The following is a 72,089-nucleotide window of genomic DNA, read 5'->3' as shown; positions in this document are numbered from 1 at the left end:
CCCGAGTCCGCAGTCTCGCGAGTACTTTCCTCAGATAGCTATCGATCGCCTTGCAGGAGGAGGTCAGTGGTGACACGCCATCAGCACTGTTCACCTGCAAGGTCTTTGCGAGGTGCTCCTTGACCAGGGCCACCGGGGCTTTGGGAGGCAGCTCCTCACTGAGGTCCGGCAACTTCCCTAACACAACCGCTGTGGGGGACTTACCCAAAGTTTTTCTCCTCAGCCTCCTGAGGCTCCTCCATTTTCGCTGTATCTGGGCCTTGGTGTAGTGGGGGAGGGCCGAAACCGCTGCCTCGAGGAACCCAGATTTTTCGCAGAGGTCACCGTGTACGCGCTCTAGGGTTGCCAGTTGCGCCTGGGTCCACCCACTATCGGTTGCCTTAGCCTCCCGCGCTCTCGCCTTGCTGACATACAAGCCCAGGTGTTTCCTCCTCTGATGGGCCGAGAGACCCCTCTGTGAGGAGAAAGATTTAGGGCATGTATCGCAGGCAAACCCCGTAATGGTACCCGCTCCGGATCGGGTTGCCCCACACTTCGCTGCGTGGCACGTCGCTCGGTGTGGGGTCTTATGAGTACCGGCACACTTACCGCAGATGAAGAGAATCACCCTTGGCTTGTGCGCTTTCCTCAAGTGGGTCTGGGCGGCCCTCACCGAGCCCAGACTGGCGGCGCACAGCCTGCACGGTTGGACTAGCCATGGCACCCGGAGGCCCACCATGACTGTCGATGGAAGACCCTTGCTAGCCAGCTTGGGTTTCCATCCCTTCTCCGTGCTCAGGAAGATCATTCCCGCTCTCTTCCCAGCTGGGAAAAGAGCCCTTCTCGCAACCGATGGTACCTTCCTTGTAGGAGTCCCAGCCGGGTCCTCCTCCTTCTTCCGTCTGAGTAGTAGCCTACTCCGGACTACTACTCCGCTCGCCCTGTCTGCGCTGCCAGGAGCCGCCCCTTCTCCAGCCTCACGTGCCGTCGGCCGACGGACACGTTCACGGTCACGCCTCGGGGTTGACCACATCTTTCTTCCTATGACAGCAGGCGACCTGTCCTATCACAGTCAGTCAGATGTGTCAGTTGGCTTGTCGCTTGTCTTAGCTTTGATCGCAGTCAAGAGTGGCGGGTCTTGCACCCTGGCCCACTCAGAACTCTTTCAAAAGCAAACGGACAGCAGCCAAAGTTATCAGAACGAGCAAGATTAACTTAACTCGTTCATCCATTCATGCTTGGGCGGGGTCAGAACGACCCCGCCTGGTACCCCTGCCATTGCCAAAAATTCGAGCGTCAGCACCTAGACACTCAATTTTATGGGCAGGGGCCACATCGGTGCAGACACCCTAGTGTCTTCCCGACGTTAGTTGTTCCCACCATTCGATCCTGACCACTGTTCCTTCTTTCCTTATTACCGACATCGTTGCTGCATGTTACGATCTTTATTTTTGTTCCCAAATTTAAGTTGTTCATCCATAAGATCATTGGGGACAGACTAGGCTGATCCCACAGTGGATGCCCGTTGGTGCGCCCATCCGTGCTTCCTGGGTTACCGTCTTTGCCGTACTCTCCACGAGTACGTTGCTGGCGGGACCACGAGGAGGTGAGGGCTCACTATGATGCTACCATGGCCAGAGCAGCTCTTACCCAAGGAGATACTCCTTGCCGGGTCATGGTTCTCTTCGTCTCCAGGGCTGCAGGTGGCCCCCAGGCCGTCACACATCCCAGGAGACCAGCAAAAGCGGTAATCATTTACCACTTGGCCTTTAAGAGAGTCATAGTTACTCCCGCCGTTTACCCGCGTTTCATTGAATGTCTTCACTTTGACATTCAGAGCACTGGTCAGAAATCACATCGCGTCAACACCCTATGTGGGCCTTCGTGATGCTTTGTTTTAATTAAACAGTCGGATTCCCCTGGTCCGCACCAGTTCTAAGTCAGCTGCTAGGCGCCAGCCGAGGCGACCCGCCAGGACCCGCTCTAAGCGGTGGACGGGCCCATTCCAGGTGCTGTTGACCACACAGACGGCAGTAAAGGTCGCTGAAAGAGTCACCTGGATCCATGCCAACCACTGCAAAACAGTTCCACCTCCACCAGAGACATCAACAACAGAGTAAGTCACCACAGCGCGATTGAGGACTCTACGAGAGTGTAGGCGGATCGCTGCTCTCAGGTGACCAACGCAAAGACATCCACTCACAGACCAGGAAGAGAAGTAGAAGTGACAGTATCGGCATACTGTCCGACAAGAGCAGGCCGAGCTCCAACTAAGTGACGTGCTGAGTGAATCTTAGTGTCACCATCGTGGGATCTACGATGGAACCCGAACGATGACCGTGGAATCCATTCAGACGTCCTGGACGGTGTGGTTTGCTTGGTTCAATGTGTTTGTATTTTGTGGCTGTTGTTTGATCCCGTGTATCAGAGGTTTGATTGTCCACACGGTTGACAAATCTGTCTCTCATCAAATGACTCAGCGAACTATTCCTGATTGGATTCCACCACACCATGATGTTTCTGATCTTGATGAAGTCTCTGACTGTTAAGTTACAATAATAAAAGTTGCTTGCATTTATTATGGGATGCTTATGAGGTGGACAAAATATCAGAAACACCTCTTCATATAATACAGTCCACAGTAACACCACCACAAGAAAGTACAATCTGAAAAACTAAGATGTAACTCAGTCGACACATAAACAACTAAAGTTGTATCAACAAGAAACTGAACATATATTATTAAGTAAAGTAACTTACTGCAGTTCTATTTGCATGGTGTAATATTGTGTAGACAAAGCACCAATAAAATTGATTTTAGTGGCTTAGATGTTCAGATTCTGGGTTTAGACTGATCAACAAGGCATTTAAGATGCTTGAAATGTTTGTTCCATGGTACAATCTCCACAACATTTTCTTCCACGGTTTTTGTAAAATACAGCTTCACCTTGATTTGGGGAGAAGTAGCGGTTAGCTTTGTCTTGGTTGGCCTTGTCCTTGCTGAAAGCTTCTTTTGCAGCTGGCTGATAATACTTTATCTGTAAGAGTCCTGTATTGTTATTGTTTCCACTTCACGTTGACCAGATGTTTCTACTGCATAGGTTTGGGCTGTGATTGTGTTGCTGACCTTTGAAGGTCAAATATGTTCTCTAGAGTTAACCTGGTCTTTCAGGTTGGAAGAGGACATTGTGTACAGTGACTTACGCTGGGACCTAATGTTTCTTACAGTAACACTCATAACAGTTAAACACTGACATGAACACAGTCCGTTACAGTATGTTCAGATATGTGAAGCAGAGTGAAGTTAAATCACCATTTAATAGGTAACAGATTCATTCATGCTTGTCAACAGGGATAAACCAGCTTGTCTGCTGTTACTGTAACATTCCTGAAGGTGGCAGCAGAGGAACATAAATATAAATATATATATATATATATATATATATATAAAAATATATATATTTATATATTATATATAAATATATATATATAAATATAAATATAAATATATATATATATATATAAATAAATATATATAAATATAAAAGAACTTGCATGGGATTAAATGACATCTTTTCTACTGTAAAGAATCCATTCTAGTTTTGGTATAATACTGTAGATATTGATGTTATAGAGAGTTATTGATATTGTAAAAAGGTACACAGTCATTTTAATTTAATTTATTTCATTTGTAAGTTTATTTTATTATGATTGTATCACTATACGACCACAATGTAAAGTCTTTCAAGCCAACATAGTCACCTACAGCAGAGAAGGATTTTCATGGTGTTGTGGGAGCAAGCTGTGCTGATCCGTCTGTCCGTCCTCCTGAACTGACTGGTTGTGTGTCTCATTATAGAATAAAAGACTTGAATCACCCTGACTCCTGTGCCATAGATGCTCATGACATATTGTTTTACAGCAAGCCCTCCTGATGTATGAACACAACAGGCCTACCGACTGTAGAGTGTAATCTATTTCTTCACCATAAGATGGCGTCTGATGTAACACGAGCGTTACTGGTTAGAATGAAGGGCTGGAATCAACGTCTACACTGATAGATTATTTTGGGATGCTTACATCCACAAAAACAGTATCTTACTTTCCTACAGTGATATTTTATGACGTAATGTTTAAAATCTTGATTGAGGTAACATTAGATTTTTTTTTTTTTTTTTTATCACTCCGTTATGTTATGTAAGGATGATTGTTTACTATGAAGGTAAAATCTTGTGTAATTTTTCCTTAATGAGTGATAAAATATGATGAAAAGATGTAAATGTAATGGAAAAACCACACTTTGTATCCTCTGCATCACACAAACACACTCATAATGTATAACCTTGAACATGTAACATCTGTGCTCATTATTTTTGACACTGGATCAGAGTAGGGAGTAGCATCATCCTGGACATGCTACAGTTCTTTTATAATTAGTTTGATAGCTTTGATGACATCCAGCACTGCACCCCACTCACATTCTGATATGTTTACCAGACTCCTTGTCTATAAAAGGTATGTGCACTTTGTAACCGACATCAGTCTGCAATTACGCTCTGTTGTGACTGTATGCTGATCCCTTGCAAGGTTTTTCATTAAAGGACAAAAAGACAACTTCGTCTTTGTCGGCTTTTTATTTTCAGATTTCCATCACAAGACGTAGGTAAAAGTCACATCCACGCATTTTCACATCTGTGGTAGAAGAAGGTAGTATTCCTGGATGTATAATAAAAGCTTTAGTGATATAATAAGAGCTGGTTAAGGCACTGCCACTCAGCCTTGCAGCCAATTTGTCACAGTGGCCACTCGCGGTATTGCAGCGAAAAAACAAACAAACTATAGCCTACATATAATATTGCTGATTTTCATGCTTTTATCACACAGTCAGACCTGCCAACCCCGGACGAGTTTTTTGAGTACCACTTCCGCGACCAAGATGCATCAGATGCAAATCACTGCTGTTCGAACAATGAATTATTGTACTTTTTGTACTATTGTCTACTTTAACTGAGACGTTAAATTTTGCAATTAATCCGCAGTTCATATGCCTGCCAAACCGTGGGGGGCAATACGTACGCATCACGGATCAACTACAATCTGTTACACCACTAGATAACACTTGTTATTCTAGTTACTTTAAGCTTATTACTCAATATACGGCTCAGCTTAAAAAGGAACTAAAGAAACTGTCAGAAGCAAGCAGCCAGACCTCCTGCATTCATTCACTAATCACACAACATCAACAGGTGACTGAACAACCACTCAATTAAAAACAATGAATGAGTCCAGACAGCTCACTGTAACATCAACAAGCAAACTAACATTACCCACAACACATTATATGATCTCTGCTGCATTCTTGTTAAGGAGATAAAAAACACAAAAAAGCCACTCAGAGACATTTAACCATCAGAGATGAAATTAGCGACCAAAGAGACAGAGAGAGAGAAGCTGTATCTGACTCACGTTATCTGATGTCTTCTTCTTTCTATCATGGAGATGAAGTATTCATGTCATAATGTCCATTTGTAGCTGTTGGTCATCTTGTTTGTTAGTTAACAGAACTTTGTGGCTGCTGGTTAACCAGTCTGATATCATTAGCAACAATGACAAACAAGCTAACTCTCCTGGTTGTTTCTCCGGTTGCTTCTCTCTCCAGCCTCCCGTCAGCGTCCTGCTGCTGCTGCGCTGCACAGTCCAGATCATTTCTCCCGTTAGCTTAACGACAGTCCTTAACAGTCCTTCCATGGATGTATAAAGAGTCCTTCAGGCTGCTACAACAAGCTAACTGTTGCGTTGGCTAACGCAAGGCGCTATCTACTGCTGCTACTCTGCCTTACAGTGGAGAGAATTGAAGATGAAATCTGGAAACTATCATTGGACCAACTCAATGTCAATATTGCATTCTGGTTGTTGATTGGTTAGAGAGGACGTCGTCCCTTGGAGCGAAATTTTACGTGTCATGGCCAATCACAGATTAGCATGAAAAAAAATGAAATACATTAAGTCCAATGTAAGAGATGCAGAGGACAGCAGGCACCCGTCCTCCTCTGTCCCCCACTCCACCTCCACCAAAATTCAGTAGTCTTACCCACATCTAAAGCAATCTACAAGTAAGTTTGTGACCATTGCTGTCCCCGTTATCTGTTTTCAACACCACCAGTATAATATTTAGACTAGGTCCCTAAAATGAATGGAAGTGAATGAGGAGCCTGACACCTGGGAGAAATGGTGGTGTTGAGGGCAGACAACAAGGACAGCAGTGATCACTAGCTTACTTGTAGATGCACTTTGATAGAGGTAAGACTGCTGAATTTTGACAAGTTCTACGAAAGTGAAATATCCATTTAAGGACAATCCAGGTGGGAAGTTCTTCCTCGGCCCATGTCCAACCTTTCTACAAGGTTTTGTGGTGTTACGTGAAATGCGTTCGGAAGTTACGCCTTTTAGTGATTGGTCAGGGTTACAGCGCCCCCATTTGGTGGATGATTGTAGAAATTTAATCAATTCTCAGTTGACCTACAATGAACCTTCTACAAAGCTTTGTGCAAATCCGGCCACAATGCTAACACACGGACAGACGGCTACACCCATTACTATATACAACAGAGATAAAACAGCGTAGTAGGCTGATCAGTCTCTAGATGAAGACCAACCGTGCAGTTGTATATGTGTTCTGTAGTCACTTTAACCTTGTTTTCCATTTTCATTACAGGCACATTGACTCCAATCATAAACTGATCGCCTGGAGATTTGTTTTCCATGGATGCATTGATGGCTACAGTCGTTTATTTGGAACGTTGCACAAACAAGCGTGCTTCAACTGTTCTCTCTTTTTTCTGCAATGGTGTATCTCAGTTTGGTTTGCCACTCAGAGTCAGAGGGGACAGAGTGGGAGAAAATGTAGATGTGGCAAGGTTTATGATTGAGAACAGGGGTGCGGACCGGGAGAGTTATATAGCTGCTAGAAGTGTTCATAATCAACAGATTGAGAGGCTGTGGGCGGATGGCAATAGAGTTGTCTCTGACTTCTACTGACAACTATTTCAGTACATGGAGAGTGTAGGAATTCTTGATTCAAATAATGAAGTGCAAGTCTGAGCATTACATTATGTTTATCTCGGAAGAATCCAGCAATCTTGCCTTGAGTTTGTCAGACAGTGGAATCACCAACGATTGAGAACTGAGCAACACATTGGCATGAGCAGTGGTGTTTTTAAAAAACTGGTGGGGCAACAACTACTTCAATAGATAGGCTACATACCAGGAAAACTACAGTACTTGCTCTTGCTACTGATGTGTTTTTAACATGTTATGGGTCCATGCATGGCTCCACAAAACACTTTTAACAACAAAGTGGCTTCTAGCAGGTCCTGTACACATAAACAGAGGAAGAGAGAGAGAGAAATTACACAAGTTACATCACCACTGTCACAAGCCTGAATTACACAACACGTAGTTCCCACCGAGCAATCTGATTGGTCAACTAGACATTTAGAACAGCACACCTAGCCGTGTTCAAATGAAAAAAGCCTTATCACTAAAAATATTATGTGTGGCTTTGCTAGTGTCTTTGATTTGTTTTGTTTTGTGGGGGATCTGCGGTGAAAACCCGGAGTGGAGTTTTGAGTTAATGTTTGTGAAAGTGGATTGAACTGAACTGATTAGGGGTTGTGGGGAAAACAAAACGGACCCTTTACTGGGTGGATTGAACTCTGAGACTGAGACGAGTTACACACACACACACACACACACAGAAAAACCTGAACCCTTCTTCACTCTTCATCATTATCTGGCTCCCCCACACACAGCTAAACTTAACCATTTTCCCTTCAGTTGAGAGTTTATCTCAGCTTCCACTCCAGCATCCTCCATCAGCTGTGCCGGTGCTGTGGCGCTACTAGCTTACAAATATATGTGAAGTTTGCGGACGTAGTAGCTAAATCTGTCCATGGAAAAAATATTTTTCTCAACGAATATCTTAGTTATAACGAGATTGAGCTAGCAAAGCAGTTTTGTGTTTATATGTGTTGTATTTATTCAGTTTGGGAAAAGCCACGATCTCTAGAAAGCATTAGCTGAAGTTGGCTGGTTGACTCACGACAGTGATGCGTTCAGGAACGAGGCGCCTGAACGTATCACTGAAGCACAACCTCTCTGAAATATTGATTCATTAATAATGCGATATTATATCGTCATAAGCCGACACAGCCAAGCTCAGAACAAATCAGCCTACATGGCCATGAACGAACAGCAAAGAGCTCGACACTACAACGAAGTGCAAAGACAACTTTTTAAGGATACTAATCTATTCTGTGACAACAACTTTATGACAACAACCTCAGTAGATAAGCACGGACACACTGACACTCGTCACCATCTACATCAATCGATCCAGCACAACAATATGGCCAATGCACGGACCAGAACCACCAAAATATACTTTCACTTACCAGCTGACGGCTCAGAAAAGGGCAGCATGGCGGTTTTTCCTCCCGCGGTTAATTTAACCAGCAGTTTGAGTGATGACAGTACTCCGTGGCTGCTGGGCTCCGAGGCGCTTTAAATCCAGTTTCTCCTCCAAATAAAGGCTTTGTACCCTGTGCTTGGTCATGAAATCCACTTAATTCATTCAAGTTTGCTAGCGTTGGAGGAAAGTCTCCCCTCTGTTGCCGACTGTAAATTTCAAGCTCGCGCTGTAGCCGCACTGCAGCGTCATTTAAAATATTTCAAATGACGCTGCTGCGGGGCGGCGGGCTGTCTGCCCCACATGTCATCACATCTACATCTACATTGAACACATGAACACTCATATCTTCCCACGTACAACACACATTGCATTGTGAGCATAGATGTATTATAAGAGCTCTTATTATACATCCATGATTGTGAGAGAGGGGCTAGTCCCACATTCACGCCGGCCACCGTAGGCCCGCTGCGGACGTGAATCAGGAAAACGCAGTCTGAAGCAGCAAGACAGGGAACAACTGAAAATGAACTAAAATCATAACACTAATTATAATGCAATTTAGGAAGATGCTATATTCATACATAATACATTATAGCAGATAAAACATTGAAAATTGATAATAAAATCATTTGTGTTACTTTTTAACCAGCTGTTAATGTTTATATATATTTTTTTCAATATCCCTAATTAGCTTTCCACAGAAACAGCCCAGTCATTTAGTAATGCCAATCTTTTCTCTACAATTGCCTTTTTAAATCCTGTTAAAAGCCACCAAACAAACAAACTATCAGGTTGTACACATCAGCAAAATATCTTCTGCCCAGTACCAAGCAGCTGTTCCCCCAGTAACACCAGCCGAGGCACCAGTGACAATGAGTAGCATTGTTATCTATACATGTCTGTACATTATCTATAGTATAATTATATCTATATTATTATTAGTAGTAGTATTAGTATTATCTCTTTGTGTAAAGATATAAGCCTGCCATTTTAATTGTAACATTATATATAGTAATTATATTGTATATTATTAATAATATTAATTATATATTATACTGAGACTCCTCAGTGTTGTTTGTTTATGTTAGTATATATTTCTCCTTGTGTCTTCATTTCTTTTTTCACACAGCTTTGTAAATATTTCTATTTCATGTATTTATTTGTTCACTGTTGACGTATTGATGTTAATTGATTGAATTAAGTTATGTATTGTTGTTTGTATTTAATGTATATTGTTCCACAGTTCTGCATTCATCTATTATTAGCAGCCAGTTTGTGCTAGGATGGAAAGCCGATACTTGTTGGAAAGAAGAGAGTCTGAGCTTTAATTTGGTGTCCAACATGTTTTATTTTGAAGGTTTGACAGAAATACAGGAGGAAAGGTAAAAACATGAATACAGGTTTCCTGCTGGCCTTTTCAAACCAGCTGAATGTAACCAGAATTCAACAACGTGCTGCTGGTCAGCAGAAGGTTTCACATTAACAGTGTTTATCTCTATGAGAAGGTCTGAATCTGAGCTTTAAAATGAGGTAAGACACCAGTAAATCAGATCACGCTGACCTGAAATACCAGCTTAAATATACAGACCAAAGTTGACCTCTGACCCATGTTAACTATGTTAACTTTCAAGTTTAAAACGTGTAAAGTCAGAATAAAACCACTCAGCTGATATTGTTTTTCACATGCAGTGTGTTCTCACATCTTTTCTGACAACAGGACAGGGTCAATGGGGCTTCCCCCACAATGCAGCCAAACTGTGAATGAGTGCTAGTGAATCTATTCACAGGTGAAGAGCTCATAATGATGTTAAACAGTAGGCTGAGAGTGCTAAGTGTCCACTTGACTTCCACTATTGCTGTCTTAATGAGGCTATCCAACAACAACAAGCTATTGATGTCATTCCTGCTGAGCAACTCATGGAACTGGATTTATTCTTTAAATCATCTAAACTGGCTTCATGTCTTCTATTTTAACTCAATTACCAATAAAAAACATGTTTAAGTGTCTGTTGTATTTGACTTGTGTATTGTTGAAGTGTAAAAATACAGCGACACTGACGAATGTGTTTGTGTGTCACTAGTCCGCTGTACACAGGTAACAGTGGAGTAAACAATGTTTCATCATGTTTGTGCTGAATATGATCAGATGTTCAGATTTTGGGTTTAGACTGATCAACAAGACATTTAAGATGCTTGAAATGTTTGTTCCATGGTACAATCTCCACAACATTTTCTGCCAGGGTTTTTGTAAAATACAGCTTCACCTTGATTTGGGGAGAAGTAGCGGTTAGCTTTGTCTTAGTTGGCCTTGTCCTTGCTGAAAGCTTCTTTTGCAGCTGGCGTCTTCCTCTTTCCTCTGCTGCTCCTTCCTGTCCCCGGCACCAGGCAACTCTGGTTGTATGAAACAAGACAGAGAAGAACTGATATGGGTGAAATTCATGATAATACTTTATCTGTAAGAGTCCTGTATTGTTATTGTTTCCACTTCACGTTGACCAGATGTTTCTACTGCATAGGTTTGGGCTGTGATGGTGTTGCTGACCTTTGAAGGTCAAATATGTTCTCTATAGTTAACCTGGTCTTTCAGGTTCACATGATCCGACTCCAACATTGTTCATTTGAGACTTTCTGGTGTCTAGCAGCACGCTGCTGAATGACGTTTACATTTAGCTGTTTTCAAAAGACCCTCAGCCAACCTACATTTATAATTGTACCTATCCTCCTGTATTTCTGTTAAACCTGCTTTAAATCAAACATGTTCAGCATCAAATTAAAGCTTAAATGATCTTCTTTGCAACAAGTATTGACTTTCCAGCCTAGCACAGCCATAGCATCGGTAAACTTCTCCAAATACAGAAACACACGCTCTGATATGAACACAGCAATAAAAAGTATTATCTCTCTGGAGGACTGAATTTAGATTTTAATTTGTCACAAATGTCACAAATCAAGCAGAAAACACAAATTAAAAAAATCAACTAGTGAAAATGAATCAGTACTTACTCGTCCTGCTATTTTCCTCAAGAAAGTCTTCTTCACAAAAAGAAAAGAACAACAACCTCTGAACCACCGCTGACGAGACACTGAGACTTTAAAGACTCATTAACATGTCAGTGAGGAGAGAAGTAGAAGTAGAAGTTCATGGGCCTGGAGGGATAGCTCAGGGCTTCTGCCCTTTTCTATCCATAGTAGGTGGATTTTGTATCCTTTTGGTCTTGGTCGGCGGAGGAGAGGCAGAAGGATGTGGGGGGGACTCATGAGGTTTCACATGTGGGCCAAGGCACAAACAAAGCAAAACAAAACAAAACAAAACAAGAAAAAAAAAAAACCCTTGTGTTTGGTGTGTTTTATCTACATTTATGTATGTGTGTGCATGTGGGTGATATTAAGCAGCAGGGGTGGGAAAATATTCTGTGTATCCAGGTTTGGTTAGTCAGTCATGGGGGGTTGGTGGCTGGAGGGTCTTTGGTTAGCTGTAGAATGAATGAGAGGGGGGTGTTAACTGTTAATCTTGCTTCCTTTATGGTTCGTTGGAGTGAAGGGTTGTTTGTCGCTGTCCTCAGGTATTTCAGTGCTATTGTTTGGTGTCTCTGTCTTAGGGTTTGAATTCCTGTTATGGTGTGTATATAGTGGTTGCTGATGTATGATGGGAGTCTGTGTGCTAATTTGAGTGCTTTGTTTTGGATTGTTTGTAGGCGTTGCAACTGGTTGTCAGAGATGGTGATCCAGGCGGGGACAGAGTATTCGAAGAGTGGTCGGATGTATGATAGGTAGACTTTGATGACTGTAGAGGGTGATGCGCCATGTTTTCCACAGAGGGCTTTGAGATGGTTGAGTCTATTGTTTGCTTTTTGTTCCAGGTTATTGACGTGCTTTGTCCAGGTCATGTTGTTTTGGAATGTGACTCCGAGGAATGTTGCTTCTTTACTGATATTGATTTTCTGGTTGTATAGTGTTAGATTGGCACTGTTGTTGGGCTGCAGGTGTGGGTTTTTAGTGAAGAGGACTGTGTTTTGGCAGGGTTTAGTTTGATTCTCCACATGTTAGACCAGTTTTCTATTTCAGTTATGCATGTGTGGAGTTTTTTGGCTGCTAGGTTTGGGCATTTGGAACTGGACCAGTAGCAGAGGTCGTCTGCAAACTGTGAGACTTTGGCTATGGTGGCTGGGGGGTAGTATATATCAGATATGTATAGTAGAAAGAGAAGTGGACTCAGAACTGCACCCTGTGGAACTCCTGCTTGGGGGGTGAAAGGTGTTGATATGGCAGAGGCAACTTTGACTTTGATTTGGCGGTTGTTAAGAAAGCTGAAGATGGTGGATTGGGTGGGTTTTGGGAGTTTGAGATTTGTATCCAGTAGTCTGTATTTGAGTCCGTTGTGCCATACCTTGTCGAAAGCTTTTTCTATATCAAAGAATGTTGCCATGGTTATTTCTTTTTTGTTGAAGTTTCTGTGGATGTCTTCTGATAATCGGATGATGTTGTCTGTGGTGGCTCTCCCTTTTCTGAAGCCGGCTTGATGAATTCCTAGGAGGCCCATAGAGTTTATGTGGTTTGTGAGGCGTGAGGTGAGTATTCTTTCAAACAGTTTTCCAATGTGGCTGAGAAGGCTTATGGGGCGGTAACTAGTGGCATTGTGCGGGTCTTTTCCTGGTTTATGGATCATAGTGACAACAGCAACCTTCCAAGGTGAGGGGAAATGACCGGTTATGAGGCAGGTGGAGAAGAGCTGTCCAAGGTGCTGGAGATAAGCGGTTGGTGCTTGTTTGATCAGTATGGTGTCAACATTGTCCTCCCCCGGTGCTTTATTTTCCATCTTTTTCAAGTGCAGTTGTATTTCTTGGATGGTGACTGGCTCTGTGAGGGGATGGTGTTCTGTGATGGGATTGGCTGTATTTGTCTCTTTTGTGTTGTGTTTTGTCATTTCTTTATCAACCAGGTCTTTCCATGTATTGTCAAAGTGTGGGTCATTTGGGCATGAGTGGATGTTTTCAAGATGATTACGGAAGAGTGTGGCTTTTTCTTTGTTGTCACTGATGATTGTGCCTGAGGATTTGATTGGTGGTGTGTTATTGTTTTCTGAATCTCCATTTAGGCTCTTTATTTTTTGCCAGAAGGTCCAGGGATTTGTGTCCTGATTGAGTTTTCTGTAGAATGTGTTCCAGGTTTTCTGCTTGTGAAGGGTAAGTTGTATTTTAATAGTGTTTTGGAGTCTGTTTATTTCTGTTTTGGTTTGGGGTGATCTGAACCTTATGAATTCTCTTCTCAGCTTTCTCTTGTGTCTTATGAGTTGGAGCAGGTGAAGAGGTAATGTCTGTGTCAGTGTTTTAGCAGGGTTTTGGGATATTGTTTCCTCTCTGGCTCGGGTGAGAAGTTGACTTGACAGCACTGCTTGTTGATCCAGACCTTGGGGGGTGGTTATGAGGGTGGTGTTCTGTAGTTTTCCTTCTATGTGTGTTCTGTATATTTCCCACTCTGCTGTTTTGTAGTTGTACTTCTTCCTTGGAGTTGCTTGCAGATGAAAGGAGAATGTTGTGAGGACAGGTAGGTGGTCGCTGGAGAGATGATTTGTGGTGGAGAACTTATGCAGTTTTGAAGCCAGATCAGGGGAGCATATGATCAAGTCCAGAATGTCTGTGCTGCCTGTTTGGGGGGATGTATAGGTGGGTTCGTTTGTGTTGATGATTGACAGATTTGTGCTATTCAGGATCTGTTTGAGTGCTATGCCACTTTGGTTTGTTTTCCTGCAGTGGAAGTCTATATGCTTTGCATTGAGATCTCCCATTATGAGGGAGTGGCTGGGGTTGGAGATAGCGTTAAACAGTGCAGCTGAAGGTTTTATTCCAGGGGGACAGTAAATGCTGGTGACTGTAATAGGGTGATGTGAGTGGATTTTCATTTTGGTTGCAATGTATTCATTTCCTTGTAGTTCTTCTGGTGAGAGGCCGAAATCCATTTCACTGTATTCAATGTTATTTCTGATCAAGATTGCTACTCCTCCTCCATGTCCTGTCTGCCGTTCTTTTCTTATGATGTTGTAGCCAGGGATCTGAATTCGTGATTTGGTTGATAACAGTGTTTCATTTATGGAAGCCACAGAGACATTCTTCTCGTTCAGCAGTTGGATTAGCTCCTCTTTGCTTCCCCTTATTCCTCTAATATTTATGTGTAGAAAGGTGGTGAGGGCCATTATGAAGAGTGTTAGAAGGAACAAAGAAAATGACTGGAAATAGACATCTGTTGTCTTACAGAGAATGACACACACTTCATATATTGAAGTGTGTGTGTTTCCTGATGGTTTTGAGTACTTCCTCTATTTTCTTGTCGTCCATAGTGAGTTTTTTTAAGTCATCACGCAGATGAGTGAGGTGGGTGCCATCATTAGGGTGCAGGCTTGGGGGGTTAGTGGTAGTGGGTTTTCCGGCTGAGGGTTTGGCAGTTGGTGTCTTTTTGGTTGATGGGGTCATGTATGAAAGGTAGACTGGACAGGTCTTGGAGGCAGCGGAGTGTTCGCCTGCACAGTTGGCACACTTGGCTTCTCGCTTGTCTTTTGTGCAGGTTTTGTGGTGGTGGTTTTCTCCACATCTCAGGCATACGACTGGGTTGGTGCAGTTGATTGAGATATGGTTGAATTGTTGGCATTTATAGCACTGTTTGATGGTGAGTGGAGGTCGTGCCTTCTCTACTCTATACTGAAAAAGGTCCATGTAAAAGCCCTCATGGAGAAGGCTAGCAGCTTGGTCTGGGTTGGTGAGCTGGATCTTGATGAAAGTGGTTGGCTGTTGGGTGGATTTGCTTGTTATTCTGTGTATTCTGGAGATGTAGATGCCTTGTTTGTCCAGTTCTTCTTTGACTTGTGTCTCTGTGATGTTTGTGTGAATACCTTTGATGACCAGCAGTTTTGTAGGGGTTTCAGATGGGGGCATAGAGCTGTGTTTGCGTGCTAGCCTGCAAGTGAAGTGTGCTCCATTAAATGCTCCCTCGGGCCATGGTGAGAGCAGAGAGTTCAGGGAGGGAATGTCCTTGGGGAAGATGAGAATATTGCCATTTCTCATGTGGACCAGTTTTTGAAGTTGGGCTTGTGGCTTGAGTCTTTGTATTTCCTTGAGGATGGATTGGTTGGTTGAGAAAGAGTTGTTAGGGGTTTTGTAGTTTTCTATTACAACAGGTGTAAGGTGTTGGTTCTCTGTCGACTCCCGTCTTGCTCTTTTCCTGGGGCCTGTATTAAATGCTTGATATTTGTGCATGTTTGTGCTTTCAATGTCCGAGTAGCTGGCAGAGAGTGGTGGGAGAGGAGTGTGTGGGTCTTGTCCATTCAATAGGATCTGCTCCATGGTGGTTAGAGTGGATTGCATCTGTGTAGTGACATTGTTGAGGGGGGTGGATTGGGTGTATTTGCTGAGTTCAGAGAACAAGTGGTTGATTTGGTCAAAAATATTCTTGATGATGAGGTTGTCAATTTTATCAGTGGTTGGAGGGACTGATGTCTCAGCAGAAGTGGATGGTTTTGAATTTGGATTGGATGCAATGACTGCCTGTTGGTCAGTTTTGGGGGGTTTGGATAATTTCATAGGTGGCAGTGCTTTTTCTTTGGTGGTTGGATTGGGTTCTAGAGGTGTGATGGGATCCATTCTTTCCAAGTTTTGGAGTGTTTTGGTGATGAAGCTGCGTACTGCTGGGGAGTTGGGGCTCTTTCTCACTTGTGTGGATTTCTGTGTTTTGGGATCTGGCACTTGTTTCTTTCTTTGTGGTCTTTCATTTGATCCAAAAGCTGCAGTCCATATTTGTTTCCTTTCCATGGCATTGGTTGGTTGTGCAGTAGCCATATTGCTTCAGGAATGAAATGGAGTGAGTGGGTGTAGGGGGAAGCTGCTGCTTTAAGTGCGCTGAAGAGAGGGGGGGGAGAAAAAAAAAAAAAAAAGTGCTTTGTGAACCTGTGAAACTTAACACAAAAAGTGCCTTGGCCACCACATTCGTTTATACCTCTGATTTGTCTGCTTTGTCCATGGAGGAGGCCAGGGAGGCTCTTAAGCCGTGTCCGGGATCGGCTTCACAAGGCTCCCGTACGGACAGGAGTCACAAGCGCTGTGTGTGGCGCGTGATTCCTGTGTCGGATCGCTCGATTTGTCGCTGAAATCCAGGTATAATGCCGTGTAGGTGACGTGACGATGCAGCTGTAAAGCTGTAAGGTGACGTGGGGGAACTCCGTGCAGGTGGAGGGCGAGTCGATATCGCGCGTAAACAAGTTGAAAGTCGAGATGTCGTGTGTCAAGTGACTCAAGTGACTGGACATCTGGTGGCCTCATCTTATATGTCTGACAGTCCCGCCCACATTCCTGCATTAGCATTTAGCATTAGCATGCACACCTGAGGGGGGTGGACATAATACTCTGTGCTTGAAAATGTCAAATAAAGTTAAATGTGTTTCTTTTTTTTTTTTATTTTGATTACTCATAGTTTTGAAAAGAAAAACTTGATTTATCAAAGGTAAATGGTGACTAACTAAAGCTGAGTCTTTCAGCATATAAGGTGACCCCCCCCCTGCCACTTGGCAAGGAGGCCACTGTCAGCCGTTGGCAGCAGTAGGAGAACTTTCTGGCCCTCCTGGAAAACTCTCCATCTAGAAGCCGTGTCATACCTCTGCTTCTGTCGCTCCTGTGCTTGGCCCAGATTACCATTGGCCAGTTCTTGAAATTGGTCCAGTTTGTCTCTCATCTTCAGGACGTATGAGAGCTCACTGCACTGCTGTTGTGGCATGGGGCCCTCCCAGGCCTCCTTCAAGACATCCATTGGACCCCTCACTGAATGTCCATACAGCAGCTGAAAAGGTGAAAACCCAGTTGATGATTGTGGGACTTCTCTATACGCAAACAACAAGAACGGAAGCCACTGGTTCCAGTCTGACCCTGAATCATTCACAAATTTCCTCAGCATGGACTTAAGAGTCTTATTAAAGCGCTCAACGAGGCCATCTGTCTGGGGATGGTAGGGACTGGTCTTCACACCCTGAATCCCCAGCAGCCTGTACACCTCCTTCAACAGGCTTGAAGTGAAATTGGTGCCTTGGTCAGTGATGATCTCCTTTGGGATTCCAACTCTGGAGAACAGCTGAATGAGGCAGTTGACAATCTGGCGGGCCTTAATCTTCTTCAAAGGAAAGGCTTCAGGATATCTTGTAGCATAATCGCAGACTACCAATATGTACTTGTGGCCTGCACTACTCCTTTCTAGTGGGCCTACAATGTCCATGGCAATACGGGAAAAGGGCGTATCAATGATGGGCATGCTTATCAGGGGAGCCCTATCTCCTTTCCTGCCCGGAGCTGTTAACTGACACTGTGGACAAGACTGACAATATTTTACAGTGTCAGCATACTGCTGGGGCCGATAGAAACGAGGAACCATCCTAGAAAATGTTTTTACCTGTCCTAAGTGTCCTGCCCAAGGGATTGAATGGCTCAGGTTAAGGACTGTGGGCCTCAAACTCTGGGGAATGACTAGCTGATCACCAATCTGACTACGACGATACAACATGTCTCCCTTGACCACAAATGCTTCCCTTTCTCTCCCTGTCACCTGGGTTGACTCGGGCACACATCTAGAAAACAAAGTTGTAAGGGTGGGGTCTTGTCTCTGCAGCTTAGCAATGTCACTAGAAATGGCAAAAAGGTCAGACTGTAAAGGCTCAGACACATGCTCAGCTACCTTTGTCCCCCTCACTCTGTCCTGTCTCCTCTGGCTCCTGCTCTTCCTCTCCTTAAGCTGTTTGGTGTGCTCAACCCCAGGCACTTCCTCCTTTGCAAACGGTAACTCCTCCCATGCCACTGTTGAACTAGCCTGTTCCTGCTTACTTTTGGACCTGGTGACCGCTAGCAAACTTTCACTGGTGCAACTAGCCCTAGCCTCACGAGACTGCTTAGCTATCAATTCAGCAAGGATGGGAAGATCACAGCCTAACACAACCTGATAGGGCAGTTGCTCAAATACCCCTACTGACAGCAAGTAGAGTTGGCCTTCAACCTGGATAGCTACCTTAGCTATGGGGTAACCTACTTTGTCACCATGAACACAGAAAACATCCACTGTCCCTCCACAATAAACAACATCCCTAGGGAGACTATCCTGTCTGACTAGGGTGCGATTACTTCCTGAATCTAGAAGAGCTACGCAGGGTCTGTCTTCAATTAACACACCTATTGTAAGCTCCTCACATTGACCTTCTGAGACCTCCTCCCTCCCCGGCTCACTGACCAGTAACTTGGGAGCAAAACACATGTAGTTTTTACTAACATGGCCCTTAGGACACTCTGCCTTAAAATGACCTGTCTGACCACAAGAGTGACACACTAAGAGGGCTTTGTTTCTAGGCTCAAATTTAGCTGAATTTGAGGGGAAGGAACTATGTCTTGTGTTTCTGGCTCTAAGGTCACTCCCACCAATAGGCTTACCCAAGGGTGTGGGTGGGCGGGACTTGGCTGAGAGGTACTCTTTTGATGGACGGCGGGCAGCCAGGAAAGCTTCAGCCAATTCTGCTGCTTCTTTGGAGGTCTTTGGGTTCCGTTCTTTAATCCAGGTGCGAAGCTCAGGATTCAGGACTTTGAGGAACTGCTCCATGATAATGGTATCTCCAATTTGTTCCTTTGTCTTTTCTTTGGGAGCCATCCACTTGTCATACAAGTCCTTAAGGCGGACCTGCAGCTCTCTAGGTGTCTCCTCTTCTGCCGGCACACTGGAACGGAACCTCACTTGATAGGTCTCTGCACTGATTTCAAACTTCTTCAAAACAGCACACTTTACTTTTGCATAATCCATGGTGTCATCAATGTCCATAGCTACATAAGCAGAACGGGCTCGACCGGTTAGCAGTGGAGCCAGGTGAAGAGCCCACTCTCCCTGAGGCCACTGACAGGCATGAGCAATTCTTTCAAAGGTGATTAAGTAATGTTCAATGTCCTCACCTTCACTGTATGGCTGCATTTTGGGGCTTTTCCAGCCAGGAAGCCTCACCAGACCGGAATGCTGTCCTCCATTAGCCAACTGTGTTAGATCAACCTCAGGCCTGCCTTGGATTGCTGGGATGTGAGGAGGCTCGGCTGTAAGCTCTACAGAGGGGGCGGATGGGGTTGCTGAATCTCCCATCAGCTGCTGACGATCCTGGCGGTCCTGTTGCACCTCATGTTGGAGCTGGGCAAACTGGTGCTGGATTCGCTTCCTCCTCTCCTCCTGTCGCTTGCGCTCCTGATCTATCCTGACATCGCTGTCAGCCTGCTGTTGCATCAGACATCGTAGAAGACTTGTCAGTTCAGCCATACTTTCTTTCTCCTGGGCTTGACCACCTGCTGCCCCCTGCTGGTCACAGACATCTTGAGACACTTCTGGAAGACACTCAGTTGCTTGAGGTTTCTTTTGTCTGGTTGACATTTTCTTCGCTGCCTCCTACTGGCCTGGATCCCACCACTGCCACCAAATGTGGTGTAGTCTGACCGGAGTGGCTGGTCACTTGGTAGGAGGCAGACACAGGAAACCTTATCCAGGTATCACAAGGTGGTTTATTTACAAGAAAAAGTGGCACCATGCTACACATGTAACAAAACAACAAAAAACAAAAAAATTATGTACAAAACAAAAAGACAACTAAATAGTTAACTTGGCCTAACTGATCAAAACTCAACTCATATCAACTGAACTTATATTAACTTATCATCATGTGCACACAGCTACACACTGATGTACTAACCCCCCGACAGCCAAAAAGCAACTGCTTAAATAGACCCTTCCATCAGCAGTCCATCAGAGTCAATCTGGGCTGTACCATTGCTGCAGGTGCATCCCATGTCTCTGCTAAAACAGGTCAGAGATAAAGTTATTCACTCTTACCAACCTCCATGGTGAAACACTTCATCATAGCTCACCACACAACACACTTCCAACCATACATACACTGATCAAAGTCACAGTAAATAACTCACTTAACATAATTAACTACCACCCCCGCCACATTATCCAACCCAGTGACATCACCAATGATGTCACCCAGTGTATAAATACAGGCCATTGTTGGGTGCCTCCTCCTTTTGTCTGTGGAGCACATGGTGAGTATGGTAAGTAACACAGAAAGAATAGGATTGAATTATCTTAACCCAATAAACAATAACTAAACTTAACAATACTTGTCGGTGTTTTACTTGAACCAAAAATGTTGCTGGTATGTGAACTGTAACCAGACATAATGCAAACCACAAACAAACCCGGGATAGTATGTGTCTGCAAGTTACAGATTGATCATAAACATGTGGCTAAACAAACAATTACCAAGCATGGTTAAATTTGTGAGCTATGTGGCATTGATGGTGAAAGTAGGGACAAATGGTGTATTCTCACCCACTTTGTCACATACAGTTATATGGGTACACTTTGTAAATATTTGTGCATTATATGATAACCTAAAGACTTTTCTTATTGTTAAAGTAGAAGCTCTGTACAGAAAACAATGAAGTGGAGGTGCTTTAACTGTCTCTGTGTGTATGAAACACAGTTATGACTGAAGTCAATTTTTGAATGAAAGACATAACATGGGGCTGTCTGAAACCTACCTCACAATCTGTGGGCCTCTGTTCAGCTGTCTGTGTGCCTCTAACACACATGTAAACTTCCACCATTCCCCCACAGGCTGGTGCAGCGGAGCAGGAGCCATGTCAGATGTTTAGCACCACCCGATGGTCACTGCCTAGATGACACACAGGCAACAATTTAGAAAGAAAAGTACAGCCTCTTGACATCTTATCAAGTTTGTATAAGCTACAATCATAGGTGGAAGAATGGTAAATGGACTGTACTTGTATAGCGCCTTTCTAGTCTTCCAACCACTCAAAGCGCTTTTTACACTACGAATCACATTCACACACATTCACACGCTGAATGGGTACAGGGGCGACCATGCAAGGTCCCCACCTGCCCATCAGAGGAAGCTAACCATTCACACACATTCATACACTGATGGTTCAGCCATCAGGACCAATTTGGGGTTAAGTGTCTTGCCCAAGGACACATCGACATGTGGACTGGAGGAGCCGGGAATCGAACCGCCGATCTTCCGATTAGTGGACGACCCGCTCTACCTCCTGAACCACAGCCGATCTGAAGTAATCAGATCCTTTACTGCACTAAACGTAGTGATAGATCAAACACAATACCAACAGAAAAAGGGCATGTAAACTCCATCTACTCTAATAGATCAACTTAGAAAAGATCCCACAACATGATTTTGTGGTCACGTCATGTGATACCTGTGTGTGATACGTACAGCTCAGCTGACCATCAGACTGAACACTAGTGGGTTATTTCATGAGATATTATCATCAATGGAAGGAAAAACTTCAGGCACTGATGAATGGAGCAGGAACAAAAACACTAGGATTCAATTAAAAGCCTTTATTCAAAACACGGCTCCTTACAATAAAACATGATCTGTTTCAACTTTAAAGGTCCAAAAGACTGAACAAAAAACAAGCAAACATGAACATATGATTATGCAAGAATGTCAGTTTGTCAGAATGAGACTGAAGCACAGGGCTGTCTATAAAGCCAAGTGTCCAGTTAGCTCTCCTCACTGACATGTTAATGAGTCTTTAAAGTCTCAGTGTCTCGTCAGCGGTGGTTCAGAGGTTGTTGTTCTTTTCTTTTTGTGAAGAAGACTTTCTTGAGGAAAATAGCAGGACGAGTAAGTACTGATTCATTTTCACTAGTTGATCTTTTAATTTGTGTTTTCTGCTTGATTTGTGACATTTGTGACAAATTAAAATCTAAATTCAGTCCTCCAGAGAGATAATACTTTTTATTGCTGTGTTCATATCAGAGCGTGTGTTTCTGTATTTGGAGAAGTTTACCAATGCTATGGCTGTGCTAGGCTGGAAAGTCAATACTTGTTGCAAAGAAGATCATTTAAGCTTTAATTTGATGCTGAACATGTTTGATTTAAAGCAGGTTTAACAGAAATACAGGAGGATAGGTACAATTATAAATGTAGGTTGGCTGAGGGTCTTTTGAAAACAGCTAAATGTAAACGTCATTCAGCAGCGTGCTGCTAGACACCAGAAAGTCTCAAATGAACAATGTTGGAGTCGGATCATGTGAACCTGAAAGACCAGGTTAACTATAGAGAACATATGGCTGCTAATAATAGATGAATGCAGAACTGTGTAACAATATACATGAAATACAAACAACAATACATAACTTAATTCAATCAATTAACATCAATACGTCAACAGTGAACAAATAAATACATGAAATAGAAATATTTACAAAGCTGTGTGAAAAAAGAAATGAAGACACAAGGAGAAATATATACTAACATAAACAAACAACACTGAGGAGTCTCAGTATAATATATAATTAATATTATTAATAATATACAATATAATTACTATATATAATGTTACAATTAAAATGGCAGGCTTATATCTTTACACAAAGAGATAATACTAATACCACTACTAATAATAATATAGATATAATTATACTATAGATAATGTGCAGACATGTATAGATAACAATGCTACTCATTGTCACTGGTGTCTCGGCTGGTGTTACTGGGGGAACAGCTGCTTGGTACTGGGCAGAAGATATTTTGCTGATGTGTACAACCTGATAGTTTGTTTGTTTGGTGGCTTTTAACAGGATTTAAAAAGGCAATTGTAGAGAAAAGATTGGCATTACTAAATGACTGGGCTGTTTCTGTGGAAAGCTAATTAGGGATATTGAAAAAAATATATATAAACATTAACAGCTGGTTAAAAAGTAACACAAATGATTTTATTATCAATTTTCAATGTTTTATCTGCTATAATTGATTATGTATGAATATAGCATCTTCCTAAATTGCATTATAATTAGTGTTATGATTTTAGTTCATTTTCAGTTGTTCCCTGTCTTGCTGCTTCAGACTGCGTTTTCCTGATTCACGTCCGCAGCGGGCCTACGGTGGCCGGCGTGAATGTGGGACTAGCCCCTCTCTCACAATCATGGATGTATAATAAGAGCTCTTATAATACATCTATGCTCACAATGCAATGTGTGTTGTACGTGGGAAGATATGAGTGTTCATGTGTTCAATGTAGATGTAGATGTGATGACATGTGGGGCAGACAGCCCGCCGCCCCGCAGCAGCGTCATTTAAAATATTTCAAATGACGCTGCAGTGCGGCTACAGCGCGAGCTTGAAATTTACAGTCGGCAAAAGAGGGGAGACTTTCCTCCAACGCTAGCAAACTTGAATGAATTAAGTGGATTTCATAACCAAGCACAGGGTACAAAGCCTTTATTTGGAGGAGAAACTGGATTTAAAGCGCCTCGGAGCCCAGCAGCCACGGAGTACTGTCATCACTCAAACTGCTGGTTAAATTAACCGCGGGAGGAAAAACCGCCATGCTGCCCTTTTCTGAGCCGTCAGCTGGTAAGTGAAAGTATATTTTGGTGGTTCTGGTCCGTGCATTGGCCATATTGTTGTGCTGGATCGATTGATGTAGATGGTGACGAGTGTCAGTGTGTCCGTGCTTATCTACTGAGGTTGTTGTCATAAAGTTGTTGTCACAGAATAGATTAGTATCCTTAAAAAGTTGTCTTTGCACTTCGTTGTAGTGTCGAGCTCTTTGCTGTTCGTTCATGGCCATGTAGGCTGATTTGTTCTGAGCTTGGCTGTGTCGGCTTATGACGATATAATATCGCATTATTAATGAATCAATATTTCAGAGAGGTTGTGCTTCAGTGATGCGTTCAGGCGCCTCGTTCCTGAACGCATCACTGTCGTGAGTCAACCAGCCAACTTCAGCTAATGCTTTCTAGAGATCGTGGCTTTTCCCAAACTGAATAAATACAACACATATAGACACAAAACTGCTTTGCTAGCTCAATCTCGTTGTAACTAAGATATTCGTTGAGAAAAATATTTTTTCCATGGACAGATTTAGCTACTACGTCCGCAAACTTCACATATATTTGTAAGCTAGTAGCGCCACAGCACCGGCACAGCTGATGGAGGATGCTGGAGTGGAAGCTGAGATAAACTCTCAACTGAAGGGAAAATGGTTAAGTTTAGCTGTGTGTGGGGGAGCCAGATAATGATGAAGAGTGAGGAAGGGTTCAGGTTTTTCTGTGTGTGTGTGTGTGTAACTCGTCTCAGTCTCAGAGTTCAATCCACCCAGTAAAGGGTCCGTTTTGTTTTCCCCACAACCCCTAATCAGTTCAGTTCAATCCACTTTCACAAACATTAACTCAAAACTCCACTCCGGGTTTTCACCGCAGATCCCCCACAAAACAAAACAAATCAAAGACACTAGCAAAGCCACACATAATATTTTTAGTGATAAGGCTTTTTTCATTTGAACACGGCTAGGTGTGCTGTTCTAAATGTCTAGTTGACCAATCAGATTGCTCGGTGGGAACTACGTGTTGTGTAATTCAGGCTTGTGACAGTGGTGATGTAACTTGTGTAATTTCTCTCTCTCTCTTCCTCTGTTTATGTGTACAGGACCTGCTAGAAGCCACTTTGTTGTTAAAAGTGTTTTGTGGAGCCATGCATGGACCCATAACATGTTAAAAACACATCAGTAGCAAGAGCAAGTACTGTAGTTTTCCTGGTATGTAGCCTATCTATTGAAGTAGTTGTTGCCCCACCAATTTTTTAAAAACACCACTGCTCATGCCAATGTGTTGCTCAGTTCTCAATCGTTGGTGATTCCACTGTCTGACAAACTCAAGGCAAGATTGATGGATTCTTCCTAGATAAACATAATGTAATGCTCAGACTTGCACTTCATTATTTGAATCAAGAATTCCTACACTCTCCATGTACTGAAATAGTTGTCAGTAGAAGTCAGAGACAACTCTATTGCCATCCGCCCACAGCCTCTCAATCCGTTGATTATGAACACTTCTAGCAGCTATATAACTCTCCCGGTCCGCACCCCTGTTCTCAATCATAAACCTTGCCACATCTACATTTTCTCCCACTCTGTCCCCTCTGACTCTGAGTGGCAAACCAAACTGAGATACACCATTGCAGAAAAAAGAGAGAACAGTTGAAGCACGCTTGTTTGTGCAACGTTCCAAATAAACGACTGTAGCCATCAATGCATCCATGGAAAACAAATCTCCAGGCGATCAGTTTATGATTGGAGTCAATGTGCCTGTAATGAAAATGGAAAACAAGGTTAAAGTGACTACAGAACACATATACAACTGCACGGTTGGTCTTCATCTAGAGACTGATCAGCCTACTACGCTGTTTTATCTCTGTTGTATATAGTAATGGGTGTAGCCGTCTGTCCGTGTGTTAGCATTGTGGCCGGATTTGCACAAAGCTTTGTAGAAGGTTCATTGTAGGTCAACTGAGAATTGATTAAATTTCCACAATCATCCACCAAATGGGGGCGCTGTAACCCTGACCAATCACTAAAAGGCGTAACTTCCGAACGCATTTCACGTAACACCACAAAACCTTGTAGAAAGGTTGGACATGGGCCGAGGAAGAACTGATCAACTTTCCACCTGGATTGTCCTTAAATGGATATTTCACTTTAGTAAAACTTGTCAAAATTCAGCAGTCTTACCTCTATCAAAGTGCATCTACAAGTAAGCTAGTGATCACTGCTGTCCTTGTTGTCTGCCCTCAACACCACCATTTCTCCCAGGTGTCAGGCTCCTCATTCACTTCCATTCATTTTAGGGACCTAGTCTAAATATTATACTGGTGGTGTTGAAAACAGATAACGGGGACAGCAATGGTCACAAACTTACCCTTCGATTGCTTTAGATGTGGGTAAGACTACTGAATTTTGGTGGAGGTGGAGTGGGGGACAGAGGAGGACGGGTGCCTGCTGTCCTCTGCATCTCTTACATTGGACTTAATGTATTTCATTTTTTTTCATGCTAATCTGTGATTGGCCATGACACGTAAAATTTCGCTCCAAGGGACGACGTCCTCTCTAACCAATCAACAACCAGAATGCAATATTGACATTGAGTTGGTCTAATTACAGTTTCCAGATTTCATCTTCAATTCTCTCCACTGTAAGGCAGAGTAGCAGCAGTAGATAGCTCCTTGCGTTAGCCAACGCAACAGTTAGCTTGTTGTAGCAGCCTGAAGGACTCTTTATACATCCATGGAAGGACTGTTAAGGACTGTAATTAAGCTAACGGGAGAAATTATCTGGACTGGGCAGTGCAGCAGCAGCAGGACGCTGATGGGAGGCTGGAGAGAAAAGCAACCGGAGAAACAACCAGGAGTGTTAGCTTGTTTGTCATTGTTGCTAATGATATCAGACTGGTTAAGCAGCAGCCACAAAGTTCTGTTAACTAACAAACAAGATGACCAACAGCTACAAATGGATGTTATGACATGAATACTTTATCTCCATGATAGAAAGAAGAAGACATCCGATAACGTGAGTCAGATACAGCTTCTCTCTCTCTGTCTCTTTGGTCACTAATTTCATCTCTGATGGTTAAATGTCTCTGTGTGGCTTTTTTGTGTTTTTTATCTCCTTAACAAGAATGCAGCAGAGATCATATAATGTGTTGTGGGTAATGTTAGTTTGCTTGTTGATGTTACAGTGAGCTGTCTGGACTCATTCATTGTTTTTAATGGTTGTTCAGTCACCTGTTGATGTGATTAGTGAATGAGTGCAGGAGGTCTGGCTGCTGCTTCTGACAGTTTCTTTAGTTCCTTTTTAAGCTGAGCCGTATATTGAGTAATAAGCTTAAAGTAACTAGAATAACAAGTGTTTACTAGTGGTGTAACTGAACCATCACGGGGTTTGCCTGCAATACATGCCCTAAATCTTTCTCCTCACAGAGGAGCCTCTCGGCCCATCAGAGGAGGAAACACCTGGGCTTGTATGCCAGCAAGGCAAGAGAGCGGAAGGCTAAGGCGGCAACCGTCAGTGGGTGGACCCAGGCCCAACTGGCAACCCTAGAGCGCGTACACAACGACCTCGGCGGAAAATCTGGGTTCCTCGAGGCAGCGGTTTCGGCCCTCCCCCACTACACCAAGGCCCAGATACAGCGAAAATGGAGGAGCCTCAGGAGGCTGAGGAGAAAAACCGTGGATAAGTCCCCCACAGCGGTTGCCTTAGGGAAGTTGCCGGACATCACTGAGGAGCTGCCTCCCACAGCCCCGGTGGCCCTGGTCAAGGAGCACCTTGCAAAGACCTTGCAGGTGAACAGTGCTGATGGCGTGTCACCACTGACCTCCTCCTGCAAGGCAACCAACCGTTATATGAGGAAAGTACTCGCGAGACTGCGGATTCGGGGCCACGCTCGAATCGTGAGTACGGGAAGGAAGACCTGGTCGGATCGTCAAAAACGCCTCAAAATGAACAAGAGGCTCCGATACAAGAACTTGCAGACGCTGTATCGGAGCAACAGAAGCTCTGCTGCGAGGTTGGTGCTCGATGGCAGGGAACAAACGGTCTGCCGTATTGATCCCAGACTGGTCACTGAGACATACAAGGGGATATGGGAGAGAGACGACAGTTTCGTGGGCCTTGGTCAGTTCGCCTCCTTGCCAGAGGCGGACAACTTGTCCCTATGCCCTCCCATCTCACCGGCTGAGGCTCTACAGGCACTTCGGAAGATGGACCAGGCGAGTGCGCCTGGTCCTGATGGCGTTGGACACAACGTCCTACTTATGTGGGACAAGAAGGGCGAGAAGCTGGCGGACCTGTTCAACGCCATACTGTACAGTGGGCGGTTGCCGAGGTGCCTCAAACAGAGCCGAACCACCTTGATCCCCAAGTCTAGCGATCAGAGTAAAGCCGGCGACATTAACAACTGGCGCCCGATTACGATCGGCTCAGTAGTCTTGAGAGCGTTCTCAAGAGTCTTGACCATGAGACTGACCGAGGCCTGCGCCATCCACCCTCGTCAGCGGGGCTTCACAGAAGCGCCAGGCTGCTCCGAGAACCTGGCCATCCTCGACGGACTTATCCTGGTGAGTGCACAAACACTCTCCAACATACAGGGTGACACCATGTAGCTGAGTGAAATCCTGTGAAAAATGTTATATAACTCATTCCTCAGAGACACACATCCAAAGGGGTACGTCTATTTGAAGGGGAGGTATCAGCACTGTGGAGAAGTCCAGATTATATATATATATATATATATATGGCAGGAGAATATACTCTCCGATTACAGGCTTCTCTATAATATTGTAAAAATATACTATATGAACAGCAATATGGGTTTAGATCTAATAGGGAAACTTGGAGCTTGTGGAGGAAATATCACCTGCAATAGAAAATAAGGAATATGCAGTGGGAGTATTCATGGATCTCAAAAAGCATTTGATACAGTTGACCAGGACTTATTATCCAAGAAATCAACAAATACTGAAGGTGACTTGTGGGGTTCCCCTGGGCTCAGTGTTAGGACCATTGTTGTTTATTTTGTACATAAATAATATATGTAAGGTTTCCAAAATATTAAACTATATTTGCAGATGATACACATTTATTTTGTCACAGTAATAATTTGGAACAACTTTTGGATACAGTGGAAAAAGAACTGGAAATGCTAAAGAGTGAAACACTTAAACTAACTAAGACTAATTTAACTTTATAATATTTGAGAAGTGTTCAACTAACTCATACAGGAAACCCATGATGAATGATGTTGAATAGAAAGAGTGAAATTAAATTTGTTGGAGTAATATTGGATAATAAATTATGATTGAAGCCACATAAATTATATCAAAGCTAAAAGTCAATTTCAATACTATATAAAGATCCTCTAAATAAAGTTTTGTTATCCACCTTATGCTGTTCCTTCATAGTCCCACATATAACTTACTGTGTGTATATATCTCAAATGTAGCTCAGTCTAAAAAAAGTTTTCATTTTAGACAAATATGTAAATAAATAAAGATCAATAAATCATTTTTAAATGTTTAAAAATTATTCTATTCAAACCAGTTAAGTTGAATGTTTAATACAGTTCATAGTGAATTAAAAACAGGCAGATGAATAAATCTTTGTCATTGTGTTGGTGAAGTTCATGCAGTTCAAGTAGTTTGTTTGCTGTTCACATGAGAGCAGCGTGTTTATCTCACAACCTAGTCCCAGAGGGCATAAAGTTGTCCATCTTAACATGTTGTTGATTTGATTGGTTGTTACCAACCTGTCAGCCAATTGTAAAGGTGGAGGGGCGGGATGTAGAGGAGACCCCGCAGAGTAAAGCCACGGGCTGGTCAGACGACGAACAGGAGCTGTGTGAAGGTTGTTTACGCTGTTGAAGACATGGACGTATAAAGAAATGACTTGTCTCTCTATCAGAATTTGATCCATTTGGTCCGATCACATCTCAAAAGCCTAGAGGAGCCGCACGATTGAATTGTTTCATCCCCATTCAAGTCAGCCGGAGGGCTAAACCGGAAGTAGTCGACTCGGCCGGCGACCGTTACTAGTGCGCATGCTCTATGGGCCGCATGAACGAGGCCCCGCCGCCGACGCTGTATCCAATTCTCTTTGTACATCCATGGATGAAGACTGTTTATGTTCGTTGTGTTGATGGATGCAGAGTTTTACCGACGGGTAACGGACATAATAGCCACATGCAGAAGGTAAATAACCTCTGTGTATGTATTTTTTGTATCGCTTCATCACGACGTAGTGCGTGTAAAAGGTAGATGCTAATCGCGATTAGCGCATTAGCGCGCTAGTTATATTAGCACATATTTCACCGCAGTAGCAGCTAATGTTACTGTTTGTTGCTAGCATGTGTTAATGTCAATTAGTTAAAAGCTCAAAATGAACTCGGCATGAGAAGTAAAGGAGCTTTAGGACGAGTTAAGTGACTGAGAACAACTGTCATGTACGTCTAATAGACGGAGGACCAGGAAACAGTCCTTGGACTCTATGGACGAGTTGATGTCTCCCGCTCAGCTTTCACTTCGTCTGGACTTGTCGCCCGCCAGCCTGTAACCTCACTCATCATTCCTCTCGTCATGCATCGCCCATGCTTCAACTCAGGGATTAGTGAGTAACAATTAACCAGTGCACCTGCTATTTTATTTTGTAGCTTGCATTTGCTAGTGCAGCGGCCATTTGTTTCAGGTCACTACGCTCCGAGCAACGACTCAGACCTGCAACGTTTGGTTCTGGTTTTAAAGGACACTGTTTTATTTTGTTTGTGTGTGTGTGTGTGTGTGTGTGTGTGTGTGTGTGCCCTTAAATTAGGAGCTCCGTTATTGGTAAATAAGATAAAGAGAGGTCATAACTTCTGAGAAAGGTTGGAAAGCAAAAGGGAAATACATTTAAGTTTTGTGTAATAGTTTTATTTTATTAATTGGTTTAAATATTGGTTTTATTAAAGGGGAGGTATTATCCTTTTTCCATATTTTTATTTATATATATTATGCGTGTATTTGTGTGTCGGATGTTCATGTTAAAAGTGGCCAACGTGTCAAATAACGAGGTAAACGTATGTCACAGTCATCCCTGTGAGCAGAAAGCAGCAGCTTCAGACTGCTCTGAACGCTGTTTCTAACTTGTTTTTTTCTACTTTCAGCCCAAGCTGACGTCAGTTGGTGACGGATTTCTTTATATGGACATCTGCTACATGCACAGCACACAAGTTTGTGTAAACAAAACCACATAGAGAACCAAGAAACCCACTTTTTATTCAATTTAAAGGCTCTAAAACTTAAAGATTAGGTTGAATTTAAAACGGTTCAAATCATGTACAAAGTTAAAAATCAATTGTTACCTAAAAGTATCCAAAAGTTGTTTCAAATGAGAGAACGTCAACATGACTTGTGCAATAAATGATAAGTGAGGACTAATGTAAAATATCATTGTATTACAGTCAAAGGAGTTAATTTATGGAACAGCTGCAGTGAGGAACTGAAAACATGCAGAACATTTAGTTTAAATGAACATTTAAAAATAGCATATTAAACAAATATGACATGGACAATCAGAAAGAGACTGGCATAGAAGGACAGGGGAAGTTGTTATTGGTTTGTTTTGTTGTCTTAATATCTTGTGATCAAGTCACTGTCCACATACTGGGCCACACCCCCTCCCCTGTTGTTGGTTCTATTGATATAAAGAAACCTTCAATATGGAAATCAATACCTTTCTCTTGATCTAACCATGTCTCAGATAAGGCTATTGAATTGAATTTAAGTTTAAATATATTCAGATTTTCATTGATCTTAGTGAAGTTTGCATAAAGACTTCTACAGTTGACACACTGCTGACCGACCTTCCTTCTTGTTGCTAGCCTTGAGTCAGGTGTATTGAGACAGTATGTCCCAATGACCCGGCTGATAGCGTGCAATGACCAATGGGACAGCGCGTGCTACCCAGCTGATAGTGCCGATTAGACAAATTCAATCATCTCTCTTAAATCAGAAGTAAGAAGAAACTTTGGAAATAAGTGAAGATCTAAGGCGGGAAACTGGTATCATTAATATGAATGTGTTGGTCAGTTGTACCAGCATGGATAATCCCAGAACCTGAAGTCAATCTATGCATACTGAATAATAACAAAAGATAGAAATCAGGAGATATAGTCAAGGAAGTGAAGTCTCATCTGCAACAAGGATGGAGTTCATATTTACAGAATACAGATGGATCAAAGGATCCAGAGAGCGGGAAAGTGGCATTTGGAGTAATGAAGAATTCAAAACAGACATATCAGATGTCAGTATTCACAGCAGACATGTTGACAATATTAATGTGCACTTTGGTGGATAAAGAACAATAAACCAGACAACTCAGTCATATGTAGTGATTCAGCTGCAGCTTTAACTACAATAAGAGAAATCAAATCCAACTTCAGACCTGATATATTGGCTGAGATTTATCAAACATTATACTGTACCAGAACACAGACTATAGTTTATGTCATTTCACTATTCTGTCTGGTTCATGGATGATGTCATTCCTGTCCTATAAAGTACATGAATGTAGTGATCTATGTAGAAAACTTCAGGTATTTAACAGGTGCTGCACTAAGGCATCAGAGGCCACAAACTTTTAATAATTCCCATAAATATAAAACACACTGGCATGTGGCATGAATCCCTCAGCGCCCCCGAACCCCCCATTACATCATTTGGGAATTCCCATTGACATGAGTATGGGATTTCTTTCTTTTTCCAGTCCCTTAGTCCCTCTAACCAGTTGAGACGAGGGTAACTACACAGATTCTTCCACTTCAGTCTTTCATAACAAAAATATGAAAATTGCCTAAATTTTGCATTTTGTTGTCATGGAAACTGGATTTTTCTGGTTCAAAAACCCATAATAGGGAAAAAACCACAGAATGATAGTTTAGGGAGAACAGTAAACGGTGAACGGCTGTATTTGTATTTTTAAAATGTTGTTACATACATCAATAACTTTAAAAAGCTCCGTTTTTCATTGTTAGACTTTAGTTTCAGAAGAAGGAAATCGATTTGAGACGAAGGTACAAGGATTCTTTCATCCAGTGCAATAATTACTCACTTCAAATAATGAAGCTGTTCAGACACATGGACACAGCTGGAGAAACAGTTTTTACTCTGTGGACTTTACTGATGGAATATTGTACAGTTTTGGACTATATAGCCTAACAACACATATATCACTGTCTAAAGGAACATCAATAGCAAACAGTAGAGGGCAGCGATACGCTATGTTAGCATCTAGTCTAATTCAAAGAAGAAGAAGAAAACAGACACTTTGTATCCTCTGCATCACACTAACAGTTATAAACTCATAATGTAAAACCTTGAACATGTAACATCTGTGCTCATTATGTTTGACACTGGATCAGAGTAGGGAGTAGCATCATCCTGGACATGCTACAGTTCTTTTATAATTAGTCTGATAGCTTTGATGACATCCAGCACTGCACCCCACTCACATTCTGATATGTTTACCAGACTCCTTGTCTATTAAAGCTATGTGCACTTAATAACCCACATCAGTCTGTTGTGACTGTATGCTGATCAGGAAAGAGTCCAGACAGGTTCAGTAGAAACCTGGAGCTGCACTGATGAGTCCACCTTAAAGAGAGTTCACTGTTATCACAATAGTGTGTGGAAGAATGATTACTGGGTTATAATATTGTGTGAAGTAATAGAAAACGTAGATAATGTCTCTGTTCTGATCACCTTTTTGGGTTCACTAACATTGATTAGTTTTCTGATATTCTTAACGGCTGTACTTTGGAGATTAGTTGAAGACATAACTTAAATCTGTCTTTTAATCTGCCAGAATGGGTAGTGTTAACAGTAGACATCAAACAAAGGATAGATATGATAATGTGGACCTGTCTGCTCCTAAAATAAACTACATGAGAGTGAACTATAGTGATTCATCTGTGAAACAAATCAACATCTGGATGACTGAATCTAGCTTTCCGAGTACAGAAAGTTTCAGTATCAGACAGCTGAATCAGCTGAGAGAAAGACTGCAGGAGAAGGAACAAGAGACTGAGAATAAAAAAGGCAAAAGTAAGTTGATAACAGATCGGAAAGCTTTTAGTTTATGGATGAAAGAAGCACAAAACAGGGACAGGAGACCACAGGCAGGGACAGGTAGGATCTCATCTGTGTCTCAGTGTGTCAAAATGCAGGATTCTGAACTCGACCGGGTGCCGCCCAGGAGACGCATCGACCCGCCGCAACAAGATGAACAGCAGCCCGAGCTCGTCAGACGCCTTATCCACGGCCAAGAGCACCACCGCAAGGAACAAGTGACACTCACATATTAGTGAAATACAGCCCTGACACGCTGCTTTATGTGTATGAATGGAAGCTCTGCACATCAGCTGTGACTTCCGTAAACACTGCTCTTGTTGATAACGCGTGCTCACATTCAACACAGACTACATGCAACCACAAGATCTACACTGCACTGCACACATACATGAAGGGAGAGATGCAGAGTTTGAGAAAAGATGGTTCAAAGAAGGTTGCCTGAGAGAAAAGCTAACGTTAAGTTCTATGTTTGGGAATAAACACAGATGTGCTCTTTCAGTGACTTTGCCTGAACAAACAAAGCCAAAGCAGATTGATGAATCTTCACTATAGTTCCCTTTCAGTGATTCAGGGTGGGATTCTCTGTTTGAGGTTCCTGACTCATACCCACACATGTCACTTTCCAAATACAGGGAAGGAAAATGGCAGGATTTGGATCCATGGGTGAGACGATGTGAAAATGCAGAAATATTGAGTTAAATCTGATCGTTATGTTCAGTATAATCCTGTTTTTGAAGGATTATTGATAGGTAAAAATGACCAAATAGACTGAGGTTGGTTGAAGTCAAGCGTCTCTTTAATCCAAACCAAACATATGTTGTAGACACGGAGAGTCCACAGAGTCTCCGTGGAGAATTCTGACAAGACAAAGGAAAGACACTAGTATATATTGACGGCCTTGATGCCCTGGGGAGGCACCTTTAGTTGTTTACAGATTCCTTCTAACAGACCTAGACAAAGCTTTACAGAGCTCTCCCTTCCACATGATGACCATATAACTATCATAGTGTTCCTCTCAAAGCCCTGCCGCCAAATATATACATACATATGACCATACCTACTTAACTAATACATGGATCATTTTCCCTGTTTATACTTTGTGAAACAAATGAATAAAATCAAAAACATAGAAAAAATGTATAGTGAGAACTAAATGTGTAATTGATTAGGATAAAATAATACAGGATACAATCAACATCAACATCAAATCATCATGAATGAACATAGATATAAAAGTGGATTTTAAAATGATTACATGGATACATGATAAAAAGATTACAATCATAAATCAATCAACATCAACTATGCCCAAGTCAGTAATTAATTACTAATGATTAATAGTGATTAATAATTTTGACAATATCGATTATACCACCATAATTGATGAAAATGATCAAAATACATCACATCAGTAAGTTACAACGTTTCCATCAGAATCATCAGTCAATATCACTTCTCACGATTTTCAATATTAACGTCATAAAGAATCCTTCTTCTGTAACATTACATCACAGATCCAAAAGTAGGAGTTGTTCTTGATATCTTGCTTCCTGGTGCATGACCACAGCTACAGACTTCTTTACCAGTGCCTTGATAATGGGAATGATGCAACAAACACTTACAAAGATCAGAATCAAAAATGGAGCGACTGGAGCCAATAATTTCAAACAAACAGCGTACCATGGACCGGTTACGAACCAGGACCTGTCAAATGTTGAGTCATGATCAACAGCATCACGCAATGAGGTCAGATTAGCAATAGCCTGCTGAATGACTCCTCCCTCATCATCATTAGCAGGGATGTATGTGCAGCATGAGGCACCTACGAGAGCACACACACCTCCAGTGGCTGCAGTGAGTTGATCTAGCACAATGCGGTTCTGAAGGGCAACGGCCCTGAGGCCTCTCAACTCCTCCCGTTCAGCCTGCCACATAACCAACGTAGTGTTTACGAACCCAGAGAACCTGTAGTTCATAGTTTCCATCCTCAGCATTACTTTACCCACTCCAAGAGACGGGAAGAGTGACAGCATGACTTTTTCACCAGTGGACCACAACTTATGGTCTTCTGGAACATTAGAGCACCAGACAGGATCATGCGGCTGACTTACATCTCTCCTCATACGCTGCTTACCCGGAAAGTTCACCAGGGTGGGGCATAGCTGAAACAATGAAGGAATGATCAGTCGGCTCCACAGCTGCACAGCGACCCACCCAGCCAGGAGGAAGTTGAGCATACATGTAGTACCCACAGAGAAACATTACATCAGTCTGTGGATATGTCCCAAGGACGTCTGGCACGGTGGAGTAAGGTGCACACGCACTGCCCATCACTACCTGAGAATAATTTAGGGATGCTTTGCCAATGTTCGAGGTACAAGGACTGGAAATAGTAGAGCAGAAAAGTTTTGGGATCTTTCCTACTCTGATGGAGGAGGACTCAGACAGAACTCATTTTGAGCAAAACAATCAAATTTAATTTCGGGTCTCAAATGGACCGGCCCAAACAAGGGTTCACTCCCGGCACTGAGAATCTTAAACCTAGAAAACTTTGGACCTGAGTAAGGCCGCAGGGGTGGTAACACATTTCCAGTTGTCCTAAAAACTGTTTGATTTAAAACCGTTGAGTCGACACTAGAAACCAAGATATCAGGAAACAAACTCTTTAAGTCTTTAACAGGTCTGGGGACAACATGGGGGTTGTTTGTAGCAATCGGCATATGGCTGCACACATAGCAATTAGAGCGGTTCTTGGATTCAGCAACATACTTGGCATAAGAATACCAAAAGTTAAGTGTGTACATGGTGGAGTGTGATTTCCTTGCAGAGATCATTCCCAGCCAAACATCTTGAGCGTGGCTGATGACATCATCTTCCATAGACCGGGCCCCTCTGAGCAATGATAGATAAGGATGAATAGTAGGGAAGAACCATATGCAGATTGGTATCATCAAAACAGTCACACAGAGCAAAACAATCATCACTTTTTTACACAGTAACCAATAATACCACCACTGTAGGAAGGATATGGTTGTTGGAGTCTCCTGTGCTGGTGATGGAGGTTGTCTGTTCCTCTGGGACGCCATGACCTCAGTATTCCTCAAGTCCACCAGGTGGCAGCAGCAGCCCGAAAACCTTTCAACTCCTAAATCCTCAGGGCCCACTTTGAAAAAACACAGAAATCTTCACCGGTTTGAGACGACACTGCACCTCTATCTGCACGGCGCCCCCTGTGGAGCCGGACTTACAGGTCACCTGAGGAGTGGCTGAGAAGGCAGTACGGACCCACTACTCACTCACCGGGGTGAGTACTGGGTCACGTCTGGAGGAGTAGAAAGCAACAGGTCTTAATTTATCCCCAAACTCCTGTAACAGGACAGATGTCATAAAACCATTTTTGCAATCCACTGTTTGTATGACATCCTTTTTCAAGTACAGACGAAGAAGCTATCAATTGCTTTAACTTTGTGAAAGCCTGCTCGCCCTCCTCAGTCCACACCACCTTATCTGAAGCAGCCATTGCTTTACCATAAATCATATTCTGTAATGGTTGTGCAATTTCGGCATAATTAGCAATCCATAACCTGCAGAAGTTGCAAGTACCAAGAAAAGACATCATCTCTCGCTTTGTTGTAGGCTGTGGTAACTGCAGAATAGTTGTTTTTCTCTGTTCATCCAACACACGGCCTTCAGGAGTTAGCGTGTAGCCTAAATATTTCACCTCCTGACTCCACAGCTGGAGTTTAGACTTAGAGACTTTAACACCAGCTGCAGCTAGATATCTCAACAAGGCCAAAGTCATGTTTTTGCACTTTTGCTGCGAGCTAGAAGTCACAAGAATATCATCAACATAAGTCAAAATCTGAGACTCCTCTTCAGGAGGTTCAAAAAGGTCAATACATTTTTAATTTCTTGTGAAAAGATAGTAGGGCTATCTTGAAACCCTTGAGGAAGTCTTGAATACGTCAGTCGTCTGTGTTTAAACGTAAACGCAAACCAAAACTGTGACTCAGGGCTCAAAGGAATGGTAACAAATGCGTTCGTCAAATCAATCACTGAGTACCAGACATTAGTGGGTTTTATGTTGTTCAGAAGAGTGTAGGGGTCTGGCACGTTTGGAGCTCATGGAATCACAGCTCGGTTCACAGCTTGTAAATCATTCACTAACCGCCACCTGGAAGTAGCTTTTTTCACAGGCAGAATTGGTGTGTTGCAGGGTGAGTCAGGACAATCAACTAAAACCCCTTGTTTTATCAAACTGTCTATCACTTCTGAAATACCTTCCTCAGCTTCCGGCTTCAAAGGATATTGTTTGACCAACGGTCTATAAGAGCTTTTAGGTTTAATGGTAACAGGTGTGGCAGTACGTAACAACCCGATATCACCATCTTTCCCTGTACTCCACAGTTCAGAAGGTAACTCTTCTAACTCTTTTTCCTGCTCCTCTGTCAGCAAACACACTTTGTCCTGCAATGATCACAAAGAGGGCTGCAAATGAGTGGTGGCTGCTCCCACTGTTACCCAATTCAGCGCCTTCTTGTACAGACCGTGTCTCTGGTGGAAAAACACACCGTCCCCCCCGACTCATTCTGCACCCAACCTTTTAAGGTCCTCTCCTGCCCCGTCCACCGCCTTGACCTCCGCCCCGCCTGGTGTCCGCAGCTGGCATGAGACTTCTGCATTCTCTGGCGATGTGGCCCCTTTTCCCCACAGCGATAGCAAATACTTTCCTTCCTGCGGGACTCAGAAGAGAAAAAGCAACCATCACTACTTTTTTATGTTTCTTGTTTTTTTCCAGAACTTTTTCAGCGTGTTTAGCATGTGCGAGAATAACCCTTCTCTGCTCTCCTTCCCATCCGACCAGATGTTTTTTCACCCAATTTGCAATCTGTGGTTTTAAACCCCTCAGAAGGCAGGATGTTAACTGCGACTCGTAGTGTGGATTAACATTCTCTCCGATTCGCGGCTCCAGCCCACTGTGTCTATTAAATGCTTCCGTGAGCCTGGCAGCATATTGTGCTACTGTCTCTTTCTCCTCTTGTACCACAGTATCAATTTCAGCCCAATCATTTCTCCGGCCAAATGTTTCCCGAAGAGTATCTGCCATTTGGTTCAGCTGTGGACCGAGCCCGAGCGTTCTATCTCGGTCCCACAGGAGCGGCTCACCGTTTTCCCCCATAGGTCTCCAATCAACATTTACAGTCGCCCAATCAGTAGTCAAACTTTGCATGAGACAGTTAGTCATTTCTTCCCCGTTTAGCCTATAGCTATTATACAGCCCATATATTTTATTGATGTATGCTTGCACATCTTTACGTGGATGAGGAATCCCATCTACTGCCTTTCTCACGTCCTCCTTTGTCCAATTACAGAAGACCCAAACCGAATCAGGTTGCCCTTCCCCTTGTCTGGGATTCGGCAGTTCAATCAGTGGCGCTACTAAATCTGACAGTTTTTTCTGTGACAGGTCACAATGTTGTCTGGTTCTGCTTGATATCGGAGGGTCTGTTACAGACCTCTCCTCCCCACTTAATTTGGTCAGATCAGGATAGAGAGATGATGCTTTTTGAGATACAGGGCTATTCAGGCTCAATCTGTTTATACCCTCTGTGATTCCACTTACCTGTTCCCAAGCTGCGGCTCCTTCCTGGTACGGTGGCGGGGTGCGCTGTGTGGTCGGAGGCGAGGATGACGCGAGGTCGGGGATCAGAGCGGTGTCCTGTACCTGTTTAACCACAACAGAGTGCAAGACAACAGAGCTTGCCACAGCATTAGTTCCATCATCATCTTGTTGTTTTACTTGGGCCATAGACTAAAGTTTCTTTCGTCTTCTGCACTCACTTCAGTTATTGTGGCAACACAGTTGCCACAATAACTGAAGTTTGCTCCCCCAGTCCAGATTTGCAAGAAATGCCTTTGCAAAATCCTGATGTTGAACTGTTCATGGATGGATCAGCATCACGCAATCCTGACACAATCAATCAATCAAGTTGGTTTCTCTGTGGTAACTGCACATGACACTCATTGCTAAACCACTTCCTGCTTCACTGTCTGCACAGGCAGCAGAGAAGAATGTAGACTGACAAAGGACAAAAAAGTGAATATCTATACAGACAGTAGATATGCTTTTGGCATTGTGCATGATTTTGGCACAATTTGGAAACCTATTGCACACCACACTCTTGTGTCACAACTGCTGGATGCTGTTCTACTCCCAAAACAGGTTGCTGTGTGTAAATGTGAAGCTAAACAGGGTCTTCTTTCCCTGCTGATTCTGCCAAGCCCGTTCCCTTGGCTGTGGTTTCGCTAGGTAGTAGGAAGGGACAGTGGGAATCTCGTACATCCATTCATGCGCGTCACTAATTAGATGACGAGGCATTTGGCTAACTAAAGAGAGATGTAATTGGCCCCCGCCGTTTAACCCATGCTTTATAGAATTTCTTCACATTGACATTGATAGCTGGGCGGGACTGCACCCCCAAGCTCCGTTAGGAGTTTGGGGTATCCGGTGTTCCGACACTATGGACGCCTCACGGCTGGCCCTTCGGAGAATTCTCTTAGACCGTGAGGGGACCGGCGTCACCATAGAACATGGCTATCCAGTCCATCTCTATTTCGTACCGTTTACCGTCTTACGTCGACGTGGACCCGCTAACCATCCACACGTCATCCATAGTTTTCGACGGCTCCCGCGAAGAGGAACGGCCCAAGTCCCTTGCACTACCTCAAGCATTCAGAGGCTGTTCTACTATCTGGCCAAGATCTTGAATATCTTGCACGTATCTATCGTCTGCAGGAGCGCCCTTTTGCTGAGGATGGCAGCGACTTTGGTGGCCCTTGATTTCCGCATGCCCATCAGCTCAAGTACCCTGAAGTTCCCCTGGTGCCACTTCCCTCTAGCCCCGAGAGGGAACCCGGCCACCTCGACGGTCTTTACCCCTGGGTAAAGACGCGTCACCGCCCCCCTGAACTTCATGTACTTGTCCACTTTCCGTTTCTCTGCGTCTGATAGTGTGCAAGGTGACTTTTCGAAACAGATAGTCACATCAAGGATCAAGGCAACCTGGTCCCGGATCATGATGAGGTCCGGCACTCCCTGTGTACCGTCTCCAGACTGAAGTCTCTTTTCCCTCTTCACGTGCCAGCCTAAGTCTTCACCCTCCTTCTGTAGGAACACGCACACCTTGTTGTGGCTGGTCATACGGTTCCTCTTGAGCTCCGCACCGTTCCCAATGATATGCTGCGCGGTCTCCTTTTCTTGTTGACAAAGTCGGCACTGTTGCGACTCCTTGGGCCCCCTTCCTCTCGACAGCAGCGAAAGGGTAGGGAGTGTGTTCGTACGGAGTTGCAGTGCCATGATCAATTCCGATTGGGTAAGCCGGTGCTCCTCGGGATCCCGGGTCCAGCCGTTGGAAATCTTGTCGCTCTTGAACACGACCGTTCCCAAGCCCTGCTTGATCAACTCACACCACTTGTCGAACGCAACCGATCTCCACGCTGACGTGCTCGCCCTGCTGACGTCGATTTGGTCCAGGTCCGGCCTACTGGTCTTGTCCGGCCTGCCCCCATCCCGCAGCACCTGCCGCCAGAGCTGCCATATCTGGGACACTGGGATGGAGGCTCTGGAGATCGTCCTGGTGCAGTCATCGGTCGAGTTGTACAGAGACAACAGCCTCCTCAGCTGGATTGCCGGGATCTGGGCAGCTAATCTTACGATACCAAGTCCTCCGTCCACACATCTGCTGTACAGCAACCTGTTGGTGGTGAATGGCTCCAGGTGGAGCCACTTCTTCACCTGTGTCCGAATGTCCCTGTCACACTCGTCCAATGCTGTTTGGGAGGCCGAGCCGTGGTCCGCGACGTACACCGTCCGTGGGATAGCGTACGTTCTCAAAAGCTCGACCTTCTGAGATGGTTTCAGGGGGGCCTTGGATATCTTGTCCGTCATGTCTTTTATTGTTTCTCTCAGTGGGGGTTTCAGGATCCCTTTCCAGGGATTTATCTGGACGCCCAGATACTTCGCCGATTCCTGCTCCCCCACCATGTGGATGGGCATTCCCGAGAGTGACCAAGCGTCGCAGTCGTTGACTGTGTATCGTTTTGGGCCGTCACTCCCAATAAGGAATCCATGACACTTGGTGGGATTGGTCCTCAGGCCCTTAAGGTCCGAGAATCTGTCCAGGATTTCCAAGTTCCTGGACATACCCTCCCACGAGTCACTCAGAATCACCAGGTCGTCCGCGAACGCCAGTGAGGTGATGGCGGTGCCCTCAACGCTAAACCCCACCCCCAGCTTCTCCAACATGTGGAGAAGTGGGTCAAGGGCCAGGTTGAAGAGCAGAGGAGACATCGGATCGCCTTGCTTCACACCCACCTTGATCCCGATCTTCCTGGTGTCGCCTTGAGCAGTTTTTATTGTCGAGAAGCAATTCCTGTAGGAGTCTTGGATGAGACCTCTAATCAACTCATCCACTCCACGTCTCTCAAGCACCTCTGCAATATGCTTGTGGGAGACAGTGTGGAATGCCTTGGTCAGATCCATGAACACGACAGCCAACGTTTTCCTCTGGGACTTACTCACCCGAATAAGTCCGTCGAGGATGGCCAGGTTCTCGGAGCAGCCTGGCGCTTCCGTGAAGCCCCGCTGACGAGGGTGGATGGCGCAGGCCTCGGTCAGTCTCATGGTTAAGACTCTTGAGAACGCTCTCAAGACTACCGAGCCGATCGTAATCGGGCGCCAGTTGTTAATGTCGCCGGCTCTACTCTGATCGCTAGACTTGGGGATCAGGGTGGTTCGGCTCTGTTTGAGGCACCTCGGCAACCGCCCGCTGTACAGTATGGCGTTGAACAGGTCCGCCAGCTTCTCACCCTTCTTGTCCCACATGAGTAGGACGTTACGTCCAACGCCATCGGGACCAAGCGCACTTGCCTGGTCCATCTTCCGAAGCGCCTGTAGAGCCTCAGCCGGTGAGATGGGAGGGCATAGGGACGAGTTGTTCGCCTCCGGCAACGACCAACGAAGCTGTCGTCCCTCTCCCATATCCCCTTGTATGTCTCAGTGACCAGTCTGGGATCAATACGGCAGACCGTTTGTTCCCTGCCATCGAGCACCAACCTCGCAGCAGAGCTTCTGTTGCTCCGATACAGCGTCTGCATGTTCTTGTATCGGAGCCTCTTGTCCTTTTTGAGGCGTTTTTGATGATCCGACCAGGTCTTCCTTCCCGTACTCACGATCCGAGCGCGGCCCCGAGTCCGCAGTCTCGCGAGTACTTTCCTCAGATAGCTATCGATCGCCTTGCAGGAGGAGGTCAGTGGTGACACGCCATCAGCACTGTTCACCTGCAAGGTCTTTGCGAGGTGCTCCTTGACCAGGGCCACCGGGGCTCTGGGAGGCAGCTCCTCACTGAGGTCCGGCAACTTCCCTAACACAACCGCTGTGGGGGACTTACCCACAGTTTTTCTCCTCAGCCTCCTGAGGCTCCTCCATTTTCGCTGTATCTGGGCCTTGGTGTAGTGGGGGAGGGCCGAAACCGCTGCCTCGAGGAACCCAGATTTTTCGCAGAGGTCGCCGTGTACGCGCTCTAGGGTTGCCAGTTGGGCCTGGGTCCACCCACTATTGGTTGCCTTAGCCTCCCGCGCTCTCGCCTTGCTGACATACAAGCCCAGGTGTTTCCTTCTCTGATGGGCCAAGAGACCCTTCTGTGAGGAGAAAGATTTAGGGCATGTATCGCAGGCAAACCCCGTAATGGTACCCGCTCCGGATCAGGTTGCCCCACACTTCGCTGCGTGGCACGTCGCTCGGTGTGGGGTCTTATGAGTACCGGCACACTTACCGCAGATGAAGAGAATCACCCTTGGCTTGTGCGCTTTCCTCAAGTGGGTCTGGGCGGCCCTCACCGAGCCCAGACTGGCGGCGCACAGCCTGCACGGTTGGACTAGCCATGGCACCCGGAGGCCCACCATGACTGTCGATGGAAGACCCTTGCTAGCCAGCTTGGGTTTCCATCCCTTCTCCGTGCTCAGGAAGATCATTCCCGCTCTCTTCCCAGCCGGGAAAAGAGCCCCTCTCGCAACCGATGGTACCTTCCTTGTAGGAGTCCCAGCCGGGTCCTCCTCCTTCTTCCGTTTGAGTAGTAGCCTACTCCGGACTACTACTCCGCTCGCCCTGTCTGCGCTGCCAGGAGCCGCCCCTTCTCCAGCCTCACGTGCCGTCGGCCGACGGACACGTTCACGGTCACGCCTCGGGGTTGACCACATCTTTCTTCCTATGACAGCAGGCGACCTGTCCTATCACAGTCAGTCAGATGTGTCAGTTGGCTTGTCGCTTGTCTTAGCTTTGATCGCAGTCAAGAGTGGCGGGTCTTGCACCCTGGCCCACTCAGAACTCTTTCAAAAGCAAACAGACAGCAGCCAAAGTTGTCAGAACGAGCAAGATTAACTTAACTCGTTCATCCATTCATGCTTGGGCGGGGTCAGACCCCGCCTGGTACCCCTGCCATTGCCAAAAATTCGAGCGTCAGCACCTAGACACTCAATTTTATGGGCAGGGGCCACATCGGTGCAGACACCCTAGTGTCTTCCCGACGTTAGTTGTTCCCACCATTCGATCCTGACCACTGTTCCTTCTTTCCTTATTACCGACATCATTGCTGCACGTTACGATCTTTATTTTTGTTCCCAAATGTAAGTTGTTCATCCATAAGATCATTGGGGACAGACTAGGCTGATCCCACAGTGGATGCCCGTTGGTGCGCCCATCCGTGCTTCCTGGGTTACCGTCTTCGCCGTACTCTCCACGAGTACGTTGCCGGCGGGACCACGAGGAGGTGAGGGGTCACTATGATGCTACCATGGCCAGAGCAGCTCTTACCCAAGGAGATACTCCTTGCCGGGTCATGGTTCTCTTCGTCTCCAGGGCTGCAGGTGGCCCCCAGGCCGTCACACATCCCAGGAGACCAGCGAAAGCGGTAATCATTTACCACTTGGCCTTTAAGAGAGTCATAGTTACTCCTGCCGTTTACCCGCGCTGCATTGAATTTCTTCACTTTGACATTCAGAGCACTGGTCAGAAATCACATCGCGTCAACACCCTATGTGGGCCTTCGCGATGCTTTGTTTTAATTAAACAGTCGGATTCCCCTGGTCCGCACCAGTTCTAAGTCAGCTGCTAGGCGCCAGCCGAGGCGACCCGCCAGGACCCCACGTGAACGGGGCCCAAAGGGCCCGGCGTGTGTCCAGCGTCGCCGCCACCAACCGCCGTACCCCATCCCCCCCGGCCGACCCGCCTTCCTCACGGTGGCGGACACCGCCCCCCGAAAACCCCCGCCCGGTGATGCACGCCGCACACCGCGCTTCCAGCGGGCGAGAGGGGGGCGAGAACTCCAGCAGAGAGCTGATCAGACAGAGAAGACTCAGTGGACAAACTGGCTGTGTTTTCAAAGACGGGTACTGTACGGCCCCAATGACAAACCATGTATTTGTATTCGATTCCTCACTATGCAAAGTTGAGTCGTGGGTTGGACCATGCCTCAAGAGGAGGGATGATGGATACTATTTCACAACACTGGTTCACAAAGACTTTTACTAACTATGCCCCAAAATTTAGTCAATCATGTGTTATCTGTGCCACCAACAATATTGGCAGAAGTATTCAAACACCACAAGGTGCACACCCTTCACCAGATAAACCATTTGATCACTTACAGATGGATTTCATTGAACTAACAACAAGTGAAGGAAAGAAATATTGTCTGGTAATTGTTGACATGTTTTCCAAATGGATTGAAGTGTTTTTCCTTCAGCAAATCAAGTGAAAGAAGCAGTACCAACTCCAGCCAAAGGACCCCTTCATGGCCGGCAGCCTTTTGACTGGATAGTGATGAAAGGCTTGGCGCTCTAAGCGGTGGACGGGCCCATTCCAGGTGCTGTTGACCACACAGACGGCAGTAAAGGTCGCTGAAAGAGTCACCTGGATCCATGCCAACCACTGCAAAACAGTTCCACCTCCACCAGAGACATCAACAACAGAGTAAGTCACCACAGCGCGATTGAGGACTCTACGAGAGTGTAGGCGGATCGCTGCTCTCAGGTGACCAACACAAAGACATCCACTCACAGACCAGGAAGAGAAGTAGAAGTGACAGTATCGGCATACTGTCCGACAAGAGCAGGCCGAGCTCCAACTAAGTGACGTGCTGAGTGAATCTTAGTGTCACCATCGTGGGATCTACGATGGAACCCGAACGATGACCATGGAATCCATTCAGACGTCCTGGACGGTGTGGTTTGCTTGGTTCAATGTGTTTGTATCTTGTGGCTGTTGTTTGATCCCGTGTATCAGAGGTTTGATTGTCCACACGGTTGACAAATCTGTCTCTCATCAAATGACTCAGCGAACTATTCCTGATTGGATTCCACCACACCATGATGTTTCTGATCTTGATGAAGTCTCTGACTGTTAAGTTACAATAATAAAAGTTGCTTGCATTTATTATGGGATGCTTATGAGGTGGACAAAATATCAGAAACACCTCTTCATATAATACAGTCCACAGTAACACCACCACAAGAAAGTACAATCTGAAAAACTAAGATGTAACTCAGTCGACACATAAACAACTAAAGTTGTATCAACAAGAAACTGAACATATATTATTAAGTAAAGTAACTTACTGCAGTTCTATTTGCATGGTGTAATATTGTGTAGACAAAGCACCAATAAAATTGATTTTAGTGGCTTAGATGTTCAGATTCTGGGTTTAGACTGATCAACAAGGCATTTAAGATGCTTGAAATGTTTGTTCCATGGTACAATCTCCACAACATTTTCTTCCACGGTTTTTGTAAAATACAGCTTCACCTTGATTTGGGGAGAAGTAGCGGTTAGCTTTGTCTTGGTTGGCCTTGTCCTTGCTGAAAGCTTCTTTTGCAGCTGGCTGATAATACTTTATCTGTAAGAGTCCTGTATTGTTATTGTTTCCACTTCACGTTGACCAGATGTTTCTACTGCATAGGTTTGGGCTGTGATTGTGTTGCTGACCTTTGAAGGTCAAATATGTTCTCTAGAGTTAACCTGGTCTTTCAGGTTGGAAGAGGACATTGTGTACAGTGACTTACGCTGGGACCTAATGTTTCTTACAGTAACACTCATAACAGTTAAACACTGACATGAACACAGTCCGTTACAGTATGTTCAGATATGTGAAGCAGAGTGAAGTTAAATCAGCCATTTAATAGGTAACAGATTCATTCATGCTTGTTAACAGGGATAAACCAGCTTGTCTGCTGTTACTGTAACATTCCTGAAGGTGGCAGCAGAGGAACATAAATATATATATATATATATATATATATATAAATATAAAAGAACTTGCATGGGATTAAATGACATCTTTTCTACTGTAAAGAATCCATTCTAGTTTTGGTATAATACTGTAGATATTGATGTTATAGAGAGTTATTGATATTGTAAAAAGGTACACAGTCATTTTAATTTGTTTTATTTCATTTGTAAGTTTATTTTATTATGATTGTATCACTATACGACCACAATGTAAAGTCTTTCAAGCCAACATAGTCACCTACAGCAGAGAAGGATTTTCATGGTGTTGTGGGAGCAAGCTGTGCTGATCCGTCTGTCCGTCCTCCTGAACTGACTGGTTGTGTGTCTCATTATAGAATAAAAGACTTGAACCACCCTGACTCCTGTGCCATAGATGCTCATGACATATTGTTTTACAATGGTAAGAATGGTAGAATAGGTTGAGTTGCAGTGGTGTACATGATTTTAGTGGTTGTTTGATAAATGAGTTACAAATGGATTTAAGACAGGTGATCAAAAGGCTAATAACAGTCTAGATTCCAAATCCAAGCAAGACAAATTCAAAGATTACATAAATTAATGCTCCTAATTTTTCTTCAAACCAATCAAACAGACCAGTGGTGACAGGGTTATGCAACGATTTGGCAATATTATTCAAGTGGTTAGTTATCTCTTGTATGGTGGCATTGTGGTCACGTATGAAAGTACAACATTCAGCTCCAATTAGTGCACAGGTTCTTCCTTGAGAAGCCAGTAAATAATCCAGTGCAGCATGATTTTGTAAAGTCATCATTCTAACAGCAGTCATTTCTTGTGAGGGCATGGACATGCCTTTTGCAGTAGTGTTTGCAAGGTCTTCAACCAAATGAGAAAGGTCTCTTATTTGATCCAAAGCCGCCATGACTCTGTAACTTGGAATGAGAGCACCGAAAAATCTTGTCCATGGTGTTTGTGTGTGTGTGTACAAGTCTCTTTTAACATTGCGTGCTTCAGGTGGCACAGTAAAGACTCTCATGGCTTGTATCACATGACCCAGACCGCATCTTCCAGACCATCCGGTAAAAATTCATAAGCTTTCATGCCACAAATCCAGTATACACCCTTTGGTAGTGGTATAGAACAATGACCGATCATTGTAGCAAGGTGATTATAATCATCAATGGGGTCTGATGATGGCTGTTGTTTTAGAGGCACATTCCTTTTTGACTTATCAGTGAGTTCTTCTGTTGAATTGTAAATTGTGTCACATTTGGATGTTCCTAAGTGAATAGTTCCTTTACCTTCAACACACCATTTTAATGTCTTTGGAACCATTGTGAGGGTGAGAGGGTTCAGGAGTCTTGCAGGAATAATTGTTGATTTGAGGTGGGTTGGGACAGGCACAGTGTTCGTAGGTTGAGTTAAAGTGTATTATGTGGCAGGTGTCACAGGAAGTAATGTGCAAGGCCATCAATGGAAGTCCGTCTGAAAAACAAAGCTACAACCTGACCAGTTAAAAATAAAATAAAACAAGCTGAATACAAGCCAAATTAAAGTTCTCTCTGTCTTTGCTAAGGCTTCCAGTGAAATGCAGATTATAAACAACATGTTCATGCTCATGAACGTTAATGTGAAGCAACCAGCTTTTTGAATATCACCGTTTGGGTTTAGCCAAAACACTTTCCTGTTGCTTCATATGTCCTTCATCTGTCCTGTCACCATGACGATGTGTTTCTTTGGCTTCTCTAAACAGGCATCAACATGCCGATGGCTTTTTATCTTCATCAACGTGCCTCAGTGTTTCAGCATAAAAAGGAACATATCATGCTGTAGCAATATTGGTTAATCAGATATGAAATATTCAGTTTAGACTGGCAGTTTGGAGACACACGTGGTTTTTAGTTCATATTGATATCAGTAACTGACAGATGTTATTTCATCAGAAGCTCAGATAACCTGGAATAACATGTAAATGTATATCATTGCTTCACATTACATTGCATTGTATTCTGTTAAGATACAGAAGAGAAGATATGTTGCAGATTATATTTAAGGACCAGTGGAGATACTGATGCTTGTTGCATTGAACCTTTGTCCAGGCATTTTACTGCCTAGTTCATAATACATGTGCTCGATTGGAAGAGCAAACAGAACTGAAGTGAAATATGAAATACTTTTGTCTTCACCTGGTTAATACTGAGAATATTTGTTTTATGACCAGATTGTTGTGAGAATGTGTTTCAGGCTGGTTTCTCTGAGCTGCAGGTTTAGTGTTTTTCATACTTTTCACCCTCCAACTGGTGAAGTATCAGTTTTTGGGTCATGGAACAGATCTATGTTTTGGGACTTTAAGCCCACGTAGCTCTGTAGTGTTTTTTGTTTGTATTTGGCCTGCTGGTATTTAAGGCTTTCTTGAGCCTGCTTGTGTTTTTGGTTGTCTGTTTGCACTGTTTCCCTCCTGTCTTCCTGTGCTCTTCCCCAGCCTGCTTTTCCCTCACACCTGTCCTGCATTCAGCCTCGTAGGCCCTTTTCTCAGTGTTTTCCCCAACCTATCAGCTTCTTTCCTGTTCTCCTGTTTCATCTCCTCATTAACCTCACTTGAGTTTCTCAGCCCATCTCCCCACCTGCACCTCATTTCCTCGTTAGTTCATTTAGTATTTCAGTCTTGTGTTTTAGTTCAGTCTTGTTGGATCCTTTGTAGCTCAGTTTTGTTCTGTCCTGTTCAGTTTTGCTTTGCCTGCATTTCTGAGACTTAATAAAGATAATTCTTCAGTTCCTGTGCCTGATGTCTCCTGCATTTGGGTCCATCTGCTCTGCTACTATGAACTCCTGTACTAAAAGTGAACTTTATAAATGTAGAAAAACAACAGTCAGTCACTTTTCAAATCAATTTAATATGATTTATTTCTGGCTTCAGGTTTATTTCTCCCAAAAAAGAACAACTCTGCTTGAAACATCTTGATATTTCAGTAAAAGCAATAAGTAGTAAATCATCAGAAATTGTTCTGGGCTGCTGTTTTTATTCCAGATCATCTTCATCCAGGACTTCAAATCTGGGATTGGCTGAGAATTCTGGAGGACACCTCAATCTTCCCTGTGGTGCAGAGAGGCAGAAAGAAAGGTTACAACACTTAACACTTATTTTAACACTTTAATGTCCTAAAATTAAAAGCATGATAAAAACAAAACCTGGATTTTTTCACCTATTTTCACTTTTATTTGAATACAAATATAGATAATTTTGCTACAAATATAAATACTGGGCTCTCTGCACATCACTAGTAAGAATACAATTCAACATGTAATTTTCAATAATAAATGAATAATGAATGAATATTTACTTGGCTTTAAATTGAAGAATTGAGGGAAGTTTCAGTTTTTCCCTAAATTCAGTACCAAATTATATTTTTCTTTCCAGGATACTTGCATGGAAGTAATTAGGACCATGAAATAGTGTGAACCAATCCTTGGCTGGAAAAGTTCAGTTAATACAGTATTTTGTTTTTATGGTTCCATAGCCTTCAAATAATTTCAGAGAACTTTGCAACTTGGCAGTAATCATAGGGGAAATAGAGACTGTTTAACTGGAACACTTCTAATTAATTAATTCCAGTTTTTTAGCCAGGAAAACCTAAAGTATTTTAGTAAGTGCACAACAGGTCAGTTGATCATGCAAAAATGTGAAATTTGTCAACATGGTAAAAATCTAATTCATCATATCCTGCAAGGTTGGAAACTATTCTGATTCTCCAGACCTTCTAACTATAGCACACTATGTACTCGTAATATATCACATTTGTTAACCCAACAGATTTTAACAGCTAATTCTCACCTCATTTATCTCCTGTTTGAGCCACGGGAGATTTGGTTTGAGACACATAGTTATGCCACTGTCGGTTGTAACCCTAGAAACAGGAAACAGAGAAATGAAACAATTAGACATTTTTACCTGAATGTTGGCTGATGCTTCTATCCACAACACCTTATTAAACATTAGTCCCACTGTGTTTTTTTAATTAAATATTGACTTGAAGAGAGCCCAGTATTCCTCTGTTGTTGTTACAGCAGTGTCTTAAGTGTCGAATATCAATCAATCAATCAATTTTTATTTATTTAGCGCCATATCACAACAGAAGTCATCTCAAGGCACTTTTCACATAGAGCAGGTCAAGACCGAACTCTTTAATTTACAGAGACCCAACAATTCCCCCATGAGCAGCACTTGGCGACAGCAGTAAGGAAAAACTCCCCTTTAACGGGTAGAAACCTCAAGCAGACCCCGGCTCTTGGTGGGCGGCCATCTGCTTTGACCGGTTGGGTTGAGAGAGAGAAAGAGAGAGGGAAAGGGGGAGGGGGGACAGAAGAAAAACAATCACAACAACAACAACAACAACAACAACAAGCACAAGCATCAATAGACAGGGAAGGATGCCATCAGGACTGTGAAGGACCGCGAAGGTTCGGCCCGGGAGTCAGGTTTTCCTGTGAGATGAGAAAGCACAAAAAACTCCGGGGAAGAAGCAAAGTTAGTGACATGCATTGATGTTACATGAATGCATACAGATGGAGAGGAGGAGGAGGAGAGAGGAGCCCAGTGCATCATGGGAAGTCCCCCAGCAGTCTAGGCCTATAGCAGCATAACTAAGGGCTGATCCAAGGCGAGCCTGGTCGGCCCTAACTATAAGCTTTATCAAAAAGGAAAGTTTTAAGCCTACTCTTAAACATAGAGAGGGTGTCTGCACCCCGGACCCAATCTGGAAGATGGTTCCACAGGAGAGGAGCCTGATAGCTGAAGGCTCTGCCTCCCAGTCTACTTTTAAAGGCTGTAGGAACCACCAGTAAGCCTGCATACTGGGAGCACAGTGTTCTAGTGGGATAATACGGTACTATGAGCTCTTTAAGATATGATGGTGCCTGACCATTAAGGGCTTTGTAAGTCAGGAGAAGGATTTTAAATTCTATTCTAGATTTTACAGGAAGCCAATGCAGCGAAGCTAAAATGGGAGAAATGTGGTCTCTTTTTCTAGTTTTAGTCAGAACACGTGCAGCTGCGTTCTGGACCAGCTGGAGAGTCTTTAGAGACTTGTTAGAGCAGCCTGATAATAAGGAATTACAATAATCCAGCCTAGAAGTAACAAATGCGTGAACTAGTTTTTCTGCATCTTTTAGGGACAGGATGTGCCTGATTTTTGTGATATTACGTAAGTGAAAAAAGGCAGTCCTTGAAATTTGATTTATGTGGGAGTTAAAGGACATATCCTGATCAAAGATAACTCCCAGATTCCTTACGGTGGTGCTGGAGGCCAGGGTAATGCCATCCAGAGCAGCTTTATCATTAGATAATGTGTTTCTAAGGTGTTTAGGGCCAAACACAATAACTTCAGTTTTATCTGAGTTTAGTAGCAGAAAATTGCAGGTCATCCAGGTCTTTATGTCGTTAAGGCATGTTTGGAGTTTGTTTAACTGATTGGTTTCATCAGGCTTCATTGATAAATATAATTGGGTATCGTCTGCGTAACAATGAAAGTTTATGGAGTGTTTCCTAATAATATTACCTAAAGGAAGCATATATAAGGTGAATAGAATTGGTCCAAGTACAGAACCTTGTGGAACTCCGTGTCTAACTTTTGCCTTCACGGAGGATTCATCATTAACATGTACAAACTGAAATCGGTCTGATAAATAGAACTTAAACCAGGTTAATGCAGTTCCTTTAATGCCAATTAAATGTTCCAGTCTCTGCAAAAGGATTTGATGGTCAATTGTGTCAAATGCAGCACTAAGATCTAACAGGACAAGTATAGAGACAAATCCTTTGTCTGATGCAGTTAGGAGGTCATTAGTGACTTTCACCAGTGCTGTCTCTGTGCTATGATGCCTCTAAATCCTGACTGAAAATCCTCAAATAAACTATTGTTATGTAGAAAGTCACATAACTGATTAGAGACTGCTTTCTCAAGGATCTTAGAGAGAAATGGAAGGTTAGATATAGGTCTATAATTGGCTAAAACACCTGAATCAAGAGTAGGCTTCTTAAGAAGAGGTTTAATTACAGCTACTTTAAAGGACTGTGGTACATAGCCTGTTACTAAAGACAGATTGATCATATCTAGTAAAGAAGTGCTCACTAAGGGTAAGGCTTCCTTAAGCAGCCTAGTTGGGATGGGATCTAAGAGACAGGTTGATGGTTTAGCTGAACAAATCATTGAAGTTAGTTCAGACAAGTCTACTGGAGAAAAACAGTCCAAATATATGTCAGGATTTACAGCTGTTTCTAAGGTTCCTGTGTTTGGGGAGAGAACGGTGCCTGTTGAGGGCAGGAGGTGGTTAATTTTGTCTCTAATAGTTAGAATTTTATCATTAAAGAAGCTCATAAAGTCGTTACTACTGAGAGCTATAGGAATACATGGATCAGTAGAGTTATGACTCTTTGTCAGCCAAAGTGCTGAAAAGGAACCTAGGGCAGTTTTTATTCTCTTCTATTAATGCTGAGTAATAGGCGGCTCTGGCATTACAGAGGGCCTTCCTATATGTTTTAACACTATCTTGCCAGACTAAGCGAGAATCTTCTACTTTGGTGGAACGCCAAATCCTTTCATATTTTCATGATGTTTGCTTTAATTTGCGGGTTTGGGAGTTATACCATGGAGCTAACCTCTTATGTTTTATTATCTTCTTTTTTAAGGGGGCGATGGAGTCGAGTGTTTGTCTTAGTGAGCCTGCAGCACTATCAATAAGATTATCAGTTTGGGAGGAACTAAAGTTAACATAAGAGTCCTCTGTAGTATTGAGACATGGCAGTGAATTCAGTATTGACGGAATTGCTTCCTTAAATTTATCTACAACACTATCAGAGAGACATCTAGTGAGGACATTTTTGTCTAATGGTGTGTAATCCAGTAATAGGAATTCAAAAGTTATTAAAAAATGATCTGATAAAATAGGATTTTGTGGAAAAATTATTAAATGTTCAATTTCAATCCCATAAGTCAGAACAAGGTGGAGGGTGTGGTTCAGACAGTGAGTGGGATTATTTACACACTGAGAGAAGCCAGTTGAGTCTAATAATGAGAGAAATGCAGTGCTGAGACTGTCACTATCAACGTCCACATGAATATTAAAATCACCTACTATAATTACTTTATCTGTACTAAGGACTAAATACGACAAAAACTCTGAGAATTCAGATCAGAGTTCAGAGTACGGACCAGGAGGACGGTTCACTAGAACACATAGAACTGGCTGTAAAGTTTTCCAGGTTGGCTGAGAGACTAAGAACAAGACTTTCTAATCAGTTATAATGAAGTTCAGGTCTAGAGTTGATAATGAGGCTGTGACTCCTCCTCCTCGGCCAGTGTCTGGAGGAATATGAGTATTAATATGGGGAGTGGGAGCTACGCTAGGTCGGCCCGCACCGGATACTAGGGGCTGGCTAACTATATTAGCAGCTGATTGTTTTTCCATGGTGCGGAGCCGCGCTTCCAATTCACTAAGCCTTGCCTCCAGTGCTGCAAATAGACTACACTTATTACACTTATCACTATCGCTAAAGGAGGCAGAGGAGTAACTGAACATTTGACACACCGAGCAAGAGAGAGCAGGAGAACGAGAGGGAGAGAGAGAAGCCATCGCTAACTGCTTAGTTTAAGTTAGCTGCTAGTGCTAGCTGCAGAGCTAAAGTAACTAACAACTTGTGCGATTAGCGAGAAAAGTCGTTAAGAGAAAAGCTCTGAGAGTGCTTGTGTAAAACTAGCGAAAGTTTAAATATACAGCAGATGTTAATCCACAGTAATGTGATATATATAGGAAAATCAACTGAGATGAGAGCAGCAACAACGCTATCAGTAGACACAGTCGGCAACCGGAAATGATACAATACGCTCAGACAAACATTTATCATTTGACAGATTCTTTTATGCAACCAAACCTGAATGAAGCTCAAGTATCCTGTAATACAGTATATTTAACCCTGAAACAGCTATGACTTCATGTCACTGAGTGGTGTTCTGGTATCAGGAAGTTCTTCTCGACTAGTTTTCCAGCAGATTACAGTAATGACATCAGAGAGAGATGAATACAGATTCACTCAGGTTTAGTATGTTTAAAGACATGTTCAAATAAACATGCTGTACTTACAGGAAGGCATGCACGCAACCGCCTCGTGGTCTCTGTTCATAACACGCCTTGATTGGCCCAATAGAAGTCTTCCTTAGAGCACTGGCTTTAATGCAGCAGAGAAATATGGAATAACCTGCCAGACCTTCACACAGAGAGAGTCACTATGAATTAGTTTTTTACTCATCAATACAACAAACATGAGACACTGTTACACACTGGGAGGTACCCAGACAACATGATCCGTCCAAGATTCAACACTAATACTTCTTTATTCATATAGACATCAGGCTGTGATTCATTTCTAAAGGGGTTAAAAACTTAGAAACGTAGGTCTTTCCTAGTGTGTAGTTTTTATTGAAGCAAGACTCTACAGCTGCAAGAGGCTGCATAAAGGGCCAGTATAAGATCAATAAGGAGCTTTTAGCTGTAAATCATACAAAGATATTCCAGTAGAGTCCAAGAATATAAATATAGACCTTTAAATTGTAACTACTGGTTTTTTATTTATCCTGTTGTGGTCTATGCTCCTCATTGTTTTAGAGTTGACTTCTTGTAATCTAATTATTTTAGTATTTTTACTGTTTCCTCTGTTGGTTTTTACTTTTAATCAATGTATTTGTATAGCACCTTTCATACAGGTCAGTGTGATACAAAGTGTTTCACAGATCTCACATTGTAAACAAATGTAAACAGTAGAACAAGCACTATGCAACTATGTTTGAAAATGTGCTAAATAGATGAATACATAAATAAACAATAGTAATAATAATCATTAATAATCATTATTTTTACAAACTATACACTAAATGCTATTGTCTGAAGCAGTCAGAGGAAAACCTTTCATGTACGGTACTACATTACTGTACTAATCATTATTATTATTTGTAAAAACATGAGATGCAGTTGCATTAAGCACAAAGTCATAATGACATTACAGAACAATAGTCTGTTGACTAGTATAACTTCATTACTCTGTATGTAAAACAGTGCAGTGTAGATGAAGAGCTGTACCTCCTGATGCACACAACAGCATCATGATAGCCAGGGTGAGCAGACAAATGCAGAGAGTCTTCCTCATCTTCAGACGCTTGTTGACACTGGATCTTTGCTGTAAACGCCTCCTGTGTTCAGTTACTAACAACTCACTAAAGTCTAATGATGAGTGAACCAGAGAGGTGTGATCTTATATTCTGCCGATTCACAAAAAAAGAGGAACAGTTCTTGTGGAGGGAAACGGACAGACTCACAAACGCCCTGCAGTTCGTTGGTTATGTCCATATATGTTCAGCTTTGTTGTGCATCCTCTTAAGTGGTGATGCTGCAGCTTTTACATTCACACTTTACTGATGCCCACATCCAGACTGACCTGCACTGAGTTCTCCAGCAGAGTACGACAATTCAACACCATCATATTCACAAGTCAACTCCCCAACAAGTTGAAGTTATTCAAACATTTCTTGGAGGCAGAGCTGCTCAAACCAGATCCTGGATTTCAGACATAAATGTTTTTTTATATTCACTTATTAAGGAGAGTTTCTTCTTTGCAATTTCAAATGTGTGTGTTAGCTAACTGTCGCTTTGAAAAATGAAATGTTGAAATGTCTCTGCAGTATTTGGATAGATTGTGTAACCGTGTTGAGCAATGTCCTCAGAAAGATCAGATGTGATATGAAAGTGTTTTATAAATAATAGACACATTTATTATTCCAATAAAATCAATATGGCAGGAACATTTTGTCATGAGCAGAAATGAGATGTAAGATAGAAAAAAAAAAAAGATAAGGTGGAACTGACTGCTAGTCTAGTGATTAAAGGACGGGTTCACAATTTTTAAAGTGTGTCTTAAAACAACAGTCAGGAGCCCAAATGAACAGTGAAACATGTTCTTCTTGTTGTTGTTGTAATCATTCCTCCTGTTCATACTGACCATTAGAAGATCCTTCATAATGACCTTACAATGGAAGTGATGTGGGACAAAATCCACAGTCCTCCTGTGCAGAAAGTGTGCAAATCAAGTAGATATCTGTCAATGTTACAGTCCTTTTAGTGCCAAAGTCCCTCCAGACATTTTACTGCCTGGTTCATAATACATGTGCTGGATTGGAAGAGCAAACAGAACTGAAGTGTCATCTGAAATATGTTTGTCATCACCTGGTTAATACTGGGAATATTTGTTTTTTATCACCAGATTGTTCTGAGAATGTGTTTCAGGCTGGTTTCTCTGAGCTGCAGCTTTAGTGTTTTTCATGCTATTCACACTGGTGAAAGTGGTGATGTATCAGTTTCTGGGTCATGGAACAGGGGTCCGTTTCACAAAGCAGGTTCAACAAACTCTGAGTCTAATCCTGAACTCTGAGTTGATCTACTCTGAGATAGAAAACTCTGAGTTTCCGGTTCCAGAACAGCTGATTTGAGTCAGTTTAATCAACTCGGAGTAGTTTCACCTGGAGTTAAGCACGTGCACCACAACTATAAAAAGCCAGCATCAATGGAGCCCCGATTCGACGAGTCACCATGGCAACGGGGAAGAGGAAGGCTGCGTTTGAACATGTTTTCAAAAAGAAGTGCAACACCACTGCAGCTGCAAAAGAGAGAGAGACGGCGTGGGAGAACATCGCTGCTCGGGTCAATGTGTGAGTTTAAATGTAGTCCTTTGCAATCACAATAATATTACAGAGGAAAACTGCTTGATTGGTCGCCTATTAATTTATTTCATTTAGGTCCAATCCTGCGAGGGAGAAGCGCACTTATATATAATATAATATAAAAACATTGTTCAAACAGGTGAGACCTCAGCATAACTTCATGGTGGAACCTCATTTTGATCATGTTTTACATTGTAAAGTAAATATTAAGTAGCTGTTGCTGTGACTGTGCTGTTAAATAATTAATCCTATTTAAACTAACACAGACTTCTACTCAGCCAACAGAAAGAAGGCAGATGTCCGTAAATCGGGTGGTGGTCCAGCACCGCCACCTCTAACGGAGGCAGAGGAGATGGCCCTAAGCCAGAATTTAGGAAGGCCAGTGGCTGAGGGAATCCCTGGAGGGAGCTCATCCTCTGAGCCCACCCCCCAAGACACAAGTGCCTTTATAAAATGTAATATTCCTAGGCCTATATATCTTATTTAGCCTATTCATACAAATATTTATTTCCCTTTCATGTCTTTTTTTTCTTTTGTCCCAACAGATTCTGATGGTGCTGTCTGCCTGGTGGATCCCCCTCACGCCACAACAGACCTTGTAACTGTAAGTAGGCAATACTCCAAAGATTTAGCCAAATGGTAGTTTAAGTATACTGAAACATATCACTCATCTAGGATGAAGAGGACGAGGAAACTGTGTCTGCTGCCTTTACAGACGGGGATCCAGAAAGGCCTATAGAGGTAACATCTTGATATGTTACTGATAGTTCTCTTCCCATTCACATTTCTTACCATTCTGGTGGAATATAGAGTGACATTTAGCCTACACTGAAGTATTAACACAGTCTCATCCTTTTTAACAGAGCATGGCTGGGCAGCAGCAGGAGGGTCTCTCAACTTCCACTGCACAGATTGACACAGTGAGATAGATGTTCAGTAAACACCAGAGGTTCATTCTGTGGAATTCATGTGCAACTGTATAATTTAATGTCCTCCTTATGTATTCTCAGTTACCAGTAAAAGAAGTTTACGGAATACACCTGCAGAAAAAAATACAGAAAACTGACAAAGAAATGCAGTACATGGACCGCCAGATTAGGAAGGCAGATCTGGAAATTGAAATACTGGAGCACAAGCTAGAGGTGGGTGCATGGTCACAGGTGAATTATGTTGATTATGTTAACTATTGGAACATAAACTAAACTAGCTTTTGTATTTGTAGGAAATAAAGAAGACCAAATGAAATGTGTATTATGTCTTTATTTGACTGCTGTGGTGGTGATGGTGACTTAAACTCTAAAGTGATTCTGGCATATGGTGTCTCTGACTGCTCTGCTGTCCTGGATAGCTGGCAGGTGGATGGGGTCATCATCATCAGGGTCTTCAATTTGTAGGGCAGGGTGTTGCTCTCCTCTAATAGTGGCCACAATAATATCACAGGCCCTCTAAGGGGTCACCCTGAGGTGACGTAGGCACTGGAAACGGGCTTTCAGCAGGCCTTTGGTCATCTCCACCTGGGCTCTCGTACTGCAGTGAGCCCGGTTGAAGTTCTGTTGGGGGCCTGGTTCAGGGTCAGGGTAAAGGGTCAGCAGCCTAGGTTGGCATAGTTAATCCCTGTCACCCAGCAGAAGGCCATCAAACTCTCCTGTAATGTATAGTGGATACATTAGAGTGTATTAAAGGAGGGAGACAAGTGAATTATATTGTGTAAATCTTTAGGCTGCTTACCACGTTGCAGTCTGTTGCTCAGGTTAGACTCACGATATATCCTCGAGTCATGAACAGACCCAGGCCACTTGGCCTCCACATTGGAAATGATGTATGCAGCATCACATATGATCTTGACACTGCAGAGAATGACAGATGTTAGTTGGACTATGATGCAGTCTTTAACATTTTGAAACAGTAGTCAATCTAAATGTACCTGCACATTTATGCTGTGAATGGACTTCCTATTCACATAATCGGCTTCATTACGTGAGGGAGCCGTGATGGGAATGTGTGTGCCATCTATGCAGCCAATCACACTGGGAAATCTTAAAAGAAACTAAAATGACTAATCCCAGTCTGAGGTTGCAGCACAGTGTTATTAACAGAATATAACTTAAAATTAAAGCTGCAAGCAGCGTTGAACGGGCCCTCGCGCCTCTGCGGATGTCAGGCTGCGGTGCAATCGAAGGGCTTCTGTCACGGGCATGTAGATGTTTTCAGACCCGGCTGTTTTCAGACAGTGCAAGAAGGAGATAAACTTCACTTCCTTTGTCCTCTACTTTGCCTGCTGCTGGGGCTGCTTTGCTGAAATTTCGTAGGGGGCACTATTCAGCCAGTTTACATCACTGATGGAATATTGTCATGTAGACGTGTTCAGGCCGGGACTCTTATCAAACATGTAAAGTTTGGTGCAGACTGGAGCATTTACAATAAAGTTATAGCAACTTCCTCTGTCATGGTGAAACATCAAATCTCAACGGTGTGAGGATGAGAGTTTCCTGCAGGGTGAGACATGTCTGTCTCGCTCACACCTGTCTGTCTCGCTCACACCTGTCTGTCTCGCTCACACCTGTCTGTCTCGGTCACACCTGTCTGTCTCGGTCACACCTGTCTGTCTCGTTCACACCTGTCTGTCTCGGTCACACCTGTCTGTCTCGGTCACACCTGTCTGTCTCGTTCACACCTGTCTGTCTCACTCACACCTGTCTGTCTCGTTCACACCTGTATGTCTCGTTCACACCTGTATGTCTCGGTCACACCTGTCTGTCTCGGTCACACCTGTCTGTCTCGGTCACACCTGTCTGTCTCACTCACACCTGTCTGTCTCGTTCACACCTGTATGTCTCGTTCACACCTGTATGTCTCGTTCACACCTGTATGTCTCGTTCACACCTGTATGTCTCGTTCACACCTGTCTGTCTCGGTCACACCTGTCTGTCTCGTTCACACCTGTCTGTCTCGTTCACACCTGTCTGTCTCGTTCACACCTGTATGTCTCGTTCACACCTGTATGTCTCATTCACACCTGTCTGTCTCTGAATTTAAATTAGTAAACAAAACTCTTGATGAGTTTGTGTGTAAAACAAATTATTTTCCTAATTTTCATCAAGTCTATTTTTAGAAAAGTAAAGACGTTTAACCCACATGACCTGGTGAAAGTGTGATTGACATGTGACCTGTCAGGTGTGTAGAGACAATAAGTAACTGATACTCATATATGTGAATGGAGAGTGTGAGTGAACCGCTAGCTGCTCGGGCCCTAATAAAGGAAAAACTGCAGTACAGAGCTACAAATTTTAGTTTTGATGGTATTTTTCTGCAGCACTTTATCACTAAACTGTCACCCTCACTCCATTTATTCCCTTCCCCTCATAGGTCATCCCCACTACTGAATTATAAATATAAGACCTATAATTATTGTAAAATAAATGATAATAACACCAAACTTCATACAAAGTTTGTATATAATGTACTGTATGTATATAGGCCTTTCTGCTGTATCCTACAAAAATGAACTGCATTCAACCCCCACACCAGTGGCGGCTGGTGACTCAAATAATTGGGGAGGACAGGAGGAAAACCAACAAACCGCATCAAACTATATCATTGTCCCACCTGATGACATCAGAGGGGTGGGGGGCAATTTTATATACCAATAAAACAATTTGCTTTTAAAAACAAAAAAACCCCTGAGTGGTGTAAAGGCTGCTTCTTTAAAGACATTTAGCAGATACACATTGTTTCTAAACAAAGAAGAACTCATTTTAGCCGTGCAAGAAGGGAGATCAAAATATAAAAAAGAATATTTGGTTGAAATAAAACATTACCAAATCTCAGTATTATTTACAACATAATGTTTCTCTCTTCTTTGGAGAAGACACGTAAAATGATGCTCCAAGGGACGACGTCCTCTCTAACCAATCAACAACCAGAATGCAATATTGACATCGAGTTGGTCCAATGATAGTTTCCAGATTTCATCTTCAATTCTCTCCACTGTAAGGCAGAGTAGCAGCAGTAGATAGCTCCTTGCGTTAGCCAACGCAACAGTTAGCTTGTTGTAGCAGCCTGAAGGACTCTTTATACATCCATGGAAGGACTGTTAAGGACTGTCGTTAAGCTAACGGGAGAAATTATCTTGACTGGGCGTAACACTAATTATAATGCAATTTAGGAAGATGCTATATTCATAGATAATCAATTATAGCAGATAAAACATTGAAAATTGATAATAAAATCATTTGTGTTACTTTTTAACCAGCTGTTAATGTTTATATATATTTTTTTCAATATCCCTAATTAGCTTTCCACAGAAACAGCCCAGTCATTTAGTAATGCCAATCTTTTCTCTACAATTGCCTTTTTAAATCCTGTTAAAAGCCACCAAACAAACAAACTATCAGGTTGTACACATCAGCAAAATATCTTCTGCCCAGTACCAAGCAGCTGTTCCCCCAGTAACACCAGCCGAGGCACCAGTGACAATGAGTAGCATTGTTATCTATACATGTCTGTACATTATCTATAGTATAATTATATCTATATTATTATTAGTAGTAGTATTAGTATTATCTCTTTGTGTAAAGATATAAGCCTGCCATTTTAATTGTAACATTATATATAGTAATTATATTGTATATTATTAATAATATTAATTATATATTATACTGAGACTCCTCAGTGTTGTTTGTTTATGTTAGTATATATTTCTCCTTGTGTCTTCATTTCTTTTTTCACACAGCTTTGTAAATATTTCTATTTCATGTATTTATTTGTTCACTGTTGACGTATTGATGTTAATTGATTGAATTAAGTTATGTATTGTTGTTTGTATTTAATGTATATTGTTACACAGTTCTGCATTCATCTATTATTAGCAGCCATATGTTCTCTAGAGTTAACCTGGTCTTTCAGGTTCACATGATCCGACTCCAACATTGTTCATTTGAGACTTTCTGGTGTCTAGCAGCACGCTGCTGAATGACGTTTACATTTAGCTGTTTTCAAAAGACCCTCAGCCAACCTACATTTATAATTGTACCTATCCTCCTGTATTTCTGTTAAACCTGCTTTAAATCAAACATGTTCAGCATCAAATTAAAGCTTAAATTATCTTCTTTGCAACAAGTATTGACTTTCCAGCCTAGCACAGCCATAGCATCGGTAAACTTCTCCAAATACAGAAACACACGCTCTGATATGAACACAGCAATAAAAAGTATTATCTCTCTGGAGGACTGAATTTAGATTTTAATTTGTCACAAATGTCACAAATCAAGCAGAAAACACAAATTAAAAGATCAAGTAGTGAAAATGAATCAGTACTTACTCGTCCTGCTATTTTCCTCAAGAAAGTCTTCTTCACAAAAAGAAAAGAACAACAACCTCTGAACCACCGCTGACGAGACACTGAGACTTTAAAGACTCATTAACATGTCAGTGAGGAGAGCTAACTGGACACTTGGCTTTATAGACAGCCCTGTGCTTCAGTCTCATTCTGACAAACTGACATTCTTGCATAATCATATGTTCATGTTTGCTTGTTTTTTGTTCAGTCTTTTGGACCTTTAAAGTTGAAACAGATCATGTTTTATTGTAAGGAGCCGTGTTTTGAATAAAGGCTTTTAATTGAATCCTAGTGTTTTTGTTCCTGCTCCATTCATCAGTGCCTGAAGTTTTTCCTTCCATTGATGATAATATCTCATGAAATAACCCACTAGTGTTCAGTCTGATGGTCAGCTGAGCTGTACGTATCACACACAGGTATCACATGACGTGACCACAAAATCATGTTGTGGGATCTTTTCTAAGTTGATCTATTAGAGTAGATGGAGTTTACATGCCCTTTTTCTGTTGGTATTGTGTTTCTATTACTACGTTTAGTGCAGTAAAGGATCTGATTACTTCAGATCGGCTGTGGTTCAGGAGGTAGAGCGGGTCGTCCACTAATCGGAAGATCGGCGGTTCGATTCCCGGCTCCTCCAGTCCACATGTCGATGTGTCCTTGGGCAAGACACTTAACCCCAAATTGCTCCTGATGGCTGAACCATCAGTGTATGAATGTGTGTGAATGGTTAGCTTCCTCTGATGGGCAGGTGGGGACCTTGCATGGTCGCCCCTGTACCCATTCAGCGTGTGAATGTGTGTGAATGTGATTCGTAGTGTAAAAAGCGCTTTGAGTGGTTGGAAGACTAGAAAGGCGCTATACAAGTACAGTCCATTTACCATTCTTCCACCTATGATTGTAGCTTATACAAACTTGATAAGATGTCAAGAGGCTGTACTTTTCTTTGTCTCTATACAACTCGACAGATGACTGCACCAGGACGATCTCCAGAGCCTCCATCCCAGTGTCCCGGATATGGCAGCTCTGGCGGCAGGTGCTGCGGGATGGGGGCAGGCCGGACAAGACCAGTAGGCCGGACCTGGACCAAATCGACGTCAGCAGGGCGAGCACGTCGGCGTGGAGATCGGTTGCGTTCGACAGGTGGTGTGAGTTGATCAAGCAGGGTTTGGGAACGGTCGTGTTCAAGAGCGACAAGATCTCCAACGGCTGGACCCGGGATCCCGAGAATCACCGGCTTACCCAATCGGAATTGATCATGGCACTGCAACTCTGTACGAACACACTCCCTACCCTTTCGCTGCTGTCGAGAGGAAGGGGGCCCAAGGAGTCGCAACAGTGCCGACTTTGTCAACAAGAAAAGGAGACCGTGCAGCATATCATTGGGAACTGTGCGGAGCTCAAGAGGAACCGCATGGCCAGCCACAACAAGGTGTGCGTGTTCCTCCAGAAGGAGGGTGAAGACTTAGGCTGGCGCGTGATGAGGGAAAAGAGACTTCAGTCTGGAGATGGTACACAGGGAGTGCCGGACCTCATCATGATCCGGGACCAGGTTGCCTTGATCCTTGATGTGACTATCTGTTTCGAAAAGTCACCTTGCACACTATCAGACGCGGAGAAACGGAAAGTGGACAAGTACATGAAGTTCAGGGGGGCGGTGACGCGTCTTTACCCAGGGGTAAAGACCGTCGAGGTGGCCGGGTTCCCTCTCGGGGCTAGAGGGAAGTGGCACCAGGGGAACTTCAGGGTACTTGAGCTGATGGGCATGCGGAAATCAAGGGCCACCAAAGTCGCTGCCATCCTCAGCAAAAGGGCGCTCCTGCAGACGATAGACACGTGCAAGATGTTCAAGATCTTGGCCAGACGGTAGAACAGCCTCTGAATGCTCGAGGTAGCGCATGGGACCGTTGAGCTGTTCCTGTTCGCGGGAGCCGTCGTAAACTATGGATGACGCGTGGATGGTTAGCGGGTCCACGTCGACGTAAGACGGTAAACGGTACGAAATAGAGATGGACTGGATAGCCATGTTCTATGGTGACGCCGGTCCCCTCACGGTCTAAGAGAAGTCTCCGAAGGGCCAGCCGTGAGGCGTCCATAGGGTCGGAACAACGGATACCCCAAACTCCTAACGGAGCTTGGGGGTGCAGTCCCGCCCAGCTATCAATGTCAATGTGAAGAAATTCTATAAAGCGTGGGTTAAACGGCGGGGGCCAATTACATCTCTCTTTAGTTAGCCAAATGCCTCGTCATCTAATTAGTGACGCGCATGAATGGATGAACGAGATTCCCACTGTCCCTTCCTACTATCTAGCGAAACCACAGCCAAGGGAACGGGCTTGGCAGAATCAGCAGGGAAAGAAGACCCTGTTTAGCTTCACATTTACACACAGCAACCTGTTTTGGGAGTAGAACAGCATCCAGCAGTTGTGACACAAGAGTGTGGTGTGCAATAGGTTTCCAAATTGTGCCAAAATCATGCACAATGCCAAAAGCATATCTACTGTCTGTATAGATATTCACTTTTTTGTCCTTTGTCAGTTTACATTCTTCGATGACAGATGTTAACTCTGCTGCCTGTGCAGACAGTGAAGCAGGAAGTGGTTTAGCAATGAGTGTCATGTGCAGTTACCACAGAGAAACCAACTTGATTGATTGATTGTGTCAGGATTGCGTGATGCTGATCCATCCATGAACAGTTCAACATCAGGATTTTGCAAAGGTGTTTCTTGCAAATCTGGACTGGGGGAGCAATGTGTTGCCACAATAACTGAAGTGAGTGCAGAAGACGAAAGAAACTTTAGTCTATGGCCCAAGTAAAACAACAAGATGATGATGGAACTAATGCTGTGGCAAGCTCTGTTGTCTTGCACTCTGTTGTGGTTAAACAGGTACAGGACACCGCTCTGATCCCCGACCTCGCGTCATCCTCGCCTCCGACCACACAGCGCACCCCGCCACCGTACCAGGAAGGAGCCGCAGCTTGGGAACAGGTAAGTGGAATCACAGAGGGTATAAACAGATTGAGCCTGAATAGCCCTGTATCTCAAAAAGCATCATCTCTCTATCCTGATCTGACCAAATTAAGTGGGGAGGAGAGGTCTGTAACAGACCCTCCGATATCAAGCAGAACCAGACAACATTGTGACCTGTCACAGAAAAAACTGTCCGATTTAGTAGCGCCACTGATTGAACTGCCGAATCACAAGGGGAAGGGCAACCTGATTCGGTTTGGGTCTTCTGTAATTGGACAAAGGAGGACGTGAGAAAGGCAGTAGATGGGATTCCTCATCCACGTAAAGATGTGCAAGCATACATCAATAAAATATATGGGCTATAATAGCTATAGGCTAAACGGGGAAGAAATGACTAACTGTCTCATGCAAAGTTTGACTACTGATTGGGCGACTGTAAATGTTGATTGGAGACCTATGGGGGAAAACGGTGAGCCGCTCCTGTGGGACCGAGATAGAACGCTCGGGCTCGGTCCACAGCTGAACCAAATGGCAGAGACTCTTCGAGAAACATTTGGCCGGAGAAATGATTGGGCTGAAATTGATACTGTGGTACAAGAGGAGAAAGAGACAGTAGCACAATATGCTGCCAGGCTCATGGAAGCATTTAATAGACACCGTGGGCTGGAGCCGCGAATCGGAGAGAATGTTAATCCACACTACGAGTCGCAGTTAACATCCTGCCTTCTGAGGGGTTTAAAACCACAGATTGCAAATTGGGTGAAAAAACATCTGGTCGGATGGGAAGGAGAGCAGAGAAGGGTTATTCTCGCACATGCTAAACACGCTGAAAAAGTTCTGGAAAAAAACAAGAAACATAAAAAAGTAGTGATGGTTGCTTTTTCTCTTCTGAGTCCCGCAGGAAGGAAAGTATTTGCTATCGCTGTGGGGAAAAGGGGCCACATCGCCAGAGAATGCAGAAGTCTCATACCAGCTGCGGACACCAGGCGGGGCGGAGGTCAAGGCTGTGGACGGGGCAGGAGAGGACCTTAAAAGGTTGGGTGCAGCATGAGTCGGGGGGGACGGTGTGTTTTTCCACCAGAGACACGGTCTGTACAAGAAGGCGCTGAATTGGGTAACAGTGGGAGCAGCCACCACTCATTTGCAGCCCTCTTTGTGATCATTGCAGGACAAAGTGTGTTTGCTGACAGAGGAGCAGGAAAAAGAGTTAGAAGAGTTACCTTCTGAACTGTGGAGTACAGGGAAAGATGGTGATATCGGGTTGTTACGTACTGCCACACCTGTTACCATTAAACCTAAAAGCTCTTATAGACCGTTGGTCAAACAATATCCTTTGAAGCCGGAAGCTGAGGAAGGTATTTCAGAAGTGATAGACAGTTTGATAAAACAAGGGGTTTTAGTTGATTGTCCTGACTCACCCTGCAACACACCAATTCTGCCTGTGAAAAAAGCTACTTCCAGGTGGCGGTTAGTGAATGATTTACAAGCTGTGAACCGAGCTGTGATTCCACGAGCTCCAAACGTGCCAGACCCCTACACTCTTCTGAACAACATAAAACCCACTAATGTCTGGTACTCAGTGATTGATTTGACGAACGCATTTGTTACCATTCCTTTGAGCCCTGAGTCACAGTTTTGGTTTGCGTTTACGTTTAAACACAGACGACTGACGTATTCAAGACTTCCTCAAGGGTTTCAAGATAGCCCTACTATCTTTTCACAAGAAATTAAAAATGTATTGACCTTTTTGAACCTCCTGAAGAGGAGTCTCAGATTTTGACTTATGTTGATGATATTCTTGTGACTTCTAGCTCGCAGCAAAAGTGCAAAAACATGACTTTGGCCTTGTTGAGATATCTAGCTGCAGCTGGTGTTAAAGTCTCTAAGTCTAAACTCCAGCTGTGGAGTCAGGAGGTGAAATATTTAGGCTACACGCTAACTCCTGAAGGCCATGTGTTGGATGAACAGAGAAAAACAACTATTCTGCAGTTACCACAGCCTACAACAAAGCGAGAGATGATGTCTTTTCTTGGTACTTGCAACTTCTGCAGGTTATGGATTGCTAATTATGCCGAAATTGCACAACCATTACAGAATATGATTTATGGTAAAGCAATGGCTGCTTCAGATAAGGTGGTGTGGACTGAGGAGGGCGAGCAGGCTTTCACAAAGTTAAAGCAATTGATAGCTTCTTCGTCTGTACTTGAAAAAGGATTTCATACAAACAGTGGATTGCAAAAATGGTTTTATGACATCTGTCCTGTTACAGGAGTTTGGGGATAAATTAAGACCTGTTGCTTTCTACTCCTCCAGACGTGACCCAGTACTCACCCCGGTGAGTGAGTAGTGGGTCCGTACTGCCTTCTCAGCCACTCCTCAGGTGACCTGTAAGTCCGGCTCCACAGGGGGCGCCGTGCAGATAGAGGTGCAGTGTCGTCTCAAACCGGTGAAGATTTCTGTGTTTTTTCAAAGTGGGCCCTGAGTATTTAGGAGTTGAAAGGTTTTCGGGCTGCTGCTGCCACCTGGTGGACTTGAGGAATACTGAGGTCATGGCGTCCCAGAGGAACAGACAACCTCCATCACCAGCACAGGAGACTCCAACAACCATATACAGTTCCTACAGTGGTGGTATTATTGGTTACTGTGTAAAAAAGTGATGATTGTTTTGCTCTGTGTGACTGTTTTGATGATACCAATCTGCATATGGTTCTTCCCTACTATTCATCCTTATCTATCATTGCTCAGAGGGGCCCGGTCTATGGAAGATGATGTCATCAGCCACGCTCAAGATGTTTGGCTGGGAATGATCTCTGCAAGGAAATCACACTCCACCATGTACACACTTAACTTTTGGTATTCTTATGCCAAGTATGTTGCTGAATCCAAGAACCGCTCTAATTGCTATGTGTGCAGCCATATGCCGATTGCTACAAACAACCCCCATGTTGTCCCCAGACCTGTTAAAGACTTAAAGAGTTTGTTTCCTGATATCTTGGTTTCTAGTGTCGACTCAACGGTTTTAAATCAAACAGTTTTTAGGACAACTGGAAATGTGTTACCACCCCTGCGGCCTTACTCAGGTCCAAAGTTTTCTAGGTTTAAGATTCTCAGTGCCGGGAGTGAACCCTTGTTTGGGCCGGTCCATTTGAGACCTGAAATTAAATTTGATTGTTTTGCTCAAAATGAGTTCTGTCTGAGTCCTCCTCCATCAGAGTAGGAAAGATCCCAAAACTTTTCTGCTCTACTATTTCCAGTCCTTGTACCTCGAACATTGGCAAAGCATCCCTAAATTATTCTCAGGTAGTGATGGGCAGTGCGTGTGCACCTTACTTCACTGTGCCAGACGTCCTTGGAACATATCCACAGACTGATGTAATGTTTCTCTGTGGGTACTACATGTATGCTCAACTTCCTCCTGGCTGGGTGGGTCGCTGTGCAGCTGTGGAGCCGACTGATCATTCCTTCATGGTTTCAGCTATGCCCCACCCTGGTGAACTTCCGGGTGAGCAGCGTATGAGGAGAGATGTAAGTCAGCCGCATGATCCTGTCTGGTGCTCTAATGTTCCAGAAGACCATAAGTTGTGGTCCACTGGTGAAAAAGTCATGCTGTCACTCTTCCCGTCTCTTGGAGTGGGTAAAGTGATGCTGAGGATGGAAACTATGAACTACAGGTTCTCTGGGTTCGTAAACACTACGTTGGTTATGTGGCAGGCTGAACGGGAGGAGTTGAGAGGCCTCAGGGCCGTGGCCCTTCAGAACCGCATTGTGCTAGATCAACTCTCTGCAGCCACTGGAGGTGTGTGTGCTCTCGTAGGTGCCTCATGCTGCACATACATCCCTGCTAATGATGATGAGGGAGGAGTCATTCAGCAGGCTATTGCTAATCTGACCTCATTGCGTGATGCTGTTGATCATGACTCAACATTTGACAGGTCCTGGTTCGTAACCGGTCCATGGTACGCTGTTTGTTTGAAATTATTGGCTCCAGTCGCTCCATTTTTGATTCTGATCTTTGTAAGTGTTTGTTGCATCATTCCCATTATCAAGGCACTGGTAAAGAAGTCTGTAGCTGTGGTCATGCACCAGGAAGCAAGATATCAAGAACAACTCCTACTTTTGGATCTGTGATGTAATGTTACAGAAGAAGGATTCTTTATGACGTTAATATTGAAAATCGTGAGAAGTGATATTGACTGATGATTCTGATGGAAACGTTGTAACTTACTGATGTGATGTATTTTGATCATTTTCATCAATTATGATGGTATAATCAATATTGTCAAAATTATTAATCACTATTAATCATTAGTAATTAATTACTGACTTAGGCATAGTTGATGTTGATTGATTTATGATTGTAATCTTTTTATCATGTATCCATGTAATCATTTTAAAATCCACTTTTATATCTATGTTCATTCATGATGATTTGATGTTGATGTTGATTGTATCCTGTATTATTTTATCCTAATCAATTACACATTTAGTTCTCACTATACATTTTTTCTATGTTTTTGATTTTATTCATTTGTTTCACAAAGTATAAACAGGGAAAATGATCCATGTATTAGTTAAGTAGGTATGGTCATATGTATGTATATATTTGGCGGCAGGGCTTTGAGAGGAACACTATGATAGTTATATGGTCATCATGTGGAAGGGAGAGCTCTGTAAAGCTTTGTCTAGGTCTGTTAGAAGGAATCTGTAAACAACTAAAGGTGCCTCCCAAGGCATCAAGGCCGTCAATATATACTAGTGTCTTTCCTTTGTCTTGTCAGAATTCTCCACGGAGACTCTGTGGACTCTCCGTGTCTACAACATATGTTTGGTTTGAATTAAAGAGACGCTTGACTTCAACCAACCTCAGTCTATTTGGTCATTTTTACCTATCAATAATCCTTCAAAAACAGGATTATACTGAACATAACGATCAGATTTAACTCAATATTTCTGCATTTTCACATCGTCTCACCCATGGATCCAAATCCTGCCATTTTCCTTCCCTGTATTTGGAAAGTGACATGTGTGGGTATGAGTCAGGAACCTCAAACAGAGAATCCCACCCTGAATCACTGAAAGGGAACTATAGTGAAGATTCATCAATCTGCTTTGGCTTTGTTTGTTCAGGCAAAGTCACTGAAAGAGCACATCTGTGTTTATTCCCAAACATAGAACTTAACGTTAGCTTTTCTCTCAGGCAACCTTCTTTGAACCATCTTTTCTCAAACTCTGCATCTCTCCCTTCATGTATGTGTGCAGTGCAGTGTAGATCTTGTGGTTGCATGTAGTCTGTGTTGAATGTGAGCACGCGTTATCAACAAGAGCGGTGTTTACGGAAGTCACAGCTGATGTGCAGAGCTTCCATTCATACACATAAAGCAGCGTGTCAGGGCTGTATTTCACTAATATGTGAGTGTCACTTGTTCCAATAACAATAACCCCTTTTGATGTGGAAACAAGACAAATACCCAATAAACACATCACAACTCGTCCCATTAGATTGATTGGGCAACAGTTTGACAGCAACAATGAAAGCTTCAATTTGCCTGTAACATCGTCAGAGCATGATAATGGATTTTTCCAGAACGGTGTCACCTGACGCCCCTACAGACTTCACGTATCTTCCTCTCATCTTTAGAGGTGTTGAAAACGTGTCTAATAACAGAGTGTGTTGCACCAGATCAACAAGAAATGTTACATGCTTACCATGTACAAGGAGTGTGTGTGTCGGCATGTCTG

The 72,089-nt window shown here is 43.4% G+C and overlaps 4 long non-coding RNA genes across 5 annotated transcripts; 3 read left to right on the top strand and 1 right to left on the bottom strand.

Annotated features, from left to right (window-relative positions):
• The first annotated feature begins 23,644 nt into the window (after positions 1-23,644).
• Positions 23,645-25,043, top strand: LOC122983190. The gene is made up of 2 exons (XR_006403618.1): positions 23,645-23,903; positions 24,978-25,043. It is a non-coding gene; the product is annotated as an uncharacterized LOC122983190 (long non-coding RNA).
• Positions 25,044-29,899: 4,856 nt separating this feature from the next.
• On the top strand, positions 29,900-30,816 carry LOC122983171. Its single transcript, XR_006403597.1, has 2 exons — positions 29,900-30,068; positions 30,333-30,816. It is a non-coding gene; the product is annotated as an uncharacterized LOC122983171 (long non-coding RNA).
• Positions 30,817-45,783: 14,967 nt separating this feature from the next.
• Positions 45,784-47,467, bottom strand: LOC122983181. The gene is made up of 2 exons (XR_006403609.1): positions 46,018-47,467; positions 45,784-45,948 (listed from the first exon to the last, which is right to left on the bottom strand). It is a non-coding gene; the product is annotated as an uncharacterized LOC122983181 (long non-coding RNA).
• A 2,342-nt stretch (positions 47,468-49,809) lies between these two features.
• Positions 49,810-50,401, top strand: LOC122983182. Of its 2 annotated transcripts, none has more exons than XR_006403610.1 (2): positions 49,810-50,111; positions 50,309-50,401. It is a non-coding gene; the product is annotated as an uncharacterized LOC122983182 (long non-coding RNA). The 2 variants fall into 2 exon arrangements; XR_006403611.1 differs by having other exon boundaries at positions 49,810-50,149.
• The last annotated feature ends 21,688 nt before the right edge of the window (positions 50,402-72,089 follow it).

This window comes from Thunnus albacares, chromosome 5, assembly GCF_914725855.1.
Source record: "Thunnus albacares chromosome 5, fThuAlb1.1, whole genome shotgun sequence".
Lineage (NCBI taxonomy): Eukaryota > Metazoa > Chordata > Actinopteri > Scombriformes > Scombridae > Thunnus > Thunnus albacares.
Note: the sequence above shows the minus strand (reverse complement) of the source record. Positions and strands in the feature narration are given on the sequence as shown.